This window comes from Centroberyx gerrardi, chromosome 4 (assembly GCF_048128805.1).
Source record: "Centroberyx gerrardi isolate f3 chromosome 4, fCenGer3.hap1.cur.20231027, whole genome shotgun sequence".
Lineage (NCBI taxonomy): Eukaryota > Metazoa > Chordata > Actinopteri > Beryciformes > Berycidae > Centroberyx > Centroberyx gerrardi.
In genome coordinates, this window is record NC_136000.1 from 3,763,478 (window position 1) to 3,814,917 (window position 51,440).

The 51,440-nt window shown below is 43.1% G+C and overlaps 3 protein-coding genes across 3 annotated transcripts; 2 read left to right on the forward strand and 1 right to left on the reverse strand.

Annotated features, from left to right (window-relative positions):
* Positions 1-6,239: 6,239 nt before the first annotated feature.
* LOC139912365 (diacylglycerol kinase zeta) lies at positions 6,240-36,449 on the forward strand. Its single transcript, XM_078282948.1, has 33 exons — positions 6,240-7,267; positions 9,122-9,230; positions 10,083-10,178; positions 10,342-10,419; positions 10,489-10,545; positions 10,784-10,852; positions 10,996-11,067; positions 11,993-12,109; positions 12,905-12,979; positions 13,470-13,571; positions 13,728-13,810; positions 13,927-13,987; positions 14,162-14,275; positions 14,889-15,029; positions 15,557-15,635; positions 16,308-16,363; positions 16,455-16,517; positions 17,780-17,853; positions 18,657-18,768; positions 19,504-19,703; positions 20,938-21,038; positions 21,600-21,691; positions 22,142-22,211; positions 22,295-22,335; positions 22,972-23,171; positions 24,646-24,732; positions 26,741-26,809; positions 26,984-27,018; positions 27,314-27,357; positions 28,033-28,153; positions 29,602-29,638; positions 29,864-29,963; positions 33,702-36,449. Exons 1-33 carry the CDS (start codon positions 6,240-6,242, stop codon positions 33,816-33,818), a joined length of 3,900 nt encoding a protein of 1,299 aa, XP_078139074.1. The 3' UTR covers positions 33,819-36,449.
* Positions 36,450-38,452: 2,003 nt separating this feature from the next.
* mdkb (midkine b) lies at positions 38,453-45,636 on the forward strand. The gene is made up of 5 exons (XM_071900131.2): positions 38,453-38,511; positions 40,637-40,725; positions 41,626-41,799; positions 43,865-44,023; positions 45,029-45,636. Exons 2-5 carry the CDS (start codon positions 40,638-40,640, stop codon positions 45,046-45,048), a joined length of 441 nt encoding a protein of 146 aa, XP_071756232.1. The 5' UTR covers positions 38,453-38,511; position 40,637; the 3' UTR covers positions 45,049-45,636.
* Positions 45,637-46,664: 1,028 nt separating this feature from the next.
* On the reverse strand, positions 46,665-48,023 carry chrm4b (cholinergic receptor, muscarinic 4b). Its single transcript, XM_071900138.2, has 2 exons — positions 47,307-48,023; positions 46,665-47,135 (listed from the first exon to the last, which is right to left on the reverse strand). Exons 1-2 carry the CDS (start codon positions 48,021-48,023, stop codon positions 46,665-46,667), a joined length of 1,188 nt encoding a protein of 395 aa, XP_071756239.2.
* Between the last annotated feature and the right edge of the window lie 3,417 nt (positions 48,024-51,440).

Below are 51,440 nucleotides of genomic sequence, written 5' to 3' on the forward strand. Positions count from 1 at the left end.
ACTGATACTGGTAGACTGGTAGATACTGGTAGACACCCAGTCCAGAGCACCTTAGTCTCAGTGAGTGTTTAGATTTATTAAATGCAGTGCTGTGATTTGTGGTCACTTGTTGATGGAGTATAATTGTAGGTCATGTTCTGTGGAGCAGATCCAGGAATACTGCGTGTTACTGCTGGATGTAATATTTCATATGAAGATAATCAGTGAATGTTTGGAGTTTAGTCTGTCTGTGTCCTGTGTTGAGAAAACACTGCTAACACACACTGAATGACACAGATCACAATTCAATTAGAATTCAGCAGCAGTGTTTTACTGTAGCCTAGTCAGTCAAATTAGTGATGTGTTGCAAATTAATATTTGGTTAATATTAATATTTGGTTTGTGATCTTACAGGCCTCGATGCTCCTCTTTGCAAGTTTTAAAAATTTACAATGCATTATAATTTCAGAGCAAACAGTTGAGTTGGGTTTACCGGAGCGTGATGTTAGACCCTGCAGACTAATGATCTGTTTTTTCCTCCTCGAACTAAACTGCTGAGATTTTACCTGATTATCAGACCGTCACTGTGCTGTACAGGTGGATCAGATGTTGTTAAAACCAGCTGATAGTTCTTCATAAAAGACTTTCTGATGTTTGTAGTTAGTGTTGCAGTGACACAAACTGAAGCATGCTGACCTCAGACTTGGTTTGTGGTTCTGGGTTTGAAGTTCTAGTAGATGTGAACCTTCAACCACAGTGGCCAGTAGGAGGAAATAGTCTTCCAGTTGGATAAGTATTAGTAAGACAGGTGTAGAAGGGGAGCAGGAGGGTTCTTGCTTAAATGAGAAACTCAACAGCTGTTTTTTGAAGCCAAGAGAGGCTAGAGCCTAGTGCTCATGCTGTATGTTGATTTTGCGGTCATTTTTCCACATTCACTTCTCTTTTTACATCCATCTTTATACATCAAAATCATCATTCAAATCTGAATTTAGCCTTTTGCACTTGTATTTAAAGAAAAAATCCACCCTAAGACACTTCAGCACTGTAAAAAATCAGGGGCCTTATTCACAAACATTGTGAGAATACTGTCAGACTTGTTAACTTAGCTGAAAAATTCCTAGCAAGGAGTCCCAGCTAGGAATTAATTAGGAAAATTCTCAGATCAACTCAATTCAACAGGATTGGAGAAGACCTTTTATCTCAGTGAGGGGGCGTGGTCGACCCGCTGCTGGGTATGACGCTCTCTGTTAGACGCTGTCATTGGTCGATCAAGAAAAATCTTAACATGCTTCTTTAGTCAATCAGAATGCACACGTGGAATCACAAAATTATTTTGTCTATATTAAAAGTGAAATAGGAAACTTTCATGGATCAACGTTTATTTAGAAGTAATAAAAATAAATCGGCACGTTTGGTGGCGATTTGCTGCTGTTCTCATTTCAAAGTGAAATGTGTGGAAACCCATCTGACCAATGAGGAGAAGTCTGAGGCAGAAGGCGGGACTCACCGGCCTGTCAATCACTCCTCCTGTCACTCACTATGAGGAGTGGGAGGCGTGTCGTACCTTGTGTCGGTTTGAATTTCCTGAGATTTGATCTCTTTCCACCCAAACTTACCTACAGCAGCTTTAAAGTGTGGTTTACTTATAATGTAAAAAAAAAAAAAAATCCCTGTTTGAGCAACGATTTTGACAGAATGTTTGAAAACCTAGCCAAACTTTTTAATACTGGCACAGTCCTCACAGGCTGAAGTGTTCCTTTATTTGTGTGGAGCAGTAATCTTATTATGACTTTATCAATTTGATGTTAAGAGGTGTTGAAAATGGCTCAAGACTTTGAGTAGTTAGTATGACTGCTATAGCCTATACTGGAAAGTCTATATAAACAGAGCAGACTGTGGATGATGCAGACGTGTCCCATCAGTGACCTCGACCAACGAAATAAACTGCGTCACAATATGCGGCTGTGAAAGAGCTGTAATAGTTTGTGTGATTATTCTGCTGATGGACGGTTGCATTTCGCCTGTTGCCAAACGTCTTAACGTTGTGATCACTTTGGTTTCGGGCCTGATGGTGTTACTTGGTTGGGAGACGTGAGTGCATCTCTAATGAGATCTACCACAAACATCATCCTGCACGGTCTAATCTGCTGCTTTATTAACTCCCTGTCATTCAGCGTTTGGAGAACATTTCTCACGCCTCCGCCTCCTGCAGCCATTTTCTCCTCTGCTTAAGAAAGTCCTGCAGGCTTTCTAACAGTCCTCCCATACTCTGAACAGTTTTTCACCTTAGGAGTTCTCTTAAAGGCAAAGATGCTTTGTGAATTGCTTTTATCTTTACTAGGATTTATTCTTATTTTTAAGGGGAAATTCTTAATAATTTCTTCTAGAACACCGGTGTCATTTTAGTTTTTCCTATCACCGTTATTAACCATGAAGAGTCTAAACCCAGCGATGTATTTCCACAGTCAGAAGCTCCTACTGTCTGTTCTACTGCAGGTTTGAAGTCATAGGCTCCCATTGTTTACAATAATACATTAAAAACAGCTCAAACGGCTGCCTTCAACACTTGTATTTTCTCCTAACATGACTTTATAACGCCAAAATCATTGCAATTGCAATCATATCAAACGCTGTTCCATTCTGCCAGAATTCAGTGTGAAGAGATCATTTGCCTTCCACTCTGCTTTAAGTTTCGTTTTGCCTCTTCACTTCACTAACAGGCAACTAACACTGTGCAGTAACAGAAGAAGTGAAACTAGTCCCCATTAAACTCCATAATTAGCTGTGTGATCAAGTCAGTTAGGAAAAACTGCAATGCACCTGCTGTTCAACATGATGAATTACATTAGTCAGTGCAGCAGTTTGTCTCTGAGCTGTTTTTAATGTACTGCTGAAAAGAAAGGAAGCCTGTGAGTTCAAACCTGCAGCAGAACAGACAGTAGGAGCTTCTGACTGTGGAAATACATCAATGGGTGATAATTGTGATACGAAAAAACGAAAATGACACCGGTGTTTTCCTTTAAAGGAGAATCAAAGGCAGGAGTGTTACTGCTGCACCACCTCTGCTCATTATGACTGTTAGATAGTTTTTAAGTGAAACTCTTCAAACCTAATTATTATGGACGTCTGTTTGAAGTTTTAAGGCCTTGTGCCTGTTCAGACACTGTGGTTCCCTGCTAGGACCGAGCACGCTCAGTTCCTGCTATACAAAGTCCCAATTAATATTGATGAATTTTCTTTGTCTGTGATATTGGTTATCTGTCAGTCACTTGGCCACTTGCTTTGTCGACCTGTAAACCTGCCAACCGGACATAAATATTCATGAGGGAAGTCATTATAATCTTCCACAGGCCACGAGCTTTGGAAATATCTAGCGCCTCTTTCATGTCTGTTCCATTACACAGATATTTCCCCTGTATAAGACGTTAGTTCATTCACATATTCTGCAGCAGGTGGGGGTTTGCTGCCTTGCTCAAGGTCTTGATAGTGCTGGGCAATATGGCTAAAATCAATATCATTCTAATTATAAGGATTGTTTTCGTGATATATATATATGGCTTATGTATGCAAAATCACATTCTAAATAACCAAATTGATGTTCATCACATTGAACTGCATGGTGATGTGAACAAACCTGAAATTTTCAAATAATATGTTTCATACCTCCTTTTGTCAATTTTTCAATAAAATTAGCTTGTTATCCGTATCACACCATCAAAATATCTTCATATCATCACAATGATTCCACTGAAAGACACTAAACCGATAATATTGAATTATTGCCCAGCCGTACTTCTTGACTGTATTTGTATATCTGTATATTTATTGAGCGATGGAGACTTTTGTCCAGGCGGTCTGCCTCTCTGACCTTTAGGTTGTCTGAACTGTAACTGTGGCCTCAGAACTGCCCACATAAAGTAATACTGTATCTAGTTATTGGCTATCTATAACCAGATGTTTGTAAATGCCACGGCTAGTAGGCTATCACCCATATTGTAGCTGGCAAGCCAACAATAGCGTCATAATTAGCTGTCAGCCCTGCTTTTGTCCAGCTAGTGTTTACTCTTTGATACCGTTGTTTGGTTGTGCTGAGGTCGGCGTGTTAGCTCGGTCAACAGAGACAGAAACCGATAGCTGTGCTTTGGCTTAACTTTATACATTGACGTAAGGAACGGGACTATTTTGGTCTCCATATGAAACTGGGCTGCTAAGCGTTGGATTACCTCGTTGTGAAGGGTAGGCCTGGGGATGCCAGCCCGGCCCCGAGCGAGAGAGCGAGCGAGGGCGGTAACCTGATCACTGTGATTGGCTGACAGTCAGACAGGTTGCAGGTGAGGCGGCAGAGTGAAAGTGAGGAGGAAATTCTATAAATAGCGTGGTTTCCCAGCGCCAGGCGGCACAGCAGTCTGCATGTCACTAATCTGCTGTTGCTGCTGGCCTGTCACCCTGGTGATAATCAGTTAGAGAACCAGCGCTACCTAGCCTCATTCTGTGAAGTGCTGCTCGCGTCACGTCGCAGCTAAGCTGGTGTCACTAGTCCCATTGATCCCTAAAATACACGAATCAGGCCAACCACAGTGTGCCTCAACAGAAAACTAGAAGCCCTGAGAACCTCAAGAACTCTGTCAAGGTAAAACTGAGCCGCGGAGGCCCGAGAGTCTGCAGGGTTTCACTCCAACCAAACATTACACTGGGTGACCGCACTAATTAGCTCCTCCTCTGGTTGAAGTTGTGCTAATCAGTGAAATCAGCTGGAGTAGTGTTTGGCTGGAATGAAAACCTGCAGACTCTCGGCCCTCCTTGGCTCATGGTTTGACACCTCTGCCCTTGAGTAGAGTGTTTTCTCCACAGGTTCTAACTGGTTAGCCAGATCAAGTCTGAGTCACTGAGTGTAAATAGTTTATTCTCTGATAGTGGATCATTTAGGGTCCCAGTCCGGCTGACCTGCCCACAGTAAGGCCAATTTATTCCCAGGAAACTAACAGCCAGGGTGGGATAGCGAGCAGGGATACGTCTTTCAACTGGACAACCCGGTTCAATTCTAATAATAATAATGATAATAATAAAGCCACACAGCAAACAAACAAAAGGAGTAAATAAAAGACAAGGCAACAAGGATTACCCCCCCACCCCCCACCCTGCTGAAGTGGCCTGTAGGTGGGCACTGGATCAGCGAAGCAGACACAGACTAATTACTGGTTTAATGTTTTGTTTAGAGGGTGAGATGCCAGTGGGAGGTCGTGGCCCTAATTACTGTTGTGGTCTCTGTCACAACAGTGATGACAGCTTCCTGTTGTCCTGCTGGTCCCCCTGTGGAGAAAACCCCCCCAGGTCCTCTGGGGTTTTAATAATTCATGCTCCCTGTTCCTGTCGGGTTAAGACGGGTGGTTTGAAGCATCAGTAGCACTGGCATTTCTATAACACAGTGATATCAGAACTTGAAAATAAACCACGCTTTACAACATGAAAAAAAATCTTTTAAAAGTTTTTTAAAGGTAATATAGACGACCTGCTCAGCTTTCTAACCAAAGCCAAGCTGGATTACTGACCACTGCTTGGTCTAAACCATGGGCAGCAATATTTACTTTCGCCATGTTGTTGTACATCAGATAAATTCCAGGTGCTTAGCAACGCTACCTACCCTCGTTTGAGTGACATATCTGGCAACCAATAAAACTTAACGCTCAAAAGTTGAGTGCATTGGTGCATCTTGTTCTAGACCATCACCTTCCAGTTGCAGCTGGACTGGAGCTCTAGCTCGCTAGGCCAGCAATTGATTGGCTATTTATTTCAAACCCCTCCCCTTATGTGAATGTGCTCATAGCTGGATTGGAAACCGCTACATAGACAGAGCAAGTTGATAACCAGGCTTTAATGGGCCTTGGAGAGAGTGGTGAACAATGTGGTGATCAGCAGGTAGCTGATGACAGCAGACAGTTCTGCAGGATGGATCATGTCTAGTGGTTCAGGTCATGTCTAGTGGTTCAGGTCATGAATAGTGGTTCAGGTCAGACTGTGGGTTTAAAAGAGACCTAGCGCTCAGAATTGTTTTTTGGTCTTGTTTTAGGGACCAAGGATTCAGCTTATTGAATACATAAAGCTCTAACTTATTTTCCACCTTTCCATTTGATAGCAAGTACTGCTTCCCAAGTTAGCATTAGACTCTAGGTTTCCTAGCTCTAGACCGAAAGCTGACTGATTTTTGCGCCCAACAGCCACAGAGGAGCATTTCAGAAGGCTGCCTCCTCCCTGCGTCCAACATGGACACCTTTTTCCGCCGTCACTTTAAGAGGAAGGAGGCCGGTCTGCAGGGCAATGAGGAGGCCAAGTCCTGCCGCCAGCGCAGGCCGAGCGTGGCCGTCCCGACCAGCAAGGCCCGCCGCAGGTCCAACGTGGGGCTGCCGTCCTCCAGCCTGGCCCAGCGCCGCCGCTCCAGCCTCCAGCTGCAGGGGGGCCTGCCGTTCGCCGGGGGGCGCTGTGCGGGCGGCGGGCGGCTGGCCAAGTCAGCCGGTCACGGTAAATGGGCGGGGCATGTCCGCAGGCGCTCCAGCACCACCACCCCCAGCGTCAACCCGCGATTCGCCGTGCGCCGGAGGAAGGTGGGGAAGCTGCGGACCATCGACACCCACCTGCTGGGGCCATCCATGCTGCTGGCCAGCCTGATCCAGATGGCCGAGGAGGAGGAGGAGGGGCTGGGGGCGGGGCTACCGGCCGGAGAACAGCAGGTGGAGGTGAGGGGCGGAGCCAGCGACAGGAGGATGCTCTCGCGCTCCAGCAGCCTCCACTCAGACGGAGACGATGACATCAGTGATTACTCCACCCCTAACGACAGCCAATCGGAAACCAGCCAGCTGTCTGAGGCTGAGCAGCTAGCCGAGGAGGATGACGACACTTCCTGGTGTCCCGATCGGCACGCCGCCCTCTCCCCTTCCTCCTCCCTCTCCTCCCCGGCACTGGAGGCGCTGACCAAGACTCCCCAGCTGCCGTCGACGTGGCGGCCCCTCCTCCGCGCTCCTCGCTGCCTGAGGAGGAACTCGTCACGCATTTTGGCGGGAGACTCCGCCCCCTACAGCCGGCATCGCGCCTCCAGCCAGAGGAGGAAGAGGAGGATCTCCAGCATCTCCAAGGCTGGAAGCCCCTGGCCAGGAAGAGGCCCCCCGCTGCCCAACCGCAGGAGTTCAGTCTGCTACCTCGGCCACCCGACCCTCTACCGGGGCCCCGGCTCCCTCAGCCCGCTGGGGGCCCACCAGTACGACCCCCGCCTGGAGAGCTGGAGTGGCTTCCTGCTGTATGTAGTCCAGACCCCCTTCATGCTGTAGTACAGGCTGGCTGGTTGTGCTGAGCTTGTTTTGGTGTTTGTGAGAGAAACACTTCTATCCTCAGCCTGACTGGTTAGGACAAACACTTTGCTTCCATTCAGTGTGGCTGCAGTTTTATTTCACTGATGTCCGTCACCAATAGCAACAAACCTTAACGCCATGAGCTAGGTATCGCATAATATCTAATGGGTCTTTCACATATGATGCGGATTGCTCAGAGCTCAACGCTTGACTAGATGCTTGGGGAATTGAGAGTGCAAAAAAACTCCCCAAAAAGTTCAGTGTTGAAGAAGCAGGGAGAAGAGCCATTCCCAGCTCGATATCTTGTTAGTGCTGTGTATATATAACATCCAAAATAACATCTAAAACATAACATCCAAAGTTCATAGATTGCTAATCTCCACTACATTTTATAACACACCCACTTGGTTAGAAGTGTGCTTCCAGGAGAGAGCTTTTCTACCGGGGAAGTTGTGTTCAAGAAGCCATTCCCAGCTCGATATCTTGCTGGAAGGAGAATCTGTCTGGGCAACTGAAAATATAACATCCCATGGTCAGAGATCCCACTTGGTTAGATGCTCAGTTAGTTAGAAACAGGAGCAACCCTAACCTCTACTGACGTCCCCATACACTTCAGACTTAATTGTGTTGTATAATTTGGAAATTTCTGCTACTGTCACTAACAAACTTCCCTCCATTTCCCTTCCCTTCCTGCCTGGCTATTTCCCTTGTTTGTATTGGAGGCTTGAGGGTTTCATCGCAACATGTTGCTAGGTTGAACTTTGAGCTGGACACAGTGGAAAAGCCATTGGAAATAATGGGTCTTAGAGCTCAGGGGTGGAGTTATCACGTCCTATGTGAAAGTCCCTTAAGACGCTCACACAGACAAACAGACAAACAGAAAGGTCCCAGATCAACACGATGATACAGTTTCCCTTGTTATACAAACCAATCAGATGAGTGACAGGCAGAGATTCTGCAGCCGGCAGAAACATTCTCCATGGAGCTAGCTCATTAGCAGCCAGCGCTAACAATGGCATGACTGACTCACCAACTAAACACTGATTCCAGAAGCACCATTCTGTTGCTAAGGTTGATGTTGTGTGTGTGTGTGTGTGTGTGTGGGTGTTGTGGTGTCTGATGCCTGAGCAGTTGACCAGGATCTCAGAGCAAAGTATGTCAGTACACTGTGTTGCTCCTGAAGTTTTGTGAAATGAGCACAGTGTCTTAAAACGTAAACAGCGTGCTCTGTGCACAAATAAAGTTTCCCCATCAGGAGAGGATTAGGTGGAGAAGACATAACTAGAAACAGGAAGTAGTTTGACACTGAAATAGCGCGTTGGAAAGGGTGTGGAGGTCCGGGGGGGCGGATAGGCGACGGTTCAATTCCCAACTCATGACAACAAGTTTTCATTTATTTAACCATGAGCAAAACCAGAACCTAACCTTAACCAAACTGTTTTACTTGCCTAAACATTAGCTAACTTTCTGAAGTGATGAACAGGTGAAAGTGGCGTGTCCAATTCGTGGTATTATCACATAATCCTTTTTGTGGTGGAAATGAAGGAACATAATCTTCACATTATTCGTGTCCGCAACACGTAATCTGCATTTCAGAGTTTGTGCTCATTTCATGAAATTTGATGAGACTTGTGTTGGGGGACAGGCAAGACCACAAAGACGATCGCTGAAGCCTGAACACATGACACCACTATCTTCCCTCTAATTTCTCACCCTAAATTGCACACTTGTATATAATATATAAAGAATATAGTTGATATTCTATCCCTTTAAAAGGCCTTTTTGTCCTCCTGTGGTTTCAGGAAAGCCATTGCGAAGTCTGGTCTGCAGCATGTTGGGACGCAGCCCGGTGTGTCGACGCCTGGCCGGACCGACCCGCTGCTGGAGCCCAGCAGCACCGTCGACTGGAGCGTGAGTCTCCACTCAACATATGATCAACAACTCATGAAGACTAGCTAATGGACATCTAACATCAATAACTGTAGAACAATGAAAGTATTATAGGGGAACACTGGCTGATTGATTGATTTTGACAGATTTTCAAACATACATAAGTTTGATAGCCCTTAGGCCACAACTACACACATATAGTAAAATTGTAGAGGAATTTAACACACAATAAAGTCAAAAATATGTATTTCCATTGTGGCCCTCGTTGTACAAAGCAGTGGTCATCATGGGTCTGTCTTTTACCTGGACTCACCTCATCAGTGAACTTCATGAAAAGACCAAGTGTCCCTAATATTCATTCATACATTCAGTGAACAAACCGGGAGCGCAGAGTGTTATGTGTCATGGATGAAAACAATGACAGAACTGCCGGGTCAGCCGAGGACAGACTGGTGTCCTCAAGCTCTGAATATTATTTATTAATTATGTTCTCTTACCTTCTGAATAATATGAATATCTTTAAAATGGTTTCTATATTTAATACAGATTCTGAATTTGTGGGAAAGATTTAAATCAGCCAATCAGAACAGCCGGATTGTTGCTGTTAAACTGCTTTGATGTGCAATATTCAAATTACAGTGCAATACCTATATTCTGTACTTGATTCTGATCTTATCTTTTTCTTCTACTGTTTCTATTTAGTAGTTTTCTATATATACACATTACTGTTTTTATTGGTTTATATTGTTTTTATTCTTTTCTGTCTTTTAACAAAGTACACAAGCAACCACTAAGCTAAATTCCTTGTATGTGCAAATATACTTGGCCAATAAAGTGATTCTGATTCTGCCTGACTGGTTTTATCTGTCTCAGGACAACGCTCAGTTCGGAGACCACATCTGGTTCGAGACCAGTGGGTCCGGAGACTTCTGTTACGTCGGAGAGCAGTACTGCATCGCTAAGACGCTGGTAAGCCAGAACGCTGGGTGAGAGCGCCCCCTGTGGTCAGAGTCGCCACACTGCCCGGGCGGGACCTGCAGCTCTACTGTCTTCTCCTGGTCAAACTTATGATATTTACATAATACAGCTATTATATAACTGTTTATACACATCTTCTCTGATTTGTCCATAGCAAAAATCAGTGGCGAGGAAGAAGTGTGCTGGATGCAAGATATCGGTCCACACCATGTGTATGGAGCAGCTAGAGAAGGTAAAAGCAGGACCAATCTCTGGATCAACAGCTTTTTTTCTTCTCTTAATCTCCTGTCTTTCTGTTTAGATTAATTTCAGGTGCAAGCCGTCATTTAGGGAGCCAGGATCTCGAGCGATTCGAGAGGTTAGTCCGTATCTCTGCTGACTGGAGTTTGTCTAAGCTGCTGTGTTTTAAGTTGTTTGCTGTGAAGTCACCACACACTTTGGTGTCATCTTTCCTCTCAGACTCTAAAAACTACTACAACCCACAAAGGGATCTGACCAAATTCAATGTGAAACATAAATGCAGAAAATCAAACAGGGTGTGAATACTTTTTTTGTGTATGTATGTGCCATATTGTGAATACACTGTCGTATTTCAGCCCAACGTTGTGCGACACCACTGGGTCCACAGGAGGCGTCAGACAGGAAAGTGTCGACAGTGTGGGAAGGTGAGCCTCCGTCTGGCTTCATGATGCAGCACAGACAAAACAAAGCCTTAGTGTTAATACTTTATCAAAAGTTTCAACCTTTTTTCCCCTCAAAGGATTCAGAGCCTGAGAGCTAACTGAGTCTCTTATTTGACCCCCAACAGGGATTCCAGCAGAAGTTTTCATTCCACAGCAAAGAGATTGTTGCCATCAGCTGCTCCTGGTGCAAACAGGCAGTAAGTCCTGCAGCCTGCTGTTAGATGTAGAGCAGTAACGTGCTGTAATGCTGCGCTCCAGAGATGCTGGAAACCATACAGTATGTAACGGCCCTTCAGGTTGGGATGTCAAATAGGCAAGATTTATCAACCCCGAGTTTTCTGACATGCTGTTATCTGACATCACAGCAACATGGTGGTGTACACTGTAAATGCTTTTAACAGGTTCATAATCCTCAAAATACACTTCAGTTCAATTTTCAGCATTGTTGGGCCGATATTCGATAATATTGAATATCACAATATATTTTATGAATATTTCAATATATTCTGAGATACTGAATATCGCCCCATGAATATTGCCCCACTTTTAAATTTATAAACCTATAATCTACTAGTGGTAGGACAGTAAAAAGACACAAATAATCATAATTATAGTGAAAAATTTATAATTTTACTCCAAGTGGGTTCCCTTTTCCACAATCAGCCCATTTTTCTGGAAACAGCAGAAATGAGCAAATTACACCAAATGGCCATTGTTTCCTCCTATGCTTGAATAGTAAGATACAATTTTTAGGCTATTAATAATAATTATTATTAGTTATAGCCTAGAAATTTGATGTAATTTAGAAGAAATAAAATATAAAAAAAAAGAAAAAAAAAACAAAACTGATGATCTTAAAAAGAGTGTTGGTGGGTGAACTCTCCACTACAGACATGCAATTCTGCCTCAATCTCACCTTCCGTTTTGTTTGCAAAACAAAGCAGCTGTAGATGTTAAATGAAGCTGTTAGATGACTTCCTGTCTGTTGCAGTATCACAACAGTGTGACTTCCTGTCTGTTGCAGTATCACAACAGTGTGACTTCCTGTCTGTTGCAGTATCACAACAAGGTGACTTCCTGTCTGTTCAGTATCACAACAGTGTGACTTCTTGTCTGTTGCAGTATCACAACAAGGTGACGTGCTTCATGCTGCAGCAGATAGAGGAGTGCTGCTCTCTGGGAGCTCACGCTGCCGTCATCATCCCTCCCACCTGGATCATCAGGGTCCGCAAACCACAGGTACACACACACACACCCACACACACACACACACACACACATCCACACATGTATTACTGTACTTGTGTGGACTGTCACTGACAACATTGATTCCCTAATTCCTATTCCTAACCTTAACCAACCCTAACTGGAACCAATCCTAATCTTAAAGGAAGATACCAGGAGGGTTAACACACTTAACCATGCCTTTATTCCATAACAGCCTGGATATTACACCTTTTTTTTTTTTTAGAAATGGGAAAAACAGAGTAGCAAGCTTCCTGTAATTGTTTAGATCATCAGTTTCCCAACATGCCTGGCGCTACACTGAACTCTAGACTCCCCCCTAGTGACATTATGTCTGGGTGTGGCTAATTTAAAAAGGGGCGTGGCCAACCGAGGCAGGAGAGAAGAGGAAAAACATTGTTGAACTTACTAACAGTAAGCTAGCTAACTTAAGGGGGGAGGCGTGAGAGAGCCATCCCTTAACAGTTGTAGTTCACAAAATTACCGCACTAGGATTCATGACGCAATTTTTGAAATGTAACCAATCCTGAAACCCAGACTTAGGAAAACACAAATACCCGAGCAGAGTTTGTATTTCTAATTGGAAGCCCAGACACTCCTCCTATGAACCTGCTAAATTAGATGTATGTTGTTCTGCCATGTTGCCTTCCTTTAACCCTAAACCCAAGCCCTAACCGTAAACCAACCCCCTTAAAGAAGTGAGGAGCAAGCAAAATGTCCTCACCTGGGAGGATTTTCCTATTATTGTGACAGCCACTCATGCCCAAGTGTTCGTCTTCCCTCCTGTAGTCATCTTTGAAGTCCAGTAAAAAGAAGAAAAGGACGTCGCTAAAATGCAACAAGTCCAGCAAGAAGGGAGCGGAGGTGAGAAACTGAATGAATGAAATGTCTGTATCATGCTCTGTATCATCCCATCCCACATGAGATTGTATGACATATTAGAAATCTCAAACAGAGCATTGGGTGAGACGTTAACCTTGACTTATTTGTCCTGGACAGCCTGTTGGCTTTATATGCTTTGAATCATTAGTCCTATATCAGCAGGGATATGAGTCTGGGTTAGTCTGGCCTTAATAACCCTGAATCTTCTGAAACGTCACTTTAATTAGTATGTCACCCTGAAACCTGAGCTTTCAGGTAGCTCGGGTATATTGAGATCATGTGTCGCATTAAGGTTAATGAATTGGGATAATGTATTGTGATAAGGCTAATTGCTTGGGATAGGTTAAGTCTGGAGTACCAGAGGCAGACGGCAGCATGAGACTTCTAAATGTGTCAGTGGGCTATCTATCACGCCCTCAGTAGCTCCAATCTGCTGGATGTTTCTACTCTGTTTCTACTGTGTGTGTCTCAGCTCCAAGATGGCCGCTGGAAGCCCTTCTTGGTTAAGCCCCTCCCCTCCCAGCTCATGAAGCCTGTGCTGGTGTTCGTCAACCCGAAGAGCGGTGGAAACCAGGTATTTTCGTTCCAATAAACAATTGACAACAATTGATGAAATGTCGATCAGAATTGCTCGTCGTGACGGCAAAAACTAGGAAAATAAGGCCCAGGTTGAAAATAACTGGAATTATCCTTTAAGCTTCTAACACCAGGTGCTTCTGTTTTTTGTCAGGGAGCCAAGATCATCCAGTCGTTCATGTGGTACCTGAATCCTCGCCAAGTGTTTGACCTGACGAAGGGCGGGCCCAGAGAGGGGTACGACACCCTCACAGTCCTCCCAGTCCCCTCTAGTCTTCTCCAGTCCTTCCTAGTCCTCTCTGGTCGTCCCAGATCTCCCTGACTGTCCCTGCTTTGCTTTGTGTTTCTTCCAGGTTGGAGCTGTATGCCAAAGTGCCCAACCTCAGGATCCTGGCCTGCGGTGGAGACGGGACAGTGAGTCCAGCATTACTCACGACAATGCAACCGTTACTGCAGTTACAATAGTTATTTGTTGACTATAGTGAAAAAAATGCAGTTAATGTTAAGAAATATTAAGAGACTGTGAGAGCTAAGTATGTGGCGGTGTGTTCTCTGTGTGTGTGTGTGTGTGTGTGTGTGTGTGTCCAGGTGGGCTGGGTCTTGTCGGTGTTGGACCAGCTGAAGCTCCACCCCCAGCCTGCTGTGGCCATCCTTCCTCTGGGCACCGGCAACGACCTGGCGAGGACTCTTAACTGGGGAGGGGTGAGTTCTACTGGGGCTCTACTGTACCACAGCTCTACTGGAGCTCTACTGGAGCTGTACAGGCACTTTACTGTACCAGAGCTCTACTGGAGCTCTACTGGAGCTCTACTGGAGCTCTACTGGAGCGCTACACAAGCTCTGTTGGAGCTGTACCGGAGCTTTACTGTGCCAGAGCTCTACAGGAGCGCTACCTGAGTGTACTGGAGCTGTACTGCTGTTGTACCAGAGCTATACCGGGACTCTACCGAAGCTCTATTGGAGCTGTACCAGAGCTCTACTGGAGTTCTACTGGAGCTGTACTGAAGCTCTGCTGGAGCTCAGCTTCAGCTGCACTGGACCTCTACTGTACTACAGCTCTACTGAATCTGTATGGGAGCTCTAACAGACCTTTAGTGCAGCTGTACCAGAGCTCTAATAGAGCTCTACTGGAGTTCTACTGGAGCTTTACCAGAGCTCTACTGGAGCTCTATAAAAGCTGTACTGGACCTATATGGTCCTGTACAGTTGATGTCTAGACTGAGAGTAAAACTGCTCACCATGGCAGATTGTTGTTAGATGTGAGTAGACAGGATTCATGTATTCATGCTGCCCCCCCCCCCCCCTCTCTTCCCAGGGTTACACTGACGAGCCGGTAACAAAGATCCTGTCACATGTTGAGGACGGGAACATTGTCCAGCTGGACCGCTGGAACCTGCTGGTGGAACCAAACCCCGAGGCCCGGCCGGAGGAGAGGGACGAGCACCAGACCGACAAGGTCAGTCCACCAATCACAGTCCTCCTGTTATAAATACACAAGATCAGTGTATGTACTAAACTAAATAGTATTCTGTATTATCAAGTTCAGTACTTAATTGCCATCTCAAAATTGTTGATTGGCATTTGTTTTGGTGAGCTCACTTAAAACAGACAGAGAGGGACAAATGAATGGTAAATAAGAATCACAAGACATAAAACACATACAAACACAAACAACTAAGACATAAGATAGAAGCAAATAAAATACCATAAAATGAAATAAAATACCACAAATAAAATACCATAAACCGACACATACTGTACTTACCATAAGGCTAAAAAAAGTATTAAAACAACCACTATACATGCCATATTGCACACTCACTTAAACACTGTATTGCATTAAAGCAGCTTTTGAAAGACACCCATTATATAATTGAGTATATAGGTCTGTTTGTGCTAAGCTGGTGTTTGTTTGAACCGCCTCTACACTCTGTACAGTACTTCTCTGTTGTCTGATGGATGTACTTTACTGCTCTTTCTCAGCTTCCTATTGACGTCTTCAACAACTACTTCAGCCTGGGCTTCGATGCACATGTTACACTGGGCTTCCATGAATCTAGAGGTTAGTCCATTAACACACTGCCGCACGTTCAACTAGATTTATCAGACCTACATGTTAAACTAGGAGTATCACTACTACATTTAAACATGGTTTAGTTGGTCCATTAATTAACAATGACATGCTCCCTATCTATCTATATGAGCAGTTTACAGACTGTAGACTGTTATTCAAGATGAAAAGAACTAATAATTTGAAGACCCAAATATTTTGCATCGTTGAGTCTCTTGCATATATGCTGCAAATTGTAGATATATAAATATATAAATGGAAAAAATCGAATCTGTAAATCTGTCATCAAAGACATTGTTTTCTTGAACCATTCTCCCTATTGTTGTTGTCGTTTTATGTTGTTGTGTCATATTATCTCCAAAACTCTATTTGTTCTATTCTAGATATATCCTATTCTCCGCTGCTGCTGCAATGACCCAATTTCCCCACAGGAATCAATACAATTTTGTCTAATCAAATCTAATATAACGAGACTGAGAAACCAGACAATGGATGGGAATGTAAGCTAAATTTGGCCAAGCCACAGTATGTCCACGTCTTCCTTTGTTTTGCCAAATGCAAGGAAGTAGGCTATTATTATGTCTTTCAAGCACGTATTGTCAGTTAGGACTTAAGTGCAAAATATTTGACCCATGTCCTGAAATAGTTCTCTTTGTGTTTTAGAGGCCAACCCAGAGAAGTTTAACAGCCGCTTTCGGAATAAGATGTTCTATGCCGGGGTAAGTGTCTTCACATTGCTCTCCACTTTATTCTATTTACTCCATTTACATTATGTATGTATATAAATGTGTTTGTGTGTGTGTGTTGCAGACGGCCTTCTCAGATTTCCTCAGCGGCAGTTCTAAAGATCTCGCCAAGCACATCAAAGTTGTGGTGAGTAGTGAAGCAGACACATGTTGATACTGTCTCCCTGCATGGAGAATGCTGCTCTTAACCTGGTTGTACAAGTTACCTGGTTTTGGGCGGGCGCATGTAAACATCATCACCGGGGTAGAATAATAACTCGGTAAGATCACACTCCCATTATGAGAAACCCGGTTAAGATGCCCGGCTTACTCCAATATTAAATGGGTTACTGTGGCATGGAAACATCTTACTGCTTTCATCGGTTTTCGCTGTCTGTCAAAGACATGGCAGCAAGCAGTACTTACTATTAATATTATCATTTGTTTCCCCTGTATTAGAAATAACCTGACATTTCTCAGTCAAAGAGAGAGGGGGGATATTGTGTTAACTGGTTTATTAATGGCAACAGGCAGACTCAGTCACAGGGCATCAAAGGTTCAAGGAAACAGTGAAGAAGATCTTAACTGGAGTTTGACCAGTAGGTTACTGTGCATGTAAACCCAGCCATTAATATTGACATGCTAACCTATGAACCTCCTATTGGCCAGGCCTCAGTAACAGTAGTGTAACAGTAACAGTAATGTAACAGTAGTGCAAGTGTAGTGTAAGTAACTGTAACAACAGTGTACCAGTAACTGTAGTGCTGACACTGACAGTAGATTTGATCTGACCATGAAAATCTGATCATTGGATGAAATGTTATTGATCTCTGTGGGGAACTTGGGTCATTGCAGCAGCCGAGAGTAACAGGATACAGCAAAGAACAATATAATATATAATAGAGCAAGGAGGAGGGTTAAACATAACGCAAATGATGATCACAACACCAGAACATATCAAGTACCTAATGTATGAATGAAGGTATGTATGCCATATGTGCAAAATAAGACAGTAGAACCTACTGAGACAAAGAAAAATATGTACAGTATGAAAATATTAAATATACAGAATATACAGAATGAAAATGAATGACAGTTGTAAAGATATTTACAGCAAACACAGGCCAAAATGTGCAATCTGCACAATTAAATAACTCAAAGGTATGGCACTGTTTTCCTCTGTTATAAGTGGTTATTGTTCACATAAAAGAGATTCAGATTGTGACAGAAGGTTCCGTTACCTTCTAAATATTAAAACTTTTTAAATGGCGGATGTTCGCCTTTAATCCTGTCTCCCCTGCACACCATTGCAGTGAACAGTGCACTAGTCACCTCTGACTTTAGAACATGTTGAGGAGTCTGTTGTACGCTGAAAGACCTGCGTCTGTCTGTGTTTGCCTCCCTCCTCAGTGTGATGGGACAGATCTGACAGCTAAGGTCCAGGAAATGAAGTTACAGTGTCTGCTCTTCCTCAACATCCCCAGGTATGGTAAGCCTGGAGGGCCAAAACAACACTTCTATAATCTCACTTTTCACAATTTATCTCTGACCTGCAAAACCTTGTATGCCCAATTTTGTTTTGTCTGTAAAAGCACGGTGACCTTGAAGGTCACGGTGCTCTGTCAAGATGCATGGCAAAATGAAGCAGCTTCAAGGGTTTGTCAAACTGAAACAGCTGTGGTTTGTCCTGCTGGGCCAGCAGACATCTAATGTACCCAGTCACCACTACTAGTATAATAGGGTTTCCACTATTGGTATAGAAATATAAAGATAGAGTTTGCTCTAGAGTTACAACTACCAGAGCAAATAAATAATTGCTGTATGTATTTACTGTGTGTTTATTGTTATATGTGTATACTATGTGTTTTTCCGTTGGACTACTGACTGTGAAGCAAATTGCCTCACAAACAATAAAAGATTTACTATACTTTACTAGTATAGAAATATAATGATAGAGTTACCATCACTAGTATAGAGATATGATAATAGAGTTACCATTAGTAGTATAGAAATATAATGATAGTTACCATCACTAGTATAGAGATATGATAATAGAGTTACCATTAGTAGTATAGAAATATAATGATAGTTACCATCACTAGTATAGAGATATATGATAATAGAGTTACCATTAGTAGTATAGAAATATAATGATAGAGTTACCATCACTAGTATAGATATATGATAATAGAGTTACCATTAGTAGTATAGAAATATAATGATAGAGTTAGCATCACCAGTATAGAGATAAGATGATAGAGTTGGTGTGCTGTGTGCTGCGGGGCAGGTACTGTGCGGGCACCATGCCGTGGGGTCACCCCAGTGAGCATCAAGACTTCGAACCGCAGCGTCATGACGACGGCTGCATCGAGGTCATCGGCTTCACCATGACCTCTCTGGTGAGAGAGTACCATACTACACTGTGCCATATCACACCATACAACACACTGTATACTCAGCCTGGTCTCACGAAATGTTGTAAAATGAGCAAATAAGGAGATTAGTGCATGAAAAGTGAAATAAATCTGTTTCCCTGCCAGGAAAGCATTGTGTGACATGACTAGAAACAGGAAGTAGGTTGACACTGAAATAGCGTGGTGGAAAGTAAAGATGTGGCGGTTTCACCATGACCAAACCCTTAACCAAAGTTGTTTGACTATAATTAACCGTTAGCTAACCTTTTCATGACCAACAGGTGAAAATGTTGAGTCCACTTCCTGCTGTTGTCACATAATCTTTTCATGTTGGAGGAACGTATCTTCATGTCCACAACATGTAATCTGAGTTTCAGAGTTTGTGCTCATCTCACAAAATTTTGTGAAACTGTGTTGATGCACCATATATAACATATACTGCACTGTAGCATTAAGTACTGTACTATACCACATCATGCCATACAATACAACTTTATTAATTCCTGAAGGGCTCTTTGATACCATACCATGTACTACAATACAGTACTTAAAGCTTTACCACACCATGTAATATGCTATACCATACAATATACCATATTGTACCGTGCTCTACCATACTATATAAAAACATACTATATACTATACCACACCCTATTACACCCTTTCATAAATCATATCATGCACCTGCTGCAGGCTGAACAGGGTCTGTTGTGTCTCCAGGCCACGCTGCAGGTTGGCGGTCACGGTGAGCGGCTGCACCAGTGTAAGGAAGTGACCCTGACCACATACAAGTCCATCCCCATGCAGGTGGATGGAGAACCATGCAAGCTGGCTCCATCTGTCATCCACATCAACCTGAGGAGCCAGGCCAACATGGTGCAGAAGGCTAAGAGAAGGATCTCCATGCCCCATCTTAACGAGTAAGACACTGATGGATGGATGGATGGATGGATGGATGGGTGGATGGGTTAGTGACTGAATAAGTGAACAAGTTGCTAAAGCTCCATAGCGTCGACCAGTTTGGATAAGAATGGCTGCACAGATAAATGTCCAAATGAAGGAGTAACTGAAGTCATGAAGGAACTCCATACTACACTATGGGCAAACCCTGGGCTAACCCTAACCCCATTACAATAATTACCATAAACCAACGAGACCATTGCCTAGAAGACTGTCAGCTTCTACCGGCCTCTACTCTGCATTTTACATTGTTTCTCCACCTGGTCGGATTTGGTGGGAAATCTGCTGGATTGCTTTACGGCACAAAACAGGAACTGGTTTTACTTTGCAAGTAATCCACAACTTTATTCCAGCTCCGCTATTCTACTTCTATCTCATCTGAATGCATATTGGCTGGTATCACCTGTTATCCTTCTTCTGGCTCTTCAAAACAAGCAGGGCACAGGGGGAGTGGGGGCAAGCAGCAACATCCTCTTTGTGACAGGAAGCATCAAGGTTTCATTTTGCAACACACAAAATGCCTCACATTCACAGTCCAGCCCAGTGCTGAGTGTGATCAGTCACTGACCTCTCTAGAAGCATATTGACAAAAATTCTAGACTTGGTCCTTGAAAAGCTTTTAAAAATGGCCACCAGCCACCAGAGGGCTGCTCCATCATGGAGGCCTGTGGTCCTGTGGTTAGTCCGCTGTATAAAGGTGTGTTTTTATGTGTTTGTGTGTTTATCACACTATGTAAAGTGGTGTTTCTGTGAGTTTACTATATAAAGTTGTGTTTTTATCTGTTTTTGTGTATTTATCCCACTTTATAAAGCAGTGTTTCTATGTTTGTGTGTTTATCTCTCTATATAAAGCGGTGTTTGTGTGTTTATCTCTCTATATAAAGCAGTGTTTCTGTGTGTGTTTATCTCTCTATATAAAGCAGTGTTTCTGTGTGTGTTTATCTCTCTATATAAAGCATTGTTTCTGTGTGTTTATCTCTCTATATAAAGCGATGTTTGTGTGTTTGTGTGTTTATCTCTCTATATAAAGCGGTGTTTGTGTATTTATCTCTCTATATAAAGCAGTGTTTCTGTGTGTGTTTATCTCTCTATATAAAGCAGTGTTTCTGTGTGTGTTTATCTCTCTATATAAAGCAGTGTTTCTGTGTGTGTTTATCTCTCTATATAAAGCGCTGTTTGTGTGTTTGTGTCCAGTCAGCAGCCAGTTCCAGAGAAGCTGCAGATCAGGGTGAACAGGATCAGCATGGCGGCGTACGAGGCTCTGCATTACGACAAGGACCAGCTGAAGGAAGCCTGTGAGTTCCTGCCAGCGAAGGGTTAACTGAACAATAATGTCCTCAATGTCTATAGTCAGTCAGTCAATAGTCAAGGGGACTTTGGGCAACTTTATTGCAGGTCTTCTGCAATAAAGTCTGTTCAGTTAAATAGTTAATGTCTGCCAAGGCTCTGGACTTTTAAAACCCTAAATGATTTTAAAGATGCATTGTGTCACATGCATACTGATGGATTTTTTTTTTTTGCTCGGTGGGAAATCTGCTCACACTAAGATGAGGTATCACACACTGAATGATGTAACTGAGATCTCACAGGAACTCAGGTGATCCAGTGTGTATTAATATGCACTGAAAAAACAAAGAAAAACCACCAAAATAGAGTCGGGGTAGAGATGTTAGCTCGGCTAGTAACTTACATTCATTGTAGGACTGGGGTTCTCAAAGTTTTTAATTCCCAGGACCTTAAATAGCTCCACATCATTATCATTTATATAACTTCACAACAGAACTGGAGAACAAGCCTGATGTGATTCACCTCCCAGTCAAAAAAATATTCAAACTTGAGGTGTCCTCTGTCCTCAGCGACGCCCCTGGGTGTCATCATCGTCCCCGGAGACAGCGACCTGGAGACCTGCCGCTCGCACATAGAGCGTCTCCAAGACAACCTGGACGAGGTAGGGAGGATGGTGTGTGTGTGTGTGTGTGTGTGTGTGTGTGTGTGTGTGTACTTAAAGGTTGAGAGAGTATGTTAGTGAGAGGGAGGGAGTGGCTCATTAGCAGGATGAACAGTTGATTGAGGGTGCGATCACACCTGCAGTTGGTTTCCTTTGGTCTGAGCCACAGTGCAGACGTTGTTTCATTTCTGTATTTGGTTTGTTTAGTTTCACACTGTCCAATTACAAGCCAACCAGGGCTTGTACAAACAACAAAAGTCACATGAGTAGTTTGTTTTTTGTTAAGTGGATCTCAGTGAAAAGAACTTGACCAAACTGTCCAATTAATCCACTTGGTATAAACAGTAAAATCAGTCCAACTTAAAGGCAGCTGCTTCTCATATTTGCCATTGATGTAAGTTGTCAAAAGGAAGCAGTTTTCATCTTTCATCTTTCCTCCTGCTCTTTCAGGACCGGGATTCGATGAAAGCAGAGTGTCTGTCCTCGCAAAAGCTTTCCCTGAAGTGGTGCTTCCTCGACTGTAAGTCCAAACCCCGAACACAGCCTCTCAACTGTGGAGTCCAGATCACACAGACAAGTCCAGAATCTCTCTTTGTTTTTCAGGCACGACTGCAGACCGCTTCTACAGGATAGACCGCGCCCAGGTACGATCACAACACTGGTATTGGGGAGTTATTGGGGGAAAAAAAGTAAGGTAGTTCTTTTCCTGTTGTACTCACACAGAGACATAAGAAACAAAACCTGTTAATATAACTAGAAGAGTAGAACGCAAACTTCTGCCAAGGCTGAATAATAATCCAACTCGCAAAGCTGCAGCTTCTGTAACGGTTTATGTTTGTTTATAATTTGTCCTCTGGGTTTGATTTTCCAACAAAATAGCATGTGAAAGCAACGCTAATTAGCAGCCCCAGATGACGGATTTTCCCACCATCACATGAACGCAGCATAATAGTTCTGGCTAAAAAAAAAAAAATGTCTAAATGCAGAAATCCCTCATACGGATCACCACCAAAATCAAATCAACTGATCCATGGGCCAGTTGATTGATTTTGGTGCTCTGTCCACCAGATTTCAGACAAATCCATTTATCCAAATATCTTGTTAACAGACAAACGTACAGGTGTGAAAACTTTATTGGCAGAGGTAATAAATGGTGAACAATTCAAGAACCTGTACCAATACCAGTCAAGATGAGAAGAACACAGCCTGTTTAGTTAATACCAGTCTGGAGAACCTGAAGCCAGCTGTTCCCTGACGGTCTGACGCCTCCCTCCCTGCAGGAGCACCTGAACTACGTGACGGAGATCTCCCAGGAGGAGCTGTACATCCTGGACCCGGAGCTGGTCCTGAAGGAGACGGTGGGCACGTCCCCCGGCATGCCGGACCTCGTCGACTCCTACGGCGACGACTGCCAGGACCATCAGCGCCAGTTCGCTTTCCCCTGCTCCTCGTCCTCCCCCGCCAACTCAACCACACCGAGGTGAGCCGCGGGACGGGAGCAGAGACTGTGGGTCTAGAGCTGCACTTGTTTATAGGTTTGGTTTAAAGAGGGGTGAAGGTAACACTTAGAGAAGGTAACTGGAAAATTCTGGGTGAGGGAAAATAATCATGTCCTATCTGAAAGACCCAAAGACTAACAGCTAGCAACAGCACAATGAAATGAAAAATAACTTTTTCACTTTGTCAGATAGTTCATGTCATAATGACATAATATACACCTGTTTTACAATAAATGCCAAAAATATACTAAATGATTTTCTTGTTTTATTAAAATCCCATTACTTTTCCTTCCTGGAAAACGGTTAATGGTGACATCATACTGTTCCAGGAAGTGTAAATAAAAACCATGACAGATTTTTGAACAATCCTGCCCCTCCGCCCGTCCATCTAATAAAACTGCCTCTCTCTCCCATTGGTTAACAGTTTTGATTGATCCATCCCCGCATTATGTTCCGTCCCAACATCCTGTTTCAACAGGAAATACGCCAAATTATGGGAAGCAAGATGCTGTCAAAATGCTGTTTCATTCGGTCTTTAATAATCGCAGCATTTCAAACCCGTCTCCTCTGTGCTTCATGTGAGCTGAGTGCCTCCTGCTGGAGAAACCAGGTGCTGCAGCCTGGAGGCTCAGGACCGGTTCACACCCTGTATCAGTCTAAATGAAGCTTGACTGGTCAGACTGGACGTCCGTTCGTTATGATCTGGAAACGTATAAATAAAATGAAATAAAGTAAAATAAAATGAGCTCCTTGCTGTTTCCATGGTGCCGCTGATATGAACATTTTCTGGGTCAGCTGCCTGTTGTTTTCTAAAGGAGGCTCGGAGTCAAACTGAGAAAGCAGCAAGTCAACAAATAAACAGCTGAAAACCACTTTCCCCTCTCTCTCTCTCTCTCTCTCTCTCTCTCTCTCTCTCTCTCCCTGTCTGTCTCTCTCTCTCTCTCTCTCTCTCTCTCCGTCTGTCTGTCTCTCTCTCTCCCTGTCTGTCTGTCTCTTTCTTTCTGTCTCTCTCTCCCTGTCTGTCTGTCTCTTTCTGTCTCTCTCTCCCTGTCTGTCTCTCTCTCTCTCTCCCTGTCTGTCTGTCTCTCTCGCTCTCCCTGTCTGTCTCTTTCTGCCTCTCTCTCTCTCTGTCCATCTCTCTCAATTCAATTAACATGAAAGTTAAGAAACAATATTGCCAAAGCGGTTGGGTTTAATACAATTATGCAATTCAAAACAGCATTTACATCATGGATAATGGGCAAAAATGCAACATATAAGTTACAACAAGTCACTTATATAGAGCCACAATTGTTTATATATGTGGATGACAGTGGGTCAAAGTGTCTCTCTCTCCCTGTCTGTCTGTCTGTCTCTCTCTGCCTGTCTGTCTGTCTGTCTCTCTCTCCCTGTCTGTCTCTCTCTCTCTGCCTGTCTGTCTCTCTCTGTCTGTCTCTCTCTGCCTGTCTCTCTCAGGGTGAGAGACCTTCAGAGGAAGAGGATTTCCAGTGACAGCTCGGTGGCTGAGGCTCTGGCCCAGGGCTCCAAGACTGCCCTCTGCAGGTACCAACACACACACACACACACACACACACACACACACACAGTGTTATTCATGTCCATGCTGATCATGACAGAAACATTCAGGACATTCAATATGAATCACATGAGATCAGTAGAGTTGCTGGTAGCTGCAGGCTGGCTAACATTGGCCCGTTAATGAACACTTCTTCTAGACTGGACATGCTAAAATGTCAAGCGAGACCCTAAATTTATAAATAGAATTTCTAAAAGTTCTTCCTCTGACTTCGGGCTGGCTGGGGTTTGGCCTGTGAACTCTGCTGATTACTGGCCCTGTGTTCACATGCTGTTGGATGTATCGGAAAAAGGAATTTCCTACTTGGAAAGTTCACTTGAACGCCATTCGAAGTCAGATGATGACGTCGGAAAGCCTGAGAGGGTTTTGCTACCTGAGTTTCCGAAGTATGATGCAATGATGTCCTTTAACCTTCTCAACAAAGTGGAAAAACCAGATTTTGTGTCAGTCAATAGTAAGAAAACACTTCTATACACATGCAGCTTTATTACAGGTTTGTTTAATAAATTCATCTCACTAAATTAGCTTGTTAAGCTGCAGGACGTCCATGTTTGTTTGATGTTTGTCTTCTGGGTTTGATTTTCCGACAAAATAGCACATGAATGTAACGCTGTTTAGTCCCAGATGTCGGACTTTCCCACCAGCACCTGAACACACCGTGGGTACATTCTGCCCCCCCGCTCGTTTAAGGGCACCCAATACCCTCCTGGTCATATAAATCTAAAACAAGGCAACAGTAAACATGTGTGATGAAGTCCCTGTCTGGGCAAATCAGGAACAAATATGTCTCCTTGTTTTGAGCTGTAACTGTAGTTCCCTCTTGGCCCAGTCAGTGTCAGAGATGCATCATTTCCCCACGTTTTGTCAAAATTGGATCAGTAGTGTCAGTAATCAGTAATGGATTTTGTGCTTGACACATGGATGAGCAAACAAATCATGTAGTGACGACCCCCCCCCCCCCCCCCCCCCCCCAGCGGTGAGATGCATCATTCCCTCAAGTTTTGGCAAAATCCAACAATTAAACAAACATTACAGCTAATCGGTGTCATTCTGAAAATGCTGGAATGGAGCAATGAAATGCATCGCTCCACGAAGTTTCATCAAAATCTGATCAGTGGCGTCAGAGATATTATGCGTGATGACGAACGGGCCGGGGCCGATCCATAATCCCTCCCTGATGTCATCATGGGGAACAGTGAGGAGCTAAATGAACAAATCAATCATCTGTTTTCTGACAGATGCCTGAAGGAGTTTGGGTCGCTGCTGCTTGCCGGTTTGTCTGTTTGTCTACCAATAGTCAACTGGTTGTCAGCTTGTCTAAAAGTTACTACATACTAATGATACTACATGGCACTACATGGTAGGGCTGAACAATTAATCGAAATTTTATCGAAATCGCAATATGGCCTACTGCAATTTTCAAATCGCAGGAGGCGCAATATTTGTTAAAGGCGAAATGTGTGTCAGAATACCATTTTAAATTAAATATTGTCGTGCTGCAGAGATGTCCTGCCTACACATCATGTTCTACAGACTTAAGAAAACATCTTTGTTTGGTACAGATCCCCACAAAAATCACACCATAATCATTTTAATACGTTTTTCAATGAAAATGAAAATAATGATGTAAAAATGATCATTCCCTCTAATATCGCAAATCATATCGCAATTGCAATATCAGTCAAAATAATCGCAATTAGATTTTTTTTTTCAAAATCGTTCAGCCCTACTACATGGTGATACATGGTATTGCATGGTAATACATGGTACTACATGATACTACATGGTACTACATGGTAATACATGGTACTACATGATACTACATGGTACTACATGGTACTACATGGTACTACATGGTAATACATGGTACTGCTCTGTTCACACCAGCTACTTGTGCTAAACTTTGCTGTTGTTGTATGCTGAACCTGTAAACTGTCCATCTTGTCCACACTGTGTCTTGTATCTGATCCAAAGGAGAGGGGCAAAGATTCTCAATGTCCATCGCTCCAATACAAGCCTTGCTGATTTCAGACCCATGCTTAGGTATGACTCCATTTTGTGTGTGAGCTGCTCCATCTCTTGCTGTTGTGTGTAGTGTTGAGTTTCTGTGGTGGTTTGATGGTAACGGTGGTGATGATCTGCACTCCGCTCTCCTTTACGTTCGTCTCTAACTGTTTTCATTTGCTTTCCTCTGGGTCTCTTTACTGCTGTTTCCAGTTCCACCAGTGCTACCTCATGTGACACTGAAAAAGGTAAATGGTCTGTTCAGATCTGTCGTATTTGGGAACAAATCCTTAACACTAGAAAAGCTCTGTGCCTAGACTAAATGTTACGAACCCATACAGTGCAGTTTGGATAAATGATCTATATATTAATCACCGACACCAGCATTCTGACTGTGTGTAACTGAGGTAAACATTGCAGCGTTTACAGTAGCTTCACTTCAACTGGCAGTAATAGGCAAAGTAGTTTGATGTGACTGAACTGATTGACTGTGGTCTGCATTGTAACCAGTCAGTCAGTAATGGATCTGTTTCTGTTTTCCAGAGTTAGAGTTGATCAACTGCGTCAAGACTGAAGATCTGGACAGAGTGAGTCACTAATCTGACCGGCTCTCTGCTGTTAGGTTTCACTTGACTTCTTATATAAAATCATGATCTACACAGCAAGACAGAGATCTTTATTGTCTTAATCTTTATTGTTCTATTCTAAATCTGATTTGGGACAGTTATTTGCAGTAGTTCCCTCTTATTTTATTTCAAAATTTAATTAGAGGATAAACCCCTTGAGATGCACCATCTCGTTTTCGAGGGGGTCCTCAGGCACAAAACATAGAAGTTAACAACATATAAACAAAACAAAATACATAAATAATAATAATGATAATAAATTAAACAATCCAACGACACAAAACAATCAACATAGTAACGTTTACAAGGACATACACATACACATAAGGGCTCTCACACCATCCCAAACCACACCCGCTACATCTGTTACAAGTGTCATCTGTACAAAGAATGAACGAGAAATAAAATAAATAACATTATGTCAAAGTACTGAGTCTACTTATAACTACTACTCTTGAACTGTCTTTCATTTCAACTCTTCGCTATAAGCTCCTCTCAGGTTTGCTACTGGAGCCTGAGCTTAGTATCTTCAGCACTATTACCTTAATGACGTTAACTAATGCGCAGAACTAAAGTGAAACAGAATGAAAGTGTTTTCCTGTGTGTGTGTGTGTGTGTGTGTGTGTGTGTGTGCAGCTGGCGGCGCTGCACCAGCAGGGGGCCGACCTGCTGCTGCAGGACGGAGCCGGCTGCACGCTGCTGCACCACGCCGTGCAGGCCGGCAGCAAGGAGGCCGTCAAGTACCTCGTCGACAACGGTGAGTATGATGTCCTGACTGATGTGTGTACAGCTGTGTTTCCCCTGTGACTTTTGTCTCACTATGGTGGTAGGAAGTGCAAAGCCATATCATGTAGGAGATCCGGGGCAGAGGAGAACATTTTTATAAAAACAAAAGAGACTTCACCTTGAAACCAGTGTTAATAAGTGAGAAAATTACTGCTAGGACACATGACTCAGACTCAGAATACATTTATGATTAGGTTGACTTTACTGCCAGGTGAAAAATTAATACAACTGAAACACAGTTGACAGAGCAGTTGTCGTTCCACTGAGCTTGTCTGCTAATTGTTCAGCTTTTGAGCATCTTAGAGAAGAGATGTGCAGCTCCTCAGCTGCTGGTGGAGCAGCAGCCAGCTGCGCCCCCTGCTGGTGATTCCTCAGCCCAGTTTTCACCTGCAGTTTAATGCATCAATCTGAATTGAAAAACCAAAGGTTGCACTCTGCAGTCACACACTTTCAGCCAGTAGATGGCAGATTGAGCTGGACTCTGCATGAAAGAGGGATCGTATTACACTTGCATGTAAATGTTGAGATGATGACCAGAAGTGTTTCTCATGCTGCAGCCCGCCTCTTTATTTACAGATTAATGTAGAGGAAAAATACAATTATTTTGCAAACACTTTAAGTATGACATGTAATGATCTTATCTTGACGGGCCCCCATGGTAGAATATACAGAGGGGAAACACTGGTGTATGGATGATGTATGTATGTATTATGTATGGAGGTATGTACATAGTATGTCTATATTTTAGAGCATGAAGCATAGGAACACAGTGGTTTTCTTTCATGGTGTGCTACGGGCTTGTTGGCTTTCCTCCTGGCAAACACAACATTCATTAGTTTTGATTTTCAATTAACAACAACTATGACTCTATGACTGTATGACTGTATGATAACCTTTAACCTTTTCAACATGGTGGAAAAATCCAGTTTTCTGTCAGTCAAACTGCTAAAATCTACTTTCTCACATATCTGATACACTTTCTCTTCTCCTCGCTCTCAAAGCACAAAGAAACTTTGCATCGTAGCGAGAGCTTTGAAAAAGCAACAAGCCGCCAAATCCATTCGTCCTTTGCAGGACGTCCATGTTTGTTTATCGTTTGTCTTCCGGGGGTTTGATTTTCTGACAAAAAAGAACGTGAATGCAGTGTTGTGTAGCAGCTGAATTTGAAGTCCCAGATGTCTGATCTTCACACCAGCACATGAACGCACAATCTTCATTTTGGACAGAGTCAATGAGCAATAAGCTGAAATCCTATTGGTCCGTCTGGTAGTGATTGATTAGTTAGCGCTTCCTGCTTTGACAGACAGACAGTGTTGAGGTTGGTGTTGGGAGTGCAACACACTGCTCCTCTTAATGCGTACACTTTACTGGATCAAGTGTTTTTCTAAGTGCATTGTGTTTCTCCCCCTCTGTGTTTAGTGCCCACATCTCACCTGGACATAACAGAAAAAGCGACGTAAGTGAAATATCTGTCCATCTATACGGTATCTCCTTCAGTCCTTCAGTCTCATAGTAAACCCATTTAGATCTGAAACCATTGTTGATAGACGTTATCTCTGCAGTCCGCTCATCCTGTCTGTTCCATAACAAAATCTAGTGCTTCAAATCTACAGATATGTGTCTATTCCTTTATGTATGACTAATAGTTATTGTGTGTGTGTGTGTGTGTGTGTGTCCTTAGAGGTGAGACAGCGCTCCATAAAGCAGCCACTTCCTGCCAGAGGAGTATCTGTCACTTCCTGGTGGAGGCCGGAGCGTCGCTGATGAAGACGGACCTGCAGGTAAACACCAACACCGACGCTGTCAACACTCAACACTCAACACTAACACCAACGCCCCTTACTCAAAACTCAAAAACCACTGTCTCTCTGCTGCAGTGCATTCTGGTCTCTCTCCTGCTCCTGTGGGTGGAGAAACTGGTCTCTCTCCTCTTCTACGATGGATTTCTCCCTGTATGATTGTTGAACGTCTCTTGACGCTAGGGCTGGGTATCGTTTAAAAAATTACGATACCAGTACCAATACCAGTACCCTTAAAGTGATACCGATACCATTAGAGTACTTCATTCGATACCTTTTTTTTTTTAACGTTTTGGTGGCATCTCGGCACGCTGAACTCCTAACTCCATCACACACACCGCGCTCGACTTCACCACCACAGACTGTATGGGTTGTAGCTGCTGCGGTAGTGGGCCAATCACACGTCGCATTAAATCGAAGAACGCTTGCGGTGATTGGCTGCGAGCAAAACCGTACAAATAGTCATTTTTTTCTAGATCTGTGTACAAAAAGCATCGAATGCAGGTATCGTTTGACTGGAGAAGTTTCGATACTACTTGGTACTGGGTTATTTCGGTCGATACCTTAAAGGTATCGAGTACCGATACCCAGCCCTACTTGGTGCAAAATGGCGGCTCTAGAAAGAAGCCCTCGCTCTTTGATTCTGAGGGACTGACACCAAAACCTGACGTTTACCGCTGATGTTTTACATCCTGAAACATTTTCTGATATCAAACTCCATTGTAGCTGCGTGACATATCTGGAGGAGATGTCACGTTACACCAAACAACCAAATGGACCCAGGAATGTATAGTGTATCGCCAGTAGCTGTTTTAGGGTTTTGGGTGTTTTAGGGTGGATTTTTCCTTTTTAACGCCACACTAACCCTGTTCACACACATGCTGTCACATCTCCACATCCAGCCTGGTTCCAGTCAGCCGGTTCTGCTGTAGTTCACTGGACTGTCTGAGCCTCTGTGTAGCGTTGTGAAGCAGAGTGACTGCCACCAGCCTGTATAGTCCTACCAGTGTTTAAATGGCTCTCCAGCAGTATTTGACCTACTTCTATAAAGTGATTAATGTTGTGTGTCATTGAGAAACGAAGCACCGCAGGATCCCCGGCCTCGCTCCGACAGACACAATGGCCGCAGCGCTCCGTTGCCATGGTGAAGCCAGTGGCAACAGGAAACAGCCCATAATCTCAGTTTTTTTTCCTCCTCCTAGCAAATGAAAGGAGTTCATGTGTCACTTAGTGTGTCCACTGCTGGTACGGAGCCGAGTTTCACTCTGAGGAGCTGAGGCTTTCTCTCTTCTTTTATTCTCTCTCTTTTCATTTCTGTCCCTCATGCTCTTCCACTTTCTTAGCATCTATCTATCTATCTATCTATCTATCTATCTATCTATCTATCTATCTATCTATCTTAATACCTGTTAGTGTTGGGCTTCTTAAAAAAGGTAATATATTCCAATATGTTATAATACATTTCAATATATTCAACATAATATATTGGAATACATTTAAAAAGTACAAATAGTTTTTTACTTAGTTTTCCAGAGTCACATGCATAAATTCTTCAGATTACTCAGGAGAAATGCGTATTTCTTACTTGGGCTACTTTTTATTCAAACTTTATCTAAAAAGGCAGGTGCATCGATATTAATCTGAATCTGTTGGCCAAGACAGCAGCATCATGCCAAACATAAAAGTTACAAACACCATGAAACTCTGTACAAAAGCAAAATACAGTCAAAATCACATGAGAGCAAAATAAAAACCCGCTACATAAGTGATTCAGCACCACAGCAGCAGGATCAGCTGTTTAGATCTAAATAAACTAAATAAAGCTTAGACAGCTTTCTGAGTCTGCCACATCTTTCATCAGCAGTTTAAACTCACCAAGAGAGAGCAAAGTTTTAAATCAGCTTTAAATCATTTTTGCAGTGAGTTACATGCAGAGTAACTCCAAAACAACCAAAACACACAGACTGCAGCTGAAATCGCAAACATTTCTGCAACTCCTTTGACGACATATGGTCAATTTTTTAGATTGCAAAAGTTTGTCATGAACTTGCGTTACCTCTAACAGATGAATAACATTGTGATCAGTGTGGAGTGCGGGTGGGGAGGGAGGGAGGCGGCTCTGGGACAGCAGAACGTCCTGTTGAGCCTTCTGGAGGAGTCACAGGTCTAATTCACCTGTGATGGGAGGAGTCCACCTGACGACCCAGTGACACACCTGCTCTCACCACCTTTTCCCCCTCGTGTCCAAGCCAGGGCTGCGGTCGAATAGTCAAAAAAAAATACGTCCTAACTCCTATTCCTAACCACTTTTCCTTGACCTCGTTGGAAAAAGTCATGAGGTCAAGGAAAGATGTGAAGGAGAACTCATAAGGACTTAGGAAAAGACAACCGCGGTGCTAAGAGAATCCGACTGCACTTACACTAGGCTACGTAATTATGCGACGGCGGATGTTAATGACGTGGGTCTGCTGTGTGAAACTACAATGTTCTGAAGATGGACTACTAAAAGCATCTTAGATACTTCGCCCCGTATAAGCCTATGCATATAATATCTTAAGAACCACCACACAACTCAGTAAACACCTTGAAATGTTGACTTGATTGTGCTTTGAAGTTGTTATGGCTGATACAGGCCTTTATTAAGGCAAGGGTTTCAGCATCTGTGACTGAAGTAAAATTAATTAATGATATTCCTAAAGGCCGGCAATACAACAACGCTCAGAATGAAGAAATAACTAATGCAAACTGAGCATAGGTTATGGCATAAGATGGAAAATGCTTAATAAGCAACGATAACTTGCATGATGATCTGCGTCCCTTGTCGGTCATGTTGATCGTTTGTTTTCGTGAACATGGTCGAATGGTGCGTCGCTTTAAATGTTGCTGCCGCAAGGAATTGTGGGACGGCATTATCTCCTTTCCTTTCGTAAAGGATGGTCCAGTGTATCCTATGCTAAAGGAGCTAAGTGAGGAAGCATTGAAGCACCTTTCCTTAGCATGTAGAGAATTCGAACAGCTCTTATCATGGCTGCCACTTAGATACTTCCGGGTCATTTCACTCAGTTAGGAACCTTCCTAAGCAAAAAAGACTATTCGACCGCAGCCCAGGTCTCTTTCTGTCCTCCCAGATAGCACAAAAGGGAGACTTGCACCAGATCTTGTGTATTGGTAAATGTCGGGCAAAATCCTTTGGCCAAGTCAAACTGTCCAGTGAAGAAATGTAGTCAGCTATCCTGCCTTCTGCTAACTTTCCACCGCTCACTCCCTTTACATTTATTTGACCTCATGGTGAAGCCGTTTGTGATTGTTGCACCGCTGTTTTTTCAGCTCACTCTCAGCTGAATGGCCAGTAGCACTGAAATGCCATATTCTGCTCTTAGAATAGGGGGCAAGCACGACTGGAGTGAGTGAAACTGCATTGACTTTAAAAACTCCACCTGTCAACACCAAGTAAACGTAATTTGTTGCTACAGCCCTTCATCACAGCATGTCTCTAAGGTCTTTACAGAGAGTCTAACTAGATCTAACTGATCAACAAGCAATGACGGAACAAAATGATGTGATACAGTATGCAGAAAGAATAAAACACAAGGAAGCAAACTAACGGCGTGAACTGACGGACACACAGAGCCCGAGGTTTATAGAGCTAGTTTTTAGCGCTCGGGGACAAAAGCGATTCTAAAATAAGAGATTGTACTAAAAGGTCACTCCTCCTGTCAGGGTGAGACGCCCAAACAGCGCGCGGACAAGGCCGAGGACCAGGAACTGGCCGAATACCTGGAGAACCGCCAACATTACCAGATGATCCAGAGAGAAGACCAGGAGACGGCTGTCTGACCATCTGACCATCTGACCACCCTGTCTGTCAACAACTGTCTGTCTGTCTCTGTCTCTCTGTGTCTCCGTGATTCATTTAACCCCCTCACTCCCCCCGACTCACGAACATCTGTCTCTGTGTTCTCCTCCCAAGAGAAATAGCCAGAGTCAAAGAAGAAAAGTCCCTTCAGACCGGGCCGGTGCTGCCTGGCACCCGGTCTAGACGGCCTCAAATCAGCTAGTGCTTCTCTGCTGTAGGTAGACAGACAGGACGAGAGGGAAGTGGTTAGACAGGTAGAGATGGAGACAGGCAGGGTTTGTGGAGAGAGACATGGGTTTGTAAAGACAGATGAGGGTTTCTGGAGAAGGGCAAAAGTTTGTAAAGACAGACAAAAGGTTTGTGGAGATGGACAAGGGTTTGTAGAAATGGACGAGAGTTTTTAAAGACAGATGAGGGTTTGTAGAGAGAGACAAGGGTTTGCGGAGACAGATTAGGGTTTGTAAGGACAGACGAGAGTTTTTAAAGACAAATGAGGGTTTGTGAAGACAGATGAGGGTTTGTAAAGCCAGTTGAGGGTTTATGGAGACAGATGAGGGTTTGTAGAGATGGACGAGGGTTTGTAAAGACAGATGAGGGTTTATGGAGATGGACGAGGGTTTGTAAAGCCAAACGAGGGTTTGTGGAGACGGATGAAAGCTTTTAGAGACAGACAAGGGTTTGTAGAGGAAGACAAAGTTTGCAGAGACAGACAAGGGTTTGTGGAAGCGGAGGAGAGTTAGACAAACAAGAGTTTTTAAAGACAGATGAGGGTTTGAAGAGACAGACGGGAGTTTTTAAAGACAGATGAGGGTTTGAAGAGACAAACAAGAGTTTTTAAAGACAGATGAGGGTTTGAAGAGACAGACGGGAGTTTTTAAAGACAGATGAGGGTTTGAAGAGACAGACGGGAGTTTTTAAAGACAGATGAGGGTTTGAAGAGACAGACGGGAGTTTGCAGAGACAGATGAGGGTTTGTAGAGATGGGCGAATGTTTGTAAAGAGATGAAGGTTTGTAAAGACAGACAAGGGTTTGTGAAAAGGGTTTGTGGAGACAGATTAGGGTTTCTGGAGACGGATGAGAGTTTATAAAGTCAGATGAGGGTTTTTAAAGACAAACCGAGGGTTTGTTGGTGCCTGAAAATGCCTCTGTCCTCTGGTGGGATTCAACATACAGCGAGCCACCGGACACTAAAGTGAATTCAAACTACTTTCTGCAGGCCACAAAGGACTTTCAGATCCTGGATGTTTGTGAATGTGGCTTTATTGACCAAACGTTAGCGGTTTTGAGCTCCATGTAAAATGACAAGATATCTTTTTGCGGGACGTGCTGTTGAACTGGACAACAGCTGCTTGGACCAAACAGAGACTGCATTCATCCGCCCGCAGCTGAAGATGATGGAACTAGTTGCTTTGCCATATCAGATAGGACGGCTGCGAAAACGTTCGTCTTTTTTCAGTCTTAGTGACCTTTTGGATGTATTTGTTTACTCAAATAAAAGTGTGTTTGTTCAGACATTGGATATTTAACTTTGTCACTAATGAATTTAGCTATTTATGATTTACTAAACTATTTGTAGAGATAAACACATTTGCTTATGATCAAATACAGTGAAGCAAGCGTTCTGTCGTCCGTTGCTTCTCACTTTCTCGTTTTTGTGGATTTGATTTCCTCTTGGTGGATTTCAGTCAGAAGTTTAGATATTTCAGTCAACATATGATACATTTTGAATTTTTTTTTTTGTAATTTTGTCTCTGTTATATCAATGTAAAGCAAATGGCTCTCAGCAACATGCTGTCATTGTGATGTGGATCTACTGTAAATAGCTGAAATGCCCAGTAGACTTAATTTAAACAGCATCAGAACCTGAAGCCAGATTCTGCCAAAGCAGTCAAGTCCACATTTTATAATTGCACTACAGTCTACATGATATTATATAACATTGGAGTAATTACTGGCTAACTGTTTTTGTTTGGTTTTATCATTTCTGAGTGACTTGCAATTTAGCATGTCAGTAATATTTTTCTGTCAAAAAGTATTTTAAATTATTCATGAGAAGAGACAATTCAAACTTAAACCAAGATGGGAGGGGAAAATCCTCTGTTGTTTTGCCATTTTAACTGCTGAATCACATTATTACTTTTGTACATCTGAAAAATAAGCATGGACTGATTCACAAGGAAACGGTGAACAACACACTGTATTCACACTGTCAGAAAAAAAGGTTATTTTTTAGTTTTTCTCTTTTTTTTCTGACAGTGTCGTTCCCACAGCAAACAGCTGAGTATTTTCCCAGAACCTGGCTGGACGGCTGGAGGCTGTAAGATGCTTGTTAATTAGCACAGTGTCATTTTTAGCTTCGGAAGGGCAATACATTTCTGTTTTATTGGTGCTTTGTTTTGAGTTGCTGTGCAATTCAGGCTTAGAGAGCTGTTAGTCAACTACACTGGCCAATATAGACTTCTTGTAATTAGATTTCAAGTCATGAGCTTTTGTACACAACGGTGACCAAAATAATGGACAGACCTGTATGAAGTGTTGCTTACTGTATATCTTGCTCTTCCACCTAATTTGTTACTGTCTGTCTGGAGCCTAATAAACCTTCAAACATGCAGTCGGCACAGTTGGTTTTCACTCAGAGGGTTCGCTGGGTGGAATCTGGGCGTTTCCAGACTTTGGTTCCTTGCTGCTCACTGATGTTGGTTTCATCTGTCATTTAACAGGCTCTCCTCCGTAGCACCAACGTCAGGAGTGGCCACTTGGAGAGCAGGGGGGCGGGGTCAGAGCAGGGGGCGGGGTCAGAGCAGGGGGGCGGGGTCAGAGGATTTGAATCACTTGCCTTTAAAGTAATAAATAATAAGTGATGCGTTTTACGTCTCAGGTTTGTTTGGAATCAACAGAAGAAGAAGAACTGGGTAGTTAGCATGAGCAGTGATAGCCACCATGGCTGAACAGACAGAGAAAAGAGAAACTCAAACTGCAGCAACAGAAAATCCAAGGAAAAGAAAAGGTAAAGAAACATCTCAGAGGAAGGCGAGCTGCTGAAAAGGAAAGCGACCGTCTCCAAGATGAGAAAGGAGGATGAGGAGCGATGAAGATGTGGCTCTTTTTATTTTGGACTAGTAGGTTTCGCTCTCATTTGCGCAAAACACCAAAGCATTGACCTCTTATCACCAAAGGTGTCGCCAAAATCAAGAAAAACAAGAATTTCACAGTTTATCACTTAAAGAGGAACTAAACCCCAAACCCAAATGTGTGTAAAGCCTGACATCTAATAATAAAAAGCATACTGCTGAAATTGCCATCTGCTATTGGCTGATCTTTGGTGCCAGGTGATGTCACCACCGCCTAATAATTGTACTTAATAATAATTACACAGAGCAATGAGTAATAAAATATTGCAGATGAGTTAATTTTATTTTTAAGTTTAAATTCTCTGAATGTTATTTGTTTGTTTACACTTAATATTGCTTGTTCTGTCACGGTGGGTCGTGCACACAAAATTACAAGCAATCACAATGCATTCTGGGCAATATGGGATCCTGAAGAATCTCAGAAAGTTCACTGGAGTTATGAGAGGAAAGGAACGCGGCAGTGGGGACGAGGGCAGGTTAAACTGACAAATGACAGGGGGCCGGAGGGGAGAGGACCTGAAGGAGGCCGGGAGGCCAGTCCCGGCCTCCTGGTCTCTTTCCCAGCTGCAGCCTCCAACAATGGCCTCCACGCATGACTGATCCATTTGAGCGCTGGGAGGGAAGCGACGGACCCAAGATCTGCTGCTTTCCTCCGCTCTTATTCTATTGGCTGTTTGCCACAGAGAGGAGAAGCCCAGAGCCGCGTGCCGTAGACCGGGGAGGGAAAACCTAGAACTATACAAACTAGATTGGAGTGGCGCTGTCTCGGTGGATCAGTAGACTTGGGTGCGACGTCCCGGGTTTGAATCCAGGACTTTTATCACAAGTCAACCTCTCTCTTCCCTGTCTCTCTCTACTTTGAACTGTCTAATAAAGGCAAAAATGCCAAAATCTAATATACGTATATAGACTGAGAGTCAGTGGAGCGTTGCACTGCAGCAGAGCTCCAGAGCTGCTCACAGTGTAACTGACTGAGTGAACTTTGACCCAGCCGGCTGCCGGCTCGGTGACTCAGGCCCAGATGAAACAGGCGTTCCCCCCACACACACCTGTCTGCAGGTGACCTCTGCCCTACCTGCAGCACAGAGAGACAGCTTGTCGCTTCAGCAAATATTAGCTTACCGGTCTGTTGCCTCTCACTAGACACACCTGTAGCCCGGAAAGACAAACCCAACCGGTAAGCTGGCATAGCTGCCTGTCCCTAACATGTCAGAAACACGTCAGAAACATGTCAGAAACATGTCAGAAACATGTGAGTGATGAGGCTGAGGATGCCTGAACGGCCTCATCACACGCACCGCCATGCAAATGAGCTGAGCTTGTTTTGTCCCTCATTGTATGGATTAAAGCAGTGTGAGCTTGTGATGTCATCATGAGGCTGATTTTCAGTATTGTCCATATGCGGAGTGTGTGTGTGTGTGTGTGTGTGTGTGTGTGGAGGGGGGGGGGGGGGGGGGGTGTTCAGTAGCAGCAGCTGTAGGCAGGCAGCGACAGAAGGCGACAACTCCACAACTCGACTGACTGCTCCCCAGAGCCCAGCAAGTAAGTTTTCATTTTTTATATTTTTACATTGAGGCATTCGCTGCTTAGTGTGGCTGCAGGCTGTTTATTTTCAATTATAAAGGATAGAATTAATAAAAGCGTTTGTAATGATCTCTCCTTGCTAACTAAATTATCCTTTAGTGGCTTCTTTATTTTGTGAGATGATGAATTTGTATTTCACACAGAAAGCTCTCCTGGGAAGCAGTCAGTACTGGTAGTATAGCCTACTGTAATATGTAATACTGTTTGTCATTAATTGAGTTTTACACGCGGTCCATTAGGGAAATATATTGATGGCGGATCTGCAGATGTTTTGGCCTCTGGCATAGTTTACATCAAAACATTCATATTCTTGCCACTTTGTAATAATTCATAGTTATGATGAGTTGAAAGTGTTAAACTGAAGCTGGACTCACTTCATGCTGCGTGTCAGTGAGCAGTGGAAGGTGCTGGTCGGCTCTGCAGGGGGCATCAGGCTTTTATTTTATTCCAATTAAAGCAAAATGTCTTTGTGTAATAAATCAGTTCAGGGAGTGGATTACTACTGACACGCAGAAGAGAGAGAACAATTAGAACTATATCTGGGCTGTTTTCTTGATCAAAATTGACATATCTTTTTTTTTTTTTTAAGTAAATATTTGCTTCATGTTTTTGTTTGTGCTGTTGAATGACCCGGGACAAGAATGAGGAATTGACTGTCACAGCTTCCTCACTTCCTCCTGCCGGTGCTGTCTGAGCAGACTCGGACCACACCTTGTGTCAGGAAGGTTTTCTCAGAGCAGAGCGTCCGGTTTGTTAGTGTCTGTTTGTTAGTGTCCCTTTGTTCAGGATGCGCTCCATATCAGGATTTTAAAGCTCCCCGGACCGCTGTGAGAACTCAGATTCAGGGACTCATGCGATTTGTTTCATGTTTGCCTCCGGAAGGAGAGCGAGCCCTAAGATTCAGGAGGAAGTTCTCTAAATGTTGTTCCTCGTTTTTTACCAAAGGGAGCATCCCACCCCTTTTCTTCATGCTAAGATTCCATTGTTTTCTTATGCAAATAAGTTTCTATTCATGGCGGCCCGGGCGGGGGTGCAGCTCCGAAGACGTGGCATGGAATCTGTGTTAGGCTTTAGAGAAATGAAACCAGGCTAGAAGAGGCTTTGTTTTGGGCCAATGAATCAGTATTCTTTTGAGGGGAACTCTAAAGGGCTCTTTCAGACGCTGCTTGGCCTCTCCCCCCCCCCCCCCCTCCACCCTCCACCCCCCTCCTCACCCCCCACCCCCCCTCCTCATTGATGGAGGACAGACTGAAGGCCTGCTGAGAGCCGGTTCTGCCTCATAAAAGGCCGCAGGAGGAGCAGAGGAGCAGGATTTGCTCTGCCAGCTGACATGTGAAAGAAGGCCATTGCTTTAATGGAGGCTTGAAAGAGAGTCTGTCATTTCTCAGTACAATAACAAGAGAGGAAAACACAGAGAGGGAGAGAGGGAGAGAGAGAGAGAGAGAGGGAGAGAGAGAGGGAGAGAGAGAGAGAGGGAGAGAGAGAGGGAGAGAGAGAGAGAGCTTTCTGGGTTATTGACTCCTGTTTTCAAGGCAGAGACACATTTCATTTCTCCTCCTCGGAGCTGCTGTTCGCCCCTCATCAGATCCTGGTGCAGAAACGCTTTCATCACAAATCCTTTGACTGATGAGAAAAAGGGTTAAAAAAAAAAAATCCTACATTCAGAATAAGCACGCAAAATAAAAAAAATATGTGTGCGATGTGAATAGGAACAATATCCGAATACATTAGCCTACTTTTATAATCCTAATGGAGGTACAGACTGCCGTAACTACAATAGTCAGATTAGTTGGCTTAAGCATTCTGAGATTTGGGGGCCAAGCTAAAAAGGGAGCAGATTTGATTTGGACTAAATTTGGACCATCTGGCCCAAGCAGACCTAGGCAGGCCAGATCACGCTACGGTTACACATCAGCTTCATATCAGCCAATAATACCAGATTAGGACAAAAAATAAAAAACAGACAGCGAGTAATTGGGTTTTATACAAGTTTTTCATACTAAATTTCTACTGATTTGAGATACAAGTTGAGTCAAACTGAAGTGTTGGACCTGGTGTCATCGTGCTGATTGTTGTGTTGCAGAATGCGAAGTGTTTTGTCAGTGACTCTGCTGCTGCTGCTGGCCCTCACGGTCACCGCCGAGGCCAGCAAGAGACCCAAGAACCACAAAGGTGAGATATGTAGTGAATTAAAACGTCAGATCAGAATGAAATCATTTTGATAACTTTCCTGAATGTGACAGCGGTCTCCAAAGAGTCCCATCCTTGTTTTCTACTCAGGGTTCATAATTCACTCAACCCTAATCTATGACAAAATCCCTTCAGCGAATAACATTTGCCATCAAAACTGCCAAAACAACTGATGACTGACAAGATATTATTTGGTCGGTGTGATAAATTATTTGATGTAGCTCACAGAAATCAGCTTAAAGGGAACAATGGTCCTGAATGTTATCTGATTTTTTTTTTTTTGATTTCTGGTGATTGTTGCTTGATCTTTGCTCTCCATTATAAGGAAAAATGCTATTACACTGTGATATATCATACCATAAATTATCTGTGATGTTCAACACATTCCAGCAGTTATTCTGTGATGAAGTGTAATTTACTTTTTTAGTGAACCCACATTTCCTTAATCTGCCTCGTCTACTTCTACTTCAGTTAGTGATTTCCTACATTTCCCAGAATGCCTTTCAGTAACCCCCAATTGACAACAGAATTAACAACCCCCAATGCGACAGAACTTGTTGCCTTCAGCTGTGGGTTATAGGTGCAGAGAGCGATTGTCATAGTGTAGTAAGAGTGAGAGCGAGATAAAAACTGATTCCCCTTACTCAAATCCCAACCTGTCTCTCTGCTGCATTGCATTCTGGTCTCTCTCCTGCTCCTGTGGGTGGAGAAATTGGTCTCTCTCCTCTTCTACGATGGATTTCTCTTGGTGCAAAATGGCGGCTCTAGAAAGAAGCCCTCGCTCTTTGATTCTGGGGGGATCTGACACCAAAACCTTCTACTTTTGGACTCAGACCCAGGTGTCATAACCCTGACTGAAGATGTGATTCTCTGTTCACCCAGGCAGCAGACATGAGAAAACCAAGGCTGCCTCAGAGTGCTCCAGTGCAGAAACCCAGTATGGGAAATGTGTGCCAGAGTCTGGAGACTGTGGAGACGGTCTGAGGGAGGCGACCTGCAAGGAACGCACCGAGAAGATCGCCTGCAGGATCCCCTGCAACTGGAAGAAGGATATCAGTAAGACTCAGCTAACCCTGAACCTAACCCTACAGACATGACTAACCCTAAACCTAAACCTAACCCTAGAGACATGACTAACCCTAAACCTAACCCTACAGACATGACTAACCCTAACCCTAAACCTAAACCCTACAGACATGACTAACCCTAAACCTAAACCTAACAGACATGACTAACCCTAACCCTAAACCTAGAGACATGACTAACCCTAACCCTAACCCTACAGACATGACTAACCCTAAACCTAACCCTACAGACATGACTAACCCTGAACCTAAAGGTGTGGTAGGTATGAGACAGATATACAATATGTGTGCTAGGTATATAGTATATAAATGGCAGGTACATGGTTGGGTATATGGTATATATACACTACCAATCAAAAGTTTCGACACCTCATGGAATGTATTATGTTTTTCATTCTCTTAAAGCCATTTTGATCTAAAGGCTTCTGCTTAAATGCAAGAAATGAAATGTGTTTCTTAGACAAATATAAATAGTGAAGTTGATCCTATGTATGAATTTCTTTTCAAAGCCTTTGCCTTTCCATCAAGGCAAAGGGTGGCTGCTTTAAAGAATCTAAAATATAAGATAGTTTTGATTTGTTTAACACTTTTTTGGTCACTGCATAATTCAATTTGTGTTATTTCACAGTTTTGATGTCTTTACTATTATTTTAAAATGTGGAAAATAGTAAAAAAAAAAGAAAAAAGAAAAATGTGGTGTGTCAAAGGTTTTAACAGGTAGTGTATATTAGGTATGTAATAGGAATCTATTTTTGGTATTGGTATATAGGTGGAATGTGTATATCTATATAAATGTATATAGATGTAAGGTATGTGATAAGCATACAGTATGTTGTAGGTTTATAGGTGTTAGGTATGATGTAGGTATATGTGTGGTAGATAGTCTACATATATTTCATCTATGTGTGATAAGTACTGTATATGTGGTATAGGTATATATGATAAAGTATATATGAGTGGCAGGTTCTTCCCTCTATTTGGAGTTTTGTTTTGGTCTTAATTGTCTCTTTGTTTCATCCAGAGAGTCAGGACTAACGTTGATAACGTTAATGTTAAAGGAATAGTTCACCCCAAAATGAAAATTCAGTCATCATCATCTACTCACCCTCATGTCAATCAAAATTCCATTGAAGTTGGTAGGACCACCAAACACACAGTGAGTTAGTTCCATCTCAGCCAAACTACTGAAGTAAATGGGCCCTTTTTACAGCTCCAAAGAAAGCGTTAAATGTCCACCAAATTTCTCCAAACAGCTCATGCAGCATAATCCAAGTGTTTCGTTGCCAAACAGCAGCGCTGTGGTCTACTGCGAGTCTTCTGCCAGAGCGCTGCAGGGGGCGACGCCACCAGAGCACGTCAGTGAGGAAAATGTAGAATAATGAGGTCAATGTTGGACTTTTGGACCCACACTGCAATCTTTTGGCTACAAAACACTTGGATTATGCTGCACGAGCTGTTTGGAGAAATTTATTGGACATTTTATGCTTTTTTTTTTTGAGCTGTAAAAAGTAATAGCAATAGTTTGGGAGAAGGCTGAGATGGAACTACTATGCTAACTCGCTGCATCTTTGATGGTCCGACCAACTTTAATAGAGTACCGACTACGATGGGGGTGAGAAGATAATGCCTCAGATGTCATTTTGGGGTGAACTATTCCTTTAAAATTACCGTTTTTTTTTTGTCATGGTGTTAACAGCAAAGGACAGACTTCATTCAGTCCAGTGAACTGCTTATTGAAAAATCAAATTTTCCACTCAAGTTTGGCAGAATGACACTTAATTACATACTTAAAAACATTTAAACAATTTAACACCACCATAGATATCTGGAGAATGTGAATCAAAAGTGAAGAACTCTCCTCTGTTGACACTTAGACAAACTTGTTGGGCAGGAAAACATCTGACAGCTTGTCTGGAGCTGCCATTGAATTACTGAACCCTTTGTCACCATAGATGTCACAACATATGACAGACCTAATACTGTAGCACACATTTAAAACAGTCCTACGCATTAACAGTGGTGTGTATTTCCTCTAGGTGACTGTAAGTACAAGTTCAGCCACTGGGGGGAGTGTGACGCTGCCACCAACACCAAGAGTCGATCAGGAACTCTGAAGAGAGCCATGTTCAACGCCGAGTGTCAAACCACCGTCAAGGTGTCCAAACCCTGCTCCCCCAAAGTCAAGAAAACAAGAGGTAGGACCTGCAGCTTCCCCCGCTAAACAAGATCCTGTCAATGTATGGAAAGAGATTAGTGCCGAGTACAGAGATTGTTATTTGAATTGCATAAGCTCGAATTTGTCATGCTGCATTGATATTGAATGAATTCAGTGAATTAAAAAAATTGATTTGTTGAATAAATTAATTCAAAAATTGAATGTGTAAGGTAAAATTTGAATGCAATGGCTTGAAACTGAATGTGATTATTATTGAATTTAACTAACTCAATGATAATCACATTTTATCGAATGGGATTATTATTGGACTTATGTTTTAGCTATAATTATAAATTTGGTTTATCCAATTTTGAATTTGAATTAGGAAACCGAATTTCAAATTATAGTTTAAAGTTAAATTCAATAATAATCATTCAATTTCAAGCAATTGCATTCGATTTCAAATTGTGCATTACAAATTAAAAAAAAAATATATATATTTTTAACAAATATCTTGTTTTAATTCAACAGTTCAATATTAGTATGACAAATTCAAATTTATGCAATTCAAATACAGTCTTTTTTGGCACTAATCTTTACATATTTCTGGCACTAATCTCTTTCCATACAAAAGTTCCTTTACTTCTTGCCATGTTCTGATTGGATGAAGTCACTAGAGTTGCAGATTATTGCACATAGAATTATCAGGATAACACTTTCAGTCTCACATTTCAATCATTGTTATTGTCATGTTCTGTGAATGAGACTTTTTTCATAACATTGTCTGTTTGTAACCCCCTGTACATTATCAATATGCTTCTATCCACACATATTAAAATGCTATAACTAGTGACTGACTGGCACATCTTCAACAGAGAGGAGGAACTAAGCGGTGAAATCAGCTGCTGTAGTGTTTGGTTGGAGTGAAAACTAACTAAACCACTAAACTACTGTAGAAAAACAGTTTGGCTTGGGTTTACATATAGGTCACAACTCAGGGACAACAGCATGAAGCCTCCACAACACTGTCTCTGTCTTTCACCAGGGGAGAAGAAGTCAAACTAGAGGATGACAGAGACGCAGAAGACGGCAGGTTTCACCTTTTCCTCCAGCAGAACAATCGTCTTCCCTCCTTCATCAAACACACAGCCGAGAGACTCCTCCAAAACACATCAGCAACCTTTTGATTTCTTGGCTTCCCTCAACTTTTATTCTTCTTGTATTATCAGTTCTGATTTGATGTTCTTGTGTTTATTTGGATTAAGTATGGAACGTTTTTTTCAATATTCTCCCACTAGGTAATAATGAATAATTCTATCCTCATAGTTGATAGTTTGTTTTAACAGTGAATTTTCAGATAGTCCTAAAGCTTTTACAGTAGCTGAAAAGAAATTAACATCCAAGCAATGCTCTGATCCAGTCTGTAACCCTCCTCAACGGTCCAGGATGTCAAATTTCTGGATTCAGCAAGTCATATTTTAGAAGATTTTTAGAATCATAGCTTTTAAAAATGTGAAAATGTGGAAATTCAAGAAAAGCTTGGATGGATCTGGAATAGTAAAATCCTCTATAAAATCTATTTTTGAATTATAGATTATTGACGTTGCAAGATGAGACTTGTATAAATGGACAAATTAAATACTGTACATTGTTTGCAAGTAGTTTGTTTGTTTGTTTGTTTGGAAAGGAGTTTTGTCAGTGTTGATTAGTATGCACAAGTATCACATTATGGTCAGTCTCTGTCAAAGGACAACAAAATCTTCCAACACAGAAACTTGTAATAATTACAATTCACTGCTGATAATGATCAAATCAAGAGAGTGATCATTCCTACATTATGCAGCCATCAGTCAGATCATCAGTGTCAACATTCTGGTGTAACTTTACTGTTTTTACATGTCAGTCATTTATCTGACGCTCTAAACCACAGAATGTACAATGAGTAAGTTGAGCAGGTTGGGCTTCAGTGTCTTGCTCAAAGACACTTTGGACGCTCGGTTGTTGATCGACACGTTAGCTTGGCTGTTGCAGGGATTGAACCTGTTTGGTTGCAGGATGATCTCTTTAAAAGGACTACAGACTTTTTGGGAGTTTGGTCCCACACACCGCTTCAGCGTACAGTATGTTAAGTAATTGTAGGCGACTAGCATTATCCACAGTATGAAGATAAACCTTGAAGTAATCCAAAGTTGGTACTGGTTTTCATTCTGTGGCCTGTAGATTTATAACTTCTGAAAGGAAAATCTCATCCTTCATTAGTTAAGTCTAGTACGAATCAAGCTCAACAACTTTAGCTGTTTGGCTAACTTGTTGAAAGTTACATCTATTGTACCAATCCCCTGAACAAGCCTGGCAGGTTTAGATGCATCAATTAAAATTAACTAACCATCAGCCTTAGAGGTGCTAAAAGTTCTTATTTTCTCACTATTAGGATAATGCTAGTCGGTTGCAATTACTCAACATACTGTATGCTAAAGCGTTAGCATGGGCACAGGACAGAGATCATTTTTGTGCCAATCCTCGCATCACATATTGGGTAAGGGTCAAACTCAAACGACAGAAAGTCGGTGTAGTCCTTTAACGTAAGTCCTGGTCTTTTTAACGTTATAGATACAAGTCCATTGATGAAAACGTGCATCTTTGACCGAAGAGAGTGAACAGTGTAATTGAACACAACAGTCTCATCGCAGCTTTCTGCTGTGGCATCGGAGAAGACTGCGGAAGGTTTTTCTGAAAGTGACGTTGCACAGAGCGTAGCAGCCTGGGTTGATGGCACTGTTGATGTAGCAGAGCCAGTAGCCTGTGGTCCACAGGGGGTCGGGGATACAGAAGCGACAGAAGGTGCCGATGACCGCCATGATGTTGTACGGCGTCCAGGTGAGGATGAAGGCCAGGAGAATGGCCAGGATGGTCTTGGTGACCTTCCTCTCCCTCGCTACTATTCGACGCCTCCTTCGTTCCTGACACTTAGTGAAGCTGGGAAAGGTGGAGAGGGCAGCCGAGGCTCCTCTGCGGTGTTGAATACGGGGTGAGGAGTCGTTTTGGATTTTGGGAACACTGCTGTCGTCTTCCTCCCTTGAGTGCTGGGTGGCGGTCTGAGGGTGAAAGCGTGGAGAGGAGGGCAGCGTGCAGGAAGCTCCACCGGCTGCAGGCTCAGAGTCTCCAGGTGTTCGGGACACTTTCCGGTTCCTTCTGGGCTTCGGAGCGCTGCTGGACTCTGATTGGTTCAGAGTATCTGAGCATGTCTTAGTCTCCGGGTCGCTGGCCACCCAGCTCTTCCTTTTCAGGAGGAAGTCTTTGATGGAAGGACTGGACGTCCTCACCGTTTCTTGATCTGACCGGAGCGCGGTCAGTCGACTGCGGCTGGCGGCCGACACGCGGCTGTACAGGCCGATCATGATGAGCGCCGGCAGGTAAAAGGAAGGTAGCGAGGTCACCAGCGTGACAGCGGGGCTGGCTAGCAGCTGGATGTAACACTCTCCGTCGGGGACGATGCGTTTGCCTGTGATGGCCTGCCAGCAGAGAATAGCTGGAGCCCAGAGGACGAAGGAAAGCAGCCAGGCGGCGGCGATCATCAGACCGGCCATCCTGCCGGTCCGCCTGGCGGGGTAGCTGAGCGGGCGGGTCATACAGAAGTACCGATCTAAACTGATGATGAGCAGGTTCATGACCGAGGCGTTACTGACCACGTAGTCCAGAACCAGCCACAGGTCACAGGCTACAGCTCCCAGGGGCCAGTGGCCCCAGACCAGGTACAGAGTGTACAGGTTCATGGAGACCAGACCGATGATCAGGTCAGCGACCGCCAGGCTCAACAGGAAGTAGTTGTTGACGGTCCTTAGGTGACGGTTGACTTTGATTGACAAAATAACAAGCATGTTACCCAGGACGGTGATGACGCTGAGGGAGGCGGTTACCATGACGATAAGGATCCGCTGGACCGTGCTATATGGGCAAGCTGCTCTAGTGGGAGATTGAGAGGAGCCGTTAACGCAGGGGCGGAGCCAGCTGGAGGTGTTGAGCTCAGGTGCTTGTCCCATATCGCCTGGAAAATATATCAAACACACAGAGGCACTCAGACTGATCCATAACACCACATAGTGAAACATTCAGTTTAATGAGATGGAGTCGGGATTACTGCAACTGCCTTCTGGTTGGGTCCCTATGAACTCCCTTCAGCCCACACAACTCAGTCAGAATGCTGCAGCTGACACGTCTTCAACCCTCTCCTACATTCATAACAAATGGTAGTTTAATGTTACCTTGCTGTCTGCAAATATACACACCTTATAGAACATGAAAAACCTTTTTCTCAATCATTTTTGTCCACTCTTCAGTTCGGCCTGCATGTGATCCACCCTCTGCAGCCAGAATACACTGTAGCGGGTGTTAGCTCGTCATCATGGAATTGAAACTTATGCTACTGTTTTGCACTCATCTTAAATCGTTCTGGATAAGAGCGTCAGCTAAATCAGGGATTCCCAAACTTCTTCATATATCGAGGACCCCCAAAAAGACACGCATCACACCATGGGTTTTATCTAAGCAACCCCACCTGAGAACATTTTTGTTGTTTTCATCTTAGAGTATCAAGACAGTAATGCAATTCTACACTAAATTACAACCTACTGTTTGAGAGTTAGTAGCAGTGGTGGGGACAGTGAAGCCTACAACCAAAACAGTCATCCTTACACATTCTGTCAACACGCAAATCTCTAGTGAGTGAAATAATAGTGAAATTCATGCATTCCTCAGTTTCTCGGGGACCCCGGGACTCTTTCAAGGATCCCTGGTGGTCCCTGGACCCCAGTTTGGGAACCACTGAGCTAAATTACTAAAATGGAATTGTAAATATCAGTTTGTTAATAACAGATCTAATATCATTGGCAGTATTTACACATTATGCTTTCAATTACAGTAATTTTGGAAGAAAAGCATTTTCATGACAATATGATCCAGAAAGGAGCAAAATTATAATTCTAGGCAGTTAGAAAAGGAACCAAACAGAAGCAGTTGAGATGCTGCAGTCCACAGTGCAAACAGTGTGTTATTTAACATGAAGAGAATATCCTGTCTATATATCATTCACTGCAGACAATTCACCACTCACCAGTGATGGTTGACCAGGTGGACCGACTGCTGTTCCATCACATGACAGAGGTCGGTCCTCTCCCTCCTGTCTGCTGCAGTCCAACCGTCTCCCAGCCACCATCCAGCAGCAGTATATATAGCAGAGGAATGCCTCATTCATTCTAATTAGCAGAGTGAAGGCTCCGCCTGTGTGTCTCCCCATCAGTTCACTTAACTAAGTTTTGACGTCACCGTTCAGCATGGTGATGGCAGCATCATGCTATAGGGCTGGACAGGGATCTATACGTTAGAGGATTAGGGCCACTCAATACAATAAAAAACGACTCAATTGTGAGTTTTTTTCTTGCAATTGTGACTTTATTTCTCAGAATCGTGATATATTTCTCAGAATTGTTTATATATAAAGCCCTTGTTGGAAAGCTACCACCTTACATTTCAATGATGCTGGATTGGAACTTTGGACCCTATCAAACTGGCTCAAATGACTTGCTTATGCTGAAGGTCCCCTGAGCACGGTCTAAATTTGGAAAGTCAGCCTTTTATTTTAGTGCCCCTATTTCTTGGAATGATCTTCAACACACGCTAAAAATCAATACTCTACTAACCTATGGACAATTTAAAACCATGATCGCAAACCTCCCTGCCTCAATGTGTAACTGTTTTAATTGATTTTCTTTATTCTCATCTATGTCTTGTCCTATTTATTTTTAACTTTTATCTTGTCTGTAACTCGACATCATTGTAAATGACGGCAACCTCAATGGTTCTTCGAGTTTAAATAAAGGTTTGAATGAATGAATGAATAACTCGGAATTCCGATTTTTTTTGCGAGAGAAAAAAAGTCAGAATTCCGAGATATAAACTCAAAATTCTGAGATATAAACTCAAAATTCTGAGATATAAACTCAAAATTCTGAGATATAAAGTCACAATTGTGAGAAAACCCCACAATTGAGTTGTTTTTTATTTTATCGAGTGGTGGGAATGGGCTTCCATAGGTAGAGACTTTCCAGACTTGCTCCTGTTATCAAAGCAAAAGCTGTTTTCTACCAGGTATAAACTGGAAGGTGTGCACACTTAGACAATCAAGGTGTTTTATTTTTCTATTTTTAATGCCTTGTCAGCAATGACTTGCCTTTTCTTTTTTATTTTTCCTACTTTATTTACTATTTTGCTGGTTACTATATCATTCATACATTATATGATAACATCAACATTTCAGGCCTCAAGGCAATAAAACTATAACATTTGAAAGGCTGTGTAGACATCTGATATCCAGAGTGTGCTTATGGCCACACCATGTTTCCCACTGTGCAAAAAAATGATATCAACAGGTAAAATGCCTCGCCTAAAGTGGAACATTAACCTCAGTCTTTCTGAATATATAAATTCTAGGTATGTAAGCATGGACTCTTGAAAGGTGGGACTTTCTCTTCACAAATTTCAGATCCTAGTGAGGACGGCCTTTCTGAAGCTTCGGCACAAATTCAGAGAAATGTGTGTTGAAGTTTGAGAGGCCGGGTGGAACTCATACATGGACCCAAAATGTCCCACAATATTCACCTTCATCTGACTGAACCATCATCATCACCATTAACTGCGGGTCATTGAGTCTGCTGGAGAGTCTTCTGCAGAGCAAAGCAGTGTTTTCAATCCGCTCCGGGACCCAAAGCCCTGCTGGTTTTCACCCAATCTAATCAGGGAGCGTTTTACACCTGGGATGCAAGGTGAATGCAATTAGCCACCGGGTAGATTAGAAAACAAGCCGTAATTTGGATCCCCAGGACCAGGATTGAAAACCACTGCTTTCCCACCCAGAGATTTGGTCCGGGCAGGTCTTCCATGGAGGAGCTGACAGCCACCTCTCAGTGTCCAACAGGAGGGCAGCAATGCCAGCTAAGGCTCTGGTGATGTCACTCCTTAGTGGGTGGAGCCCACGTTGGAGACCTGTGAGGTTTCCTCCTGGAGAGGAGAGACTCTTGAGGCCAGACAAAACACCGGGTCCTTTCTCTGTGTTTGGTGACACCTTGCTGGCCAGAGTGCAGTTTGTCCAGGTTATCTTGTTGCACTGATGCAGCGACAGTTCAGTGGAAGCTCAGAAAGTCCGCTGATGACAACCAACTTCTCCAGATGTTGGATGAGCGGATTAAAGCAGACAGACGAGGTTGTGGCTATCAGTATCTGCATCCTTTGTGATCCCCGACTCTTCCTCCCTCCTCGTGTCCAGTGGTACTTGTCCATGGTGACGGAGTTGGTGTTGAGGCCCCGCGCCAGATCCGGACGTTTCACCCAAGTGCTCTTACTCCATATTTTGTTTATGTTCCACTTTGTTATCAATATTTAATCTTTGTTTGCCCCCTCTCAGC

Bases quoted from the DNA above. Each gene is read 5' to 3' on its own strand.
- LOC139912365 (XM_078282948.1), top strand. From the start codon at position 6,240: ATGGACACCTTTTTCCGCCGTCACTTTAAGAGGAAGGAGGCCGGTCTG. The intron at 22,212-22,294 runs GTAAGTCCAAAC...TTTGTTTTTCAG, and splicing joins GAAGTGGTGCTTCCTCGACT to GCACGACTGCAGACCGCTTC. The intron at 28,154-29,601 runs GTGAGTATGATG...CTCTGTGTTTAG, and splicing joins CAAGTACCTCGTCGACAACG to TGCCCACATCTCACCTGGAC.
- mdkb (XM_071900131.2), top strand. From the start codon at position 40,638: ATGCGAAGTGTTTTGTCAGTGACTCTGCTGCTGCTGCTGGCCCTCACG. The intron at 40,726-41,625 runs GTGAGATATGTA...CTGTTCACCCAG, and splicing joins GAGACCCAAGAACCACAAAG to GCAGCAGACATGAGAAAACC. The intron at 41,800-43,864 runs GTAAGACTCAGC...TATTTCCTCTAG, and splicing joins CAACTGGAAGAAGGATATCA to GTGACTGTAAGTACAAGTTC.
- chrm4b (XM_071900138.2), bottom strand. From the start codon at position 48,023: ATGGGACAAGCACCTGAGCTCAACACCTCCAGCTGGCTCCGCCCCTGC. The intron at 47,136-47,306 runs GTGAGGACGTCC...GGAGACTCTGAG, and splicing joins TCCGGTCAGATCAAGAAACG to CCTGCAGCCGGTGGAGCTTC.